At 35.7% G+C, this 65,543-nt stretch overlaps 5 protein-coding genes, 1 long non-coding RNA gene and 1 pseudogene across 14 annotated transcripts; 3 read left to right on the top strand and 4 right to left on the bottom strand.

The window, feature by feature from the left end:
• The first annotated feature begins 15,564 nt into the window (after window positions 1-15,564).
• Window positions 15,565-19,101, top strand: HCF208 (chaperone (DUF2930)). Of its 8 annotated transcripts, none has more exons than XR_001927122.2 (7): window positions 15,579-15,891; window positions 15,971-16,042; window positions 16,122-16,265; window positions 16,390-16,543; window positions 17,063-17,254; window positions 18,193-18,273; window positions 18,364-18,426. XR_001927122.2 is itself a non-coding variant. In XM_088804527.1 (6 exons), exons 1-6 carry the CDS (start codon window positions 15,622-15,624, stop codon window positions 18,216-18,218), a joined length of 858 nt encoding a protein of 285 aa, XP_088660653.1. In that variant the 5' UTR covers window positions 15,579-15,621; the 3' UTR covers window positions 18,219-18,426. The 8 variants fall into 8 exon arrangements, 6 of the variants coding, with proteins under 6 accessions (XP_088660656.1, XP_088660653.1, XP_088660654.1 ...); XR_016025281.1 differs by having other exon boundaries at window positions 18,186-18,273; XM_088804527.1 differs by having other exon boundaries at window positions 18,193-18,426.
• Window positions 18,699-21,383, bottom strand: CRR1 (Dihydrodipicolinate reductase, bacterial/plant). The gene is made up of 10 exons (XM_018117539.2): window positions 21,243-21,383; window positions 21,037-21,159; window positions 20,862-20,936; window positions 20,710-20,775; window positions 20,449-20,544; window positions 20,186-20,302; window positions 19,843-19,935; window positions 19,287-19,388; window positions 19,088-19,174; window positions 18,699-18,991 (listed from the first exon to the last, which is right to left on the bottom strand). Exons 1-10 carry the CDS (start codon window positions 21,351-21,353, stop codon window positions 18,959-18,961), a joined length of 903 nt encoding a protein of 300 aa, XP_017973028.1. The 5' UTR covers window positions 21,354-21,383; the 3' UTR covers window positions 18,699-18,958.
• Window positions 21,384-29,656: 8,273 nt separating this feature from the next.
• BAG1 (BCL-2-associated athanogene 1) lies at window positions 29,657-31,724 on the top strand. Its single transcript, XM_007038529.3, has 4 exons — window positions 29,657-30,027; window positions 30,165-30,421; window positions 30,557-30,703; window positions 30,850-31,724. Exons 1-4 carry the CDS (start codon window positions 29,793-29,795, stop codon window positions 31,273-31,275), a joined length of 1,065 nt encoding a protein of 354 aa, XP_007038591.1. The 5' UTR covers window positions 29,657-29,792; the 3' UTR covers window positions 31,276-31,724.
• Window positions 31,725-36,627: 4,903 nt separating this feature from the next.
• On the top strand, window positions 36,628-38,751 carry LOC18605498 (uncharacterized). Its single transcript, XR_001927140.2, has 2 exons — window positions 36,628-37,001; window positions 38,485-38,751. It is a non-coding gene; the product is annotated as an uncharacterized LOC18605498 (long non-coding RNA).
• A 7,982-nt stretch (window positions 38,752-46,733) lies between these two features.
• LOC18605497 (MATE efflux family protein) lies at window positions 46,734-48,869 on the bottom strand. The gene has a single exon (XM_007038527.3). It carries the CDS (start codon window positions 48,755-48,757, stop codon window positions 47,096-47,098), a length of 1,662 nt encoding a protein of 553 aa, XP_007038589.3. The 5' UTR covers window positions 48,758-48,869; the 3' UTR covers window positions 46,734-47,095.
• A 7,354-nt stretch (window positions 48,870-56,223) lies between these two features.
• On the bottom strand, window positions 56,224-60,363 carry RS41 (RNA-binding (RRM/RBD/RNP motifs) family protein). Of its 2 annotated transcripts, none has more exons than XM_007038526.3 (6): window positions 60,235-60,363; window positions 59,280-59,390; window positions 57,686-57,798; window positions 57,350-57,588; window positions 56,604-57,239; window positions 56,224-56,496 (listed from the first exon to the last, which is right to left on the bottom strand). In XM_007038526.3, the coding sequence occupies exons 2-6, from the start codon at window positions 59,383-59,385 to the stop codon at window positions 56,472-56,474; spliced, it is 1,119 nt and encodes a 372-aa protein (XP_007038588.3). In that variant the 5' UTR covers window positions 59,386-59,390; window positions 60,235-60,363; the 3' UTR covers window positions 56,224-56,471. The 2 variants fall into 2 exon arrangements, with proteins under 2 accessions (XP_007038588.3, XP_017973002.2); XM_018117513.2 differs by lacking the exon at window positions 60,235-60,363 and adding an exon at window positions 58,013-58,334.
• Window positions 60,364-61,553: 1,190 nt separating this feature from the next.
• On the bottom strand, window positions 61,554-65,318 carry LOC108661180 (LOB domain-containing protein 23 pseudogene; annotated as a pseudogene).
• Between the last annotated feature and the right edge of the window lie 225 nt (window positions 65,319-65,543).

Here is a 65,543-nt window from a genome sequence, read left to right as displayed (position 1 = left end):
ACTATTATTCCTTTATTTTATTCCTTTAAAATGACTATTCTATTCTTATTCTATTATTTTCAATGAACTAAGCATGCCACCTACATACATTTTAGAACCGGATAAGCCTTTCTAGATACCTTCCTCTTCAAGTTTATTTACAGTATCTTCGGCATATGTCTCCATAAGAGAGATGGCCGATGTGATGCATCATAATAGTAGCAGTTTATGGAATATAGGTTGGAAATGGAATGGTCCAGAAAGAATTCATACGTTTCTTTTTCTTTGCTTGCATGAAAAGCTACTTACAACCAAAGACCGGGTTCAAAGACACATTGCACATGATCCAGCTTGCTCATTCTGTCGCTTGGATGCAGAATCGACGTTGCATGTGTTACGAGATTGTTCCTTAGTTACTTCACTTTCGGCCAAACTCCTACCTAGAATCGTCAAGGTAGATTCTTTTAATCTACTTTGTTAGATTGACTGTCTTTTAATTTGAACAGTACCAAAATTTTGGTAAATAATATACCATGGAATATTATTTTTGGAGTCACTTGTTGGTTTATTTGGAAGTGGAGGAAGTCTTACATCTGTGAAGAAAAATGGGTTCCAATAGAAGGTCGTCTAACTCTAATACGTAGCCGGGCAGCAGACATACATACAGCTTGTACAACTAACATACTGTAAAGGGGGTTCTTGTGATAGGGAGAGGAAGTGTTGCAAACAAGTAAAAGGATGTGCCAGAGGAGGCAGAGAGGAAGATTGAAGCAGTTCCTGAAGTACTAAGTGCTGTGACAGGTGGAAGACAATAAGAAAAGAATTAAAGAGACTTAGAGAGTACAAGATAATTAGAGAGAGAAGCTCTCAAGTTGAAAATGTGTTAGCTTGGAGAGGGAAAGAAGACCCCTTTCAAATGAATTGTGAGGCTCTATATATAGTGTTAAAAGTGACGGTTACATAAGAATAGGCTTTAATGCGCCTAATGAATGACATTATTATGAAGAATATTAATGTAAGTAACCGTTACTGTAATTGAATGTAGTAAGACTTGTTCTCAAGTAAAGGTAATAGAAAAGAGGTGTACAAGAATAGGTACGATAGAAGAAGCTGTACATGAATAAGTATACGAGAACAAGATAAGAGGGTGAAACACTTGTACTTCAGGAAAGGGTTAAGAGGAAGACCTCTTAACTACCTCCATATCTCAGCCACCAAGCCAAACTCTCTGAAACATCCCAAGATGAAAGTAACCCCTGAACCCTGTCACTTATTCTGAGTTACTTTCACTGTCGTCCAAGTGAAACAGTTATTCTATTCAAGGTGGTTGTTATACTTGTATTAGTTATTCTATATGGAGTAATACTTTACTTTTCTAATTGTTCTGCTTTAAGTAATACTTGAAGTAGCGCTTCACTTGTTCTGCGCGAAGTAGCGCTTCACTTGTTCTGCGTGAAGTAGCGCTTCACTTGTTCTCTATATAATATTATGTTGTAACATAATTCTTTAGAGTAACGGTATTAACCAAAATCTAGTATCTACATTTTGCCCCCTGCATAAGAATTCATTGTTAAAAAAAAATAATTCTTATGTATTAATTTAAAGTATAATTTTTTTTTTTTTTGTACTATAACATATTGTATCGTATTACTTTGAACAGTAATGCCTTGGGCAGTACTACTTTAGACAGTAACACCTTAGCCAGTAATGCTTTAGGTAGTAACACGTTATTGCCTTGTGTAAAGTGTAATATCGATTTTTTTTTTTTTTTTTTGTAATGTTAAAATCTTTTGTAATATTTGATTGATTATGCAATAATATTTAATATCTTTCGTAATATTTGATTGCATTTTTTTTTATGTCAATATCTTTTGTAATATTTTATTGATTATGCAATAATATTTAATATCTTTTTCATAAAAAAATCTTGATTCTATTTGTAATATTTTATTGATTATGTAATAATATTGAATATCTTTTTCATTAAAACTTTGATTCTATGTGACTTATAAATATCAAATTATTATGAATAATTTTCTTCATTCATATTCAGAGTAAAGCAAAAAAAGAAATTCAGAGCAAAGTCAATTCTTTTGCAAATCTTTTCAAATAAGTAAGTTTTTCTTCTTCTTGTAATCTTCTATTTATTTATTTATTTTCTTTTTTAATTTTGTGTTCAATTAATTAAATTTAATCGAATTTCTCTTACTTGTTGCCCCCTGCATGAATTTTTTTTTTATTTTTTGTTTTTGAAAATGAGAAAAAGAAATTTTTCATGCATAAGATGAGATTATATATGTATATATATATATATATATATATATATATAGAGGGGGTTTACTTTGGAGGAGTTTGTAGTGGCAAAGCTGCAAGTTGCAGCAGTTTTTTTTTTTTTTTTTTTATTATTATTTTTTTTATATATATAGATATAGAAAAGGAGTGTACTTTTGAGCAGTTTGCAGCGGCAAAAGCTGCAGACCAAAATTTTTTTTTTTTTTTTTTAAATGACTTTATTTTGGAGCCGCGAGCTCTTTTAATTAGAGCTCGCGGCATGTGCCGCGAGCTGCTTCTATTAGAGCTCGCGGTACATGCCGCGAGCTACTCCAAAATTTTATTTTATTATTATTTTTTTTAATTTTATAATAATATATTATTATTATTATTATTTTTTAGTTGACTTTTTTGTTTCTCCTCTTATTTATTAGCAGCACAAGCTGCGTTTTTTTTTTTTTTTTTTTTTAATTAATAATATTTTTTTTAAATTTTTTTATATATTTTTTTATTATTTATTATTTTTTTTTTAATTTTTTTTAATAATTTTTTTTTATTTTATATATATATATATATATATATATTTTTTTTTTTTGGGTTTTGGTGCTAAAGCTTGTGGCTTGTGCGGCACTTTTGTTTTGAAGCTTTTTTTTTTTTTTTTTTTTTTACCGCAAGTTATTTCTATTGGAGCTTGCGGCATATACTGCGAGCTATTTCTTTTAAAGCTCGCGGTTTATGCCGTAAGTTATTATTGTTGTTTTATTTTTTTATAATTTTTTAATTATTATTTTATTTTTATTTAAAGTTATAATTTATTGTTTTTTTTTATTTTGACATATAGTGTTTAATAGAAAAGAGAAATATTAGAATAAAGATATCAAGAAAAAGATTAAAGTGAACGGCATGTTAGGAGGGAGAAATACTAGAATAAAAAAAAAAAAAACAAACTAGTAAATGCATAAAATGTTGGCAAAAGCTGCATGTCTTTCTTTTGTCTTTTGTTTGACTATTTTACTTTGTGGTTGTGATTTTTTTTTTTTATATACATAACAAATAAGTAAAAAAAAAATTATTATGTATGTATACTTATCTCTTTTTTTCATGATCATGTTTGTAGGCAGCTTTTTCCATCATCCTCTATGCCTAGGACGCGTGTCCCTCCGAAAATCAATTATGGTGAGCCTGGAAGAGTTGCAACAAGGAAGAAAACCACTGCACATAAAAGGAAGAATAGTGATTCCAAATTAGTTGCTCCCAAGAAAATTAGAGTAGGAAAGAGTGGTGAAGTTCCTCCTGTTCCTGAAAATTGGAAAGATAAAATTATTAGAGAAAGAGGAGAAGATCGTTTTTGGGAAGAAGTTCGTGCTAGACAGGTTGACGAACATCCCTCTGAGTCTGTTGGATATGATTGGAATCGTTTATGCTCAGAAACTCCTCCTCATAGAAGAAGTGGTATTCCAAGACCATCTATTCTGAAATTCAGGTTTGAACGCGGTGAGTTTCCCCTTTCTGCTACTAAGTTAGGCTCCAATTCTCAATTTGTTCATGGTTGGGATGAATGGGTAACTAAGGTATTGAAGAACCCTTCTTATGTTAAACTTCTCTCTTCTGCTGGGATACTTGATGCTATACGTATCACTTCTAAGCTCAATATTCGTAGAGAAAAAAGGATAGATGTGTGGCGTGCTATTCTTGCAAGGTGGAGCACGTTTTCTCATACTATGATTACTGCATGGGGGGAATTTACCTTCACTTTAGAAGATGTATGTGTTCTCTTGGAACTTCCTTGTATAGGAAAGGATGATTTTCACTCTATTAAGCTTTCTGAAGAAGAGGTATGTACTCGAGACTTTTTCTTTGATCTACTTAAGAGTCTGAGTAAAACTTCGAAGGTTGCACGATTTTCCAATTGGATAGGGGTTTTTTATAAAAAGTTCAATGCTAAAGGAATTGAGATTGATTCTCCTGAGTACCCAAACCATAAGTATGAGCTAGTAGCTTTAATAATTTTTTGGTTGGCACGGCACGTACTCCCAGGGTGTCCAGATGATGGTATCTCTTCAGCAGTTGTTCCTTTAGCAATAAAAATTGTTAAGGGAATACGCTTTCCTCTTGCTCCACTGTATTTAGGATCCCTATATAAGAGATTAGACTTATACCAACTCAAAATTATTGAGTCAGCCGGGCGTTACAAGGTTTTGACTTATGTGGATGTTTCCTTTATTCAGATGTGCTTGTGGGAAAGGTTTGGTACTTGCGCTCCCATGCCCAATGCATATCCTTTTGCATCTTTTTCTGTGAATAACCTTTTATCCAGAAACAACTATAGAGCTTGGGCATGGCATGATCGATTACAAAGGGGTAATGTTCTTGAAGTGATGGATGTTACAAAAGAATTCAATCCCAGACCTTATGTGCAGCCTATAAATGGATTTGGTGATCCTGCAATTTATTATGACCTTCATCCTCTACAGTCTGAAAGAATGAGCTCACGAGGTATTAACTTTTGTATATGGGTTCATAGTTCCCATTTGCCTTCTATGATTGAGAGTTCTAGTTCTGGTGGAGATAGAAACTTTCGTTCTGTTGAAGTGTATTCTCCTTATAGAGTGGCACGTCAATTTGGATTTGATCAACCAGCTCCACCTGACTCTTCTTCGCCTATCAGCTTTTCTTCTTGCGTTTCTTCATTTCTCATGACAAGACTTTCACTTCATTCAGATAAACTTAAGAGTTGTACTATCCCAGCTTTTGATAGAGTTGGTATCCATACTTCTGGGTGGTTTGCTTATTGGGGAGAATGTCTTGGAGAATGGAGATCTTTTACTGTGCCCTTAACTAATCCCACAGCTCGTCTCTACACTCCTCATGTAAGTAACAATGATGTATCCTTGCGCTTGATTCCTCTTAGAAAGAAGAAATGCATGACTGAAGAAGAAGATACTGCAGTTCCTGCTCCTATTCGTCAAACAAAAGATAAGCATGCCTATCGAAAAGTAAGTTCATTTATTTTTTTTTTATATATATATATATATATATATTTTATTTCCTCATTTTCATCAAATTTTTTTTTTTTAGGGAGAATCAAATACAAGAGTAGAACTCAATTCAGTTGAAGAGGAAGAAACTTCTGAAGTAGAGACTGAAGAAGAATCATGTGACTCTGAACGTAGTGATGAATCTGATGATGAATCCATTGATGTTGATAAAGCTGAAATTGAGGGTGGGCCAACCCCTTTTGATGATTTCATTGATTTTGACGTTTTATTTCCAAATCATGTTCATAGTTCTACCATGAACCAGGTATAAACATATTACTATGTTACTCTAATTGATGTTGTTCCATTCCCTTCTTTTTTTTTTTTTTTTTAAATTAAGATCGTTCTTACTCCCCAGGCTATTTGAGATGAGGTTGTTTATGACACTGAGACTATTCCTGCTGGTGAAGTTGTTCCTGAGGTTACTCCAAATATTGAGGTTATTGAAGATGTTAGAATTGATACTGATAATGTTAGAGCTATTCCAATGACTCCTCGTGCTTATTCCTCCCCAGTGCCAGAACATAGAGATACAAGTAGTGTTTCTGGCACTCAAATAGCACATACTGAACAAAGTAGTAAAAAAGTTGACTTCCATAGTTTTCAAGTTTCACTGGAATATGTGACATACTTAGAACAAGTTTTCAACATAGAGGGAGAGTTTTGGAGTACCTCATTTGTAAAGAACGTAGACGTCATTTGCTTAATGATGGACGTATTGGGTAGAGCTTTAGTCATTTCTTATGCTCCATTGATGAGTACTTCACCAGAGGAATTGCAACAGATGTTACAAGATTTCGATGATGCTTGTAACTTTGGATTCAAGCTTGAATGCCTCAATGATTGTAGATCAAAAGCCAAGATTTTTCTCAACAAGTCTTCCTTGGAAGATGAGTTAGAAGACATTGCAGCGAAGATAACTTCATTAAAAAAACGTGAAGCTGAAGTACGAGAACAATTAGATGTATTTGCCAATAATAACTCTTCTCTATGGAATATGTAATTGGCTAGTCTTTTACTTTTCTTTGACTCTTTTTTAAACTCATTTGAGTCAGTACTTTGCTATTGATATAGCACTTTTCTTTTTCTTTTACAATAATAATAATGCTGCGCTTGTTGTGTACTTATTCACTTTTTGTATCATTATATGCGGCCAAAAGATAATTCTCAACTTTTCATCAAGGAGATTAACTCTAACTTGACGTGAAAGAGATTATTTCATCCCTTCAAATAAGCAAGCATAAGAGCTGCGGCCAATTTGTGAGTAATAAGTTAAGGCCAAAGATGAGCGATAAAGCTTGCGGCCAATAACATACTATCATTACAGCCAAATTATGAGCGATAAAGCTAGCGGCTGAAATGTTAATGATTAATTATGGTCAAATATTGAGCGATACAGCTTGCGACCAATAATATTATTGCAGCCAAGATATAAGAAATGAAGCTAGCGGATAAATTATAAATAGTAAAACACAGCCAATATAAAAGCGGTGAAGTTGCGGCTGAAATGCCTTTCCTTGCAAAAAAGTAAATCATGTATTTCGCATACAACAAAGAGTGGAGTTAGAACCTCATACATGATACTTCTTTATATATTGAAAATTGATCGGTGCAGTGATGGCGTTGTTCTTTGGATTTATCAATTTGCAATATCCACTTTCATTCACCTCATGAACAATATATGGTCCTTCCCATTTTGGGCTAAATTTAGAAGATGGTGTTCCTCTTCTAATATGCTCAGCTGCGCGTAACACTAGATCTCCCTCTTCAAAATTCCTCCTCTTCACTAGCTTGTCATAAGCTCTACTCAACCTTCTTTGATAGACTGATAAATTCTTCTTTGCTCTATCTCTTCTTTCTTCCAATGCTTCCAATTCTAACATCCGTAAATTATCATTATCAAGTTCAGCGTCTAGAGCTAATCTTGCAGACGGAACTAGAATTTCAGCAGGTAGCATTGCCTCTGTTCCATATACTAGTGAAAAAGGAGTTGCCTTCGTAGGTTCACGCTTGGAAGTCCTATATGCCCATAATGCTACTGGAAGTGCATCATACCACATCTTTGGTTCTTCATGCACCATTCTACTAAGCACTTTAAGTAAAGTCTTGTTAGTAGCTTCAGCTTGACCATTTCCTTTCGGGTAGTAAGGAGTAGACTTCACATGATCCACATCGTAAAGAGCAAGTAATTCCCTTACATTGGCATTAATGAACGGAGTACCATTATCTGAAAGAATACGTCTAGGTATGCCGAACCTGCAAATGATGTTTTCCTTGATGAAATTTGCCACAGCCGGCCCAGTCGCATTCTTCAAAGAAATAGCTTCCACCCATTTAGTAAAGCACTCTGTTGCTACTAATATCCAAGTATATCCTTTAGAAGGAGGATTGATAGGTCCAATCAAATCAAACGCCCAAGTATGGAATGGCCATGGAGTAATGATGCTATGAAGTTGTACAGCTGGAGCATGTATAGCATTCCCATAAATCTGACACGGATAACACTTCCTTGCGTAATTCACTGCATCTGCTTCCATAGTAGGCCAATAATACCCAAGATCCAAAAGCTTCTGATAAAGTTTTCTTCCACCTTCATGCTCCCCACTACTACCTGCATGCACTTCTACTAACAATGGATTGACATCAGCTGGGGAAACACATTTCAATGATGTTCCTGCAAATGAGAGCCTAAACAAGTCATTTCCTTTAAGAAAAAAACGTTGAGCTCTTCTCTTGAGTTGTCTTGCATCTTGAAAGTTAGCTGGTAAAATTCCATTTTGGAAAAAATCAATATAAGGCCTACGCCAATCACCGGCACTTCCCACAAAATTACACTCTTGTACATCTGGTGGTTCAGAACATCTAATGCAAGCCTTTTGAAGCTGTAAAGCATCTTTGGACATAGATGGCCAAAAATATCCTGCTCTTTGGATTAAGCGATGTAAAGGTGGTCCTTCCTCACCACACCATTGTTCGTGGGCTATTCTCAATCTTTCTTTTGCCTCTTCCTCAGAAACGCATCTTGCTAGAACTCCATTACTTCCTTTGTGGTAAAGTGTACCATGAATCAAAATGTAGTGCTTTAAGCGTGGAATAGCAGTAGAACTAGGGTTAAGCAGCTCTTTTATGATAGATTTTCGCCAATCCTCTTCGTCATAAATTGGAGGTAGTAATAGCTCACTGGATGGACATGAGATAGTCCTCTTGAGTACAACTATAGGAATACTTCGTTCTTTCTCCGGAATACAAACTTTAGAAGCCAAAGTAGCAAGAGCATCTGCATAGCGGTTCGTTGTTCTCGGAGTATGTTCACATCTCACCGTTTGAAATTTTTCTAACAAAGAATGAACAAGAGTCCTGTAAGAAGCAAGTATTGGTTCTTTCAAAGAAAACTCACCATTAGTCTGCTTTACAATAAGATTAGAATCCCCATGGATGCAAAGATTGCTTATCCCAATTGTTGCTGCTGCATACAACCCCAAAACTAGTGCTTCATACTCAGCTTGATTGTTTGTGCATGGGAAATCTAGCTTGAAAGCTAACGAGATAGGTTCTCTACTTGACTCAAAAGAGTTTAACTCTAAACATGAAATCAAGAAATTCTCATCTTCACTTGGTGCTTCCAAAACACGAAGACCTTTTCTCTTCAAAGAGATGTGACCTCTACTCAAATGAGAGGCAACTAATTCAGAACTTTGTACTGCAGAGTTATCTTCTTTATTCGGAGGAATAAGAACTATTCCGGCACCTCCTCCAAAACTATTTGAAGAACCATCAAAGTATAAACTCCACTCCCCTTCTTCAATATTTACTGCGCACACTTCTTCATGAAATTCAGCTGGAATGGCATCAGAAATAATCTCTTCAAACGGAGATGGAAAATATGCTAACAAATCTGAAAGTGCTTGAGACTTTATAGCTTTTGGCTGAACAACTGATACATCAAATTCTCCCAATAAAAGAAGCCACTTTGCTACTCTTCCAGATAGAACTGGCTTAGAAAGTAAAAACTTGATGGGATCTGACTTTGTCACGATTATGAGCTTGTGTGCCAAGAAATAGTGCCGAAGCTTTTGAGTTGTATAGACTAAAGCAAGACAGTGCTTTTCCATAGGTGGATAATTCAACTCACTTTCGTGTAAGCATCTACTAATGTAGTACACAGGTTTTTCTTCTCCATCCATTTCTTGAACAAGTAAAGCACCAATTGAGTATGGAGTAGAAGTCAAATACAACATCATTGGCTTTCCTTTGATAGGCATGATCATCGTTGCAGGAGAAGTAAGAATCTTTTTAATCTTCTCAAATGCTTGTTGTTGTGGTTCACCCCATATGAATGGAACACCTTTCTTAAGCAAGGCTTGAAAAGGCACAATGATTTCTCCTAAAGCTGGAATGAATCTCCTAATATAAGAGACTTTTCCCAACAAGCTTTTGAGTTGTTTTTGATTCATCGGAGATGGCATGGATTGAATAGCTTTTATTTTTGTAGGATCAACATCTATACCTTTTCTGTGAACCATAAAACCCAAAAATCTTCCAGCTGTTACTCCAAATGCACACTTTAAAGGATTCATGCGAAGATTATACTTTCTACACCGTTCAAATACTTTTTTCAGATCTTCAAAGTGATTAAAAGCCTTCTTGGATTTCACTACTATATCATCCACATAATCTTCCATAAAATCATGCATCATGTCATGGAAGATAGCTGTCATGGCACGTTGATAAGTTGCACCTGCATTCTTTAATCCAAATGGCATTACAGTGTAGTAAAAATTTCCAAATGGAGTTCTAAAAGCTGTTTTCTCTGCATCTTCTCGTGCCATCTTTATTTGATTGTATCCACTAAACCCATCCATGAAGGAAAACATCTCATGACCAGCTGTAGCATCCACTAAAGTATCAATATTAGGAAGAGGAAAATCATCTTTTGGGCATGCCTTGTTCAAATCTCTGAAATCTACACACACCCGAATTGTTCCATTCTTCTTTTTCACCGGAACTACATTTGCTAGCCATGTAGGATAATGTATGGGTTTGATGAATCCAACCTTGAGAAGCTTATTAATCTCCTCCTTTATCTGGCCCTCTATCTCATGATGAAATACACGAGCATGTTGTTTCACTGGCTTGCTTTGTGGAGAAATGTGTAACTCGTGAATAATGAGATTCTCATCCAGTCCAGGCATCTGCTCATAAGTCCAAGCAAACACATCTTGGAATTTTCTTAACAACTCAATTAGCACAACCTTTTGTTCACCAGAAAGACTCTTGCTTATGAAAAGTGGCTTACTTGTCTCTCCTTCTTCTGCCATATTTATTTCTTCCAACTCATCCCCTTGAGGCTTGGGTTGATCTGAAAGTTGTTCTTCCGTGGATAATACTTCCTGTACTTTTTCCTTTTCTGCTTCTACTTGAAAACATGATGGTGATGTATCCGGTGGCTTCCAAAGTTTGGGATCAGGAGAAGATGTTTCCCCAGACCCCGCGTCCCATCATAAGCAATACACAATTTTTCCATCTTCACGTGCATAGGAAGTTACCCCATTAGACATCTTTTCTTCATTTACTTCTTTGTATGTGGAAGTGTTTTCCCTTATTCTCTTCCCACCTCGTTCCTTTTTCTTGCCATTACTCTCTGTCTTATTCTCATACTTCTCCCATCGTGGAAATGGAACACCGATAGGTCTAACAATAGCTGTTTCTCCATCAGTAGCTAGATCTTCAAAGAAAGAAGCCTCTATATAACTCACCTCATGCCGTTCAAACGGGGCTTTAGTGGCTGGAATGAAAACCTCCTTCCCCTTCCAATATCCCTTAATACATTGATGACGTGAAGAAGGGATGATATTATGCATATGCAAAAATTTTCTTCCAATTAGAGCATGATAAGCCACATTTGCATCAACAACATGGAAACATGTCTGATCTTGAATCGGCCCCATCTTAAAATTCACTGTCACTTGCCCCAAAGTTATAATCTCCTTGTTATCAAAAGAAGTGATAGCCATAGGACGACGTAAACTCTTCAAATCCATGTTTACAGCTTTCAAAGTGGATAGAGGTATGAGATTCACAGAAGAACCATCATCAATGAATGTTCTCCTAATAGGATATCCATTGATAGTACTTTCCACATAAAGGGGTTTATTATGGTACGGATGAAGTGTACACATGTCTGCCTCTGTAAACACAATAGCGTTCTTATATGCACCAACCATCTTCCCCATAGGTCGTCCTATTAAGTTACATTCTCCATACTGTTCTCCAGCTATCTGAACTAAGGATATAGCTGCTTCTTTCCTTGCTTCTTCTGAAAACCCAAGTTGGTCAAAGAAATGCCGGAAGCTAGGTGTCTTCATGAGTGAATTAGCAATTGAAGAAGTAACCCTAGTAGCTTCATTTGCATCATTGAATTGGGTGTTTGAAGAGGAAGGGTCATCATGGTGAGCATGAATTATTGCACTTACTTGTCCGCGAGGATTTGGATGAATGGGAAGAGGGTTATTTTGGACTCTGTTATTTCCAATCAACACTTCTCCTGCTTGCACCCGTCGGTGGAACATTCTTCGAAAGTTTCTGCATTCAGCAAGTGGATGACCGACTGTCCGATGATAATCACAGTACCTTGGATTAGCCTTTTCCTCCGTTGTTGGTGGTCGTGGAGTGTAAGGTAAGTTTATTTGTCCATCCCTAACCCATTCTTGGAGAAGAGCTCTCACTCTATCTAAAGGTACTGAAAACGGTGGAGAAGAGTCATTCTCCTCATCTAGCCCTCTCCTAGGGACATCTCTTCGAGGACGTAAATTTGCTCGAATTGGACCCCTTCTTTCTCTACCTCTTCCTTGGATGGCATTCACCGTTGGGTTATTCCTTCTACCAAAGCGAGTGAGTCCCTTTTGTCTAAAAACTGTATTATTGGTCCTTCGTGCAGCTTCCACTAGTGTAGCGAAGGTTGGAAGAGGTAGATTCTCCAAGTGTAACCTGTATTCATCAAACATCCCCTGAATACACACTTTTACCAACTCTTTCTCATCATGAGATTCTTGTATGTCCAGCACTCTTTCTCTAAAACGTTGGATATACTCCATTAAATCCTCCCTAGACTTTTGAAACTCTCTTCCAAGATCAACGAGAGTAACCTTCTCTTGAGTAGAAAAGAACTTTTCCCCAAACATCCTACACATCTGATTCCAAGATTGAACAGAACCAGGAGTAAGGTTAACATACCATGTATAAGCCTTCTCAGTGAGAGACTTGGAGAATTCTTTCAACTTCAGGTCATCATCCAATCCAGCTACTCCAAGAGTCTCCACAAATTTCATGACATGTTCGCGTGCATCACCAGTCTTTCCATTAAATTGTTTGAACTTAGGGCTAGTATAGTCTTTAGGATATGGTTTTGCAGCTACACTAGCCGGATAAGGCAACTTGAGATCAAACTCAGAAAAATTCAAACTCTTGTTCTTCTGATCTAACAACTTTTGGAGCTCTTCCAGTGTTACAAATCCTTGAGTAGGAATAGGTGGGATTACTGCAGTAGAAATAGTAGTTGGAGTAACTGCAATAGTGGTGTTGGTAGGGTTAGGGTTTGCAGCAACTACTACATCAACTGCACCTTCTCCATTGCCTCCATTCTCCTCAATGTTTGTAACTAGATGAGTGACCCCAGCAGGTGCACTCTCATTAGGATGCACAGATTGAGCTTGAAAAGTGGTGACAGTAGAGGATGCAAATTGAGATATAGTGTCCATCATTCGCTTATTATTGTCCTCCAAAATTTGCATCCTCTCTTGGGAAGTTTGAATCATTCTCATCAGATCTTGAATGTAGGAAGGAACATACGCATCCTGGTTGCCAATGGAACTCTCCACCTTTTTCGAAAACAAGAAATTTCAGCAGTAAAAGTCTTACTTAATGCAATCACTCCTCCCCAGTGGAGTCGCCAAAATGTAAAGGGGGTTCTTGTGATAGGGAGAGGAAGTGTTGCAAACAAGTAAAAGGATGTGCCAGAGGAGGCAGAGAGGAAGATTGAAGCAGTTCCTGAAGTACTAAGTGCTGTGACAGGTGGAAGACAATAAGAAAAGAATTAAAGAGACTTAGAGAGTACAAGATAATTAGAGAGAGAATTTAGAGAGAGAAGCTCTCAAGTTGAAAATGTGTTAGCTTGGAGAGGGAAAGAAGACCCCTTTCAAATGAATTGTGAGGCTCTATATATAGTGTTAAAAGTGACGGTTACATAAGAATAGGCTTTAATGCGCCTAATGAATGACATTATTATGAAGAATATTAATGTAAGTAACCGTTACTGTAATTGAATGTAGTAAGACTTGTTCTCAAGTAAAGGTAATAGAAAAGAGGTGTACAAGAATAGGTACGATAGAAGAAGCTGTACATGAATAAGTATACGAGAACAAGATAAGAGGGTGAAACACTTGTACTTCAGGAAAGGGTTAAGAGGAAGACCTCTTAACTACCTCCATATCTCAGCCACCAAGCCAAACTCTCTGAAACATCCCAAGATGAAAGTAACCCCTGAACCCTGTCACTTATTCTGAGTTACTTTCACTGTCGTCCAAGTGAAACAGTTATTCTATTCAAGGTGGTTGTTATACTTGTATTAGTTATTCTATATGGAGTAATACTTTACTTTTCTAATTGTTCTGCTTTAAGTAATACTTGAAGTAGCGCTTCACTTGTTCTGCGCGAAGTAGCGCTTCACTTGTTCTGCGTGAAGTAGCGCTTCACTTGTTCTCTATATAATATTATGTTGTAACATAATTCTTTAGAGTAACGGTATTAACCAAAATCTAGTATCTACACATACTGAACAAAAGTTCAGTTTCTTTGTCTAGCGAAAAGCAATTAATCGGATGGTAGATTCCCAATCCAGACTAGATCACTCTTAATGTTGATGGTGCATTCTAGACTTCAATAGATAAAGCAGCTGTTGAAAAGGTGATTCGGGATGCCCATAGTAATTGGAAAGGTGACTTCTCTCTGAAACTTGGAAAATGTACGGCATATAGCTAGAATTATGGGTTGTGTACAAAGGCTTGCTATTTTTTTTTTGAAAGGCATAAGGAGATTTCATTGATAAGAATGGGAAGAGGACTTCCCCTTTACAAAACCCATGGCAGGCTTCCATGGTAAGAAAACAAAGAGTATTGGTTAGTATGCCCATTCCCAGTAAGGGTATACTTTCCCAATACACCCATTCAAAGCCAAGGATCAAAAGACTTAACACCAAGGCAATCAGAATCAAACAAAAAGACACAAGTAATTCCTAATCAGCAAGGAGCAAAAAGAGCAGAAAAGTGATTCAGGAACCAGGACAAAGTCGACGCAACAAAACCTTTAGACCAACCAGCATAACGCTTCCTCTTCTGAAGCCACATTGCCTCTCCGCAAGGTAAAAAGGGAGGTGACCTTCCTCATCCGGGCCCCGCCGAACCATCAGTAGCTAAGCTCTCAAACTTGCCTTGAAAACAAAGGCTTGCTATTGGTGTGGGACTTGAGATTTAGGAAGGTTGATCTGCAAGTTAACAATAAAACAGTTGTCCAAGCTATCAAGTCTACATTGTCACATCCTTGCTCTAACTCAGATTTACTTCAAGCTATTCATCATCTTCTACAACGTCACTGGTCAGTGGTTTCACGACATGTTTATAGGGAAGGGAATAAAGCTGCAGATTTCATGGCTAATAATGGTTTTTCAATTCAGGAGAAATTTGTAACCTACACTAGCGCTCCTAGGAATGTTAAAGATTAGTTATTTCATGATGTATTGGACTTTGCGTACCTCGCATTATAAGAACATATATAATAGAAGTTCTCCATAAAAAAAATTATATATATATTTACAAGTCAAGATAAATCTTTTTAGTCATAATAAAATAAAAAATATTTAAATTGATAATTTAGTGATATATTAAATAATATAAATGTTTTTATCAATCAAAATTTTCTTTAATATTCATATATAAATCCATAAATAGATTTTAGATAATAGAAAAAGTTTGCTAATCAGAATGCTCGTATAATATAAGAAAATTCCTTGGTCAAACTTCTGAGGTATAATTTAACGCATTAAAATAGACTAAGGCTTCAATGGTATGCGCACATGAAGTTGAATTGAGTAGTAAAAGGCAAGCCCTCGGCCAGCCGTAGTTTTAGCCCAAATATCGAGCAATGTATCAATTTGACTCTCAAATATCGGCCACAGCCCAAACACTGAAAAGAAATTTGGAACCCAAACCAATCCGACCCAAGTTATGTGCGTTTTGCTTTTGATATCCTCAACCGTTAATTCAATTCAATGCTCTAGAAAATGAAAATGGTGATACTAACGACTAAAACCCTCCATTTCAATCCGATACTTCAGTTGAAAACCCCTCTCGGTTTTCGCCCCAAATTCGCATCAATCTCCGCTCGGTTGGACAATCCCCAGCAACGATTGAATCTCTCTGTTCTTAGATTCACTCTGGGTATACCTGGATTGGACGAATCCTATTTACCTAGATGGATCGGGTACGGGTTCGGTTCCCTTCTCATTTTGAACCACTTGTTTGGATCCGACTCCGTCACCGCGGCGCAGCTGGTAATTTGCCTTCTCCATCTTTTTTGCAATTTTAAATTTGTTTGATTTGAATTTCTCTCTCTCTCTTTTTTTGGTGTAGAGATCGGAGGCTTTAGGTATTTCATTGGCTGCATTTTCCGTTACACTTCCTTACCTTGGTAAATTTCTCAAGGTAATAATTTTTATTCAAATTTTATGTTCAATTCTAAAATCAAGTTTAGAGTTAAAGTTTGTAGGAACATGTTGCATAGGGTGCAACTCCAATAGATCAAACGACTCTGCCAGAAGGTGCTGAGCAAATCTTTGTCATGTCACAAAATGTGTCGGTTGCTCAGAAAGAAGATTTGGCTTGGGCAACATATGTTTTATTGCGAAATACGAACACCACCTCCGTGGTAAAAATCCCAATGATAAAACTACTCTATTCTCTCTCTCTCTCTCTCGGGAATTTAAAGCTGCTTTTCTTTTGAGTTATTGACAATTTTGTTTATGGTGATTTATTTATCTCAAATTTTGTAGTTGATATTAGCTGGAGGTGAATTATGTGTACGTGGATATTGGAATGTGCCAGATGTTGTTCCAAAAGATAATGTACTGGATTGGTTTAAAAGTAACATAGAAGAAACTGGCCTGTCTGATTTGACGGACACCCTCTATTTTCCTCAAACTGGAGGTAAATAATATTGTTAGCTTTTGTTTTTGAAAGGCAAATAGTCTTTCGTGGTGGTCTGATATTTGAAGTAATGAATAATTAGCTTCTAAGAACGTCTTAAGACTAGGGACTGTATTGTTGATTTTTGTGGCTATGCCTGGTTTCGTGTTTCATTGGACCCACCAAGACTAGGAAGGTTGCTGATAAAGTCTGTTGGTGCTGATGGTATAGACTCTGGTTCAAGTCCCATTGGCTGACCTAAACATTGTAACTGTTGTTCCCTCCTTCTTCCAAACTATCTTCAGGTGCTTACATAATGGAATGGGAAAATAATGTATTATGATCCTGGCAGTTACCTTTTTTTGAAGTCAACATTTGTTTGATAGAAGTAGGGCATAATCTAGAAAGCTTATAATAATAAATGGTGTCTGCGTGAGTGCTAAAATTTGAATGTTTGCTAATATATGAGAGCAACATTTTCCTTTTCAGTTATGGTTCTGTAAACTGTTCAGTCTGGGTCTAATGTGAAGATTTATTCAGATGCTGAATTCTGGAAGATGCTTCCCCAGGGGACACGTTCTGCCTTGGTACAACCAGTGCTACTAGACCCAAACCTAAGCAACAATGAGATGGGAAGCATTGAAGGTTTTGTCCTGCTGGCTTCGAGCATGAGATATGCATATAGCGATAAAGATAGAGCCTGGATAAGAGCAGTTTCAAACAAACTTAGAAGTAAGAACTAAGAACACTTGTATATATTTAAAATGGATGTGAGGCTTACCTTCATTCCTTTAATTTACTTCGCATTGTCTTTGTGAATCTGTTTTCAACTTCTCATGGGTTTGTTTGCTACTGTCTAGTCTTGGTGATCAAGCTTTTCTGTTTACAAATAGTATTAGCACTTGTGTTTCAATTTTGACTTGATGATTAGCAAGTTTAATGCCTTAAAAAATGCTAACCTTTTTTGATCTTTATCTGCATGTCTTTTGCCTAGATAGTTAAAGCTTTTGTGGGCTCCTAGTCACCAATACATTTACTGGCTTTTTATGTAGTAAGAGTCTTCATTCACTAATTGCGATATCAAATTTTTTCATAGTGCAAAGAATTCTCATTTTGTTCTGTATCTTCTAATCGAACGAATCCTAACCATATACCAAATGCCAGAAGGACAAAGAACTTGGCACTTTTATTACATTCTCTAAGCTGTAAATCTTACGTATACAGGAGCCTCTGCATCTAGGGACTGATAATTCATCTAAAAGAGCCAGATTATGCAGAAATGGAAATAAAGCTTGTCAAATTGTGTATTTATGTAGAGGCTCCTGTCCTTTGACCTTTCCAATGTATTTAGGAGCAATGTTATCTAGCCTAAAAAATTGTCAAGTGGCAAATATAAGCTTCATTTGCAAGAAACTGAAATATATGTTGTATCCTCATCATTTAAGGATTTGTATGAATATCATTGAATCCAATAAAGTTGTATTGATCGGTAAGGTGATACAAGCAATAATAATTTGCATACTCTTTGGTATTGGAATTGTAAATACATGGTTATTGGGCCAATGGAACTTTCTTGCTTGAAACTTAAGATCGTTTTTAACTCCATAACTAACGGTCATATCCCTTTTTTTCCCTCCATATTTGACGGTTTCATTGGTTGAAGTTTACAGGTTTCTGTATGCAATCTGAAATTTAAGATAAGTTGGGCTAAGGTTTATGATGGCGAAGATACTTATTTATTCCTGACAGAGGTAAACGTACCATTCATGAATTTAAGAAATTGAAAGAAACAGTTAATTCAAGAATAGAAAATCAGTTCTTAATCTCTTCTGAGGTTTTAGTACAAGGTATGGGTCATGTCTCGATAAAGGTGGCTGGAGAAGGTACAAAACTGATTATAAAAATGAAGGATACATTACCAGAAAGGTATATTAAATTATTTTATGTTGAATCTTTCAATTGTGGAGCATTATAGTTCCTTATCTATGAAGGGACATAGCTTTCTCAAAATTATGGTGTTTTTTTAGTTGAAGCTAATTTATGGAATTAAAATTGCTGTTTAATAGGTAAAATGACTTGGTGAAGGAACAAAAGTCATGTTGTTATTCTTGTCCTTAGACTTCAAAGCAGTAAGATGGATCTGAGCATATGAGAAAATTGGTGTGATAGCTGTATATGGTACCTTGACTAAACTGCTTTCATGCCTCAATTTTGAAGTCTCTTGCATATTTGATCAAATTACAACGATTTTGTCTCAAAGAAAAGTAAATGCATAAATATTTTTGCTTTTCCTCCATTTTAATGCAATCTTCCTCTGTAGATGTCTCTGCTGGAAGAATGACATCTATTCTTTTTGAAAATATTGGTCTGCAGGATGAAAATGATTCTCCACTGGATTTTCCAAGATCTGACTTATACACCAAGAATAATGGGATACTACAGAAATTTCTCCAGGCCATACACCAGATGCTGCCGAATTAGTAAAGACAACATCTGTAAGTTTACTTTTGTGATATGCTGAACAAGCTTGAAGAAAGACATGATATGTATTTTTCAATCAGTTACCTTGAGTCGAACAACCTTTCTAATAGCCAAGAGCAGGCCTGGCATGAGGCACTGCACATCTGTGATATCATGTTTGATGGTGTAAACCTGTGGCCAGCAGGGCAGCACTTGTGGATTAGAGTGGGAATGAGGAGACTATCCTAGATAATGCTGCTTAATAAAATCAATAACAAGGAACAGACTGTTCCAGAGAGCATACCTCTCCTGGGCCTGAGAAGTAAACTGTTGTACTAGATGGAAGCCCAGGAAGGACCATGCTATGAACACGCACCCCATCTTCACCCAGTAATTGGCCCCTTGCCTTACAAAGAGGGAAAGAAATGAAAAATGAGCCACCTTATCATTCTTGAATTCTAAAACAGGATTGAAAGTTTTACGCTTATGTGCTTCTGTTGATTTTTTTTTTGACATCAATCTCATCAATGAAAATCTCTCTCCATTTCTCCATTTCTCTCGTTCTACTAGTGTGAAACCAATCAGACAAACTCAGATAATAAATATGATGAAATTTCCTATGCTTTTTTAGTAGCTCTTTATGGCAGTTAGCCCAAATATCAATTATATCTGACAAGATAAAAATCATGACTATAGTTTAAGGTTTCTTTTTCTTCATTTGTTCAGCTTTAACGCCATACTACAAGTCTTTCCCTACTTTCTAATTGTCAGCACCGACATTGGAAAAGATGAAACAAGAAGGCCAATTCTAATTTTGACACCACAATTGCTCTAACATCATTTTTTGCATCTATGCTTACCAAAACATCAGTTGCAATGTCTTCTCTGTTGTAGATCTGACCAAGGTTAGATAGGTTGTTGGCAATCTGGACGGCATCTGGTGAGGGAAGATCCTGTCATCAATGACAAGTTTAGCATCTTCAACAGATTATCGACAAGGTATGGGTATCTTGGAGTTATGTACTTTAGATAGTTATCAAAGTATACATTCAAGATTATGTATATATACTTTATTGCATCACACATTTATTATAAGCTTGTTTATTTCATTTAAGTTTGGATAACTTCTATTACTACTGCATCTCATACATTTATAATGAAATCTACAAAAAATATAAACTTTAATATGGACTTATGTCTTACTGTTGCATGTGCTCTTGATTCGACAATTTCTGCATTATTGTAGTGGAAGGAAGCTGAAATGGCAGCTTGCTGGAGGAGAATAGATCCTATGGACAGAGTTGGTGCAACTAGGCAACCCTGAAATATTTCATTAGAAACTAATTGCAACAAGTTATTTGATAGAGATAAAAAATTGTCTAATAATAATAAGCACAACTGTTCAAAGCACTATAAAGTTTGTTAGAAATTATTGGACATCGAAATATATCTCACCCTGTCCTCACCATGCTGGCTTTCTCACAGAATGCAGATAATGCTGATATTGTGTCAAGCTTAATTCGAGGCACATAAACCACACTTTTCAGGCCAAATGCTGTTGCCTATGAGAAGTATAAAGCATGGGATCAGAAAAACTATGATCATTTATTCAAGTATAACTTTTGGAATAATAGGTTTTTGGTGGTTACACAGAATATGGTTCATTGTGGCTTATTCACTGAGTCTATAGAAGTAGGCTGATAAAAGAATATATTTAGATGCCGAACCTGTTTCACATTGTCGTAAACTGCTGAAGGCTCAGTAAAATCGACAACAACGCCTGTCTCTTTGGACTGATAGAATCCAGTGAAGATCAAAAGGTAGGGACTGATGAAGGTTAGTATATGAAATGAGGGTTACAGTGGTATGAGAATGTTACCTGAGATATCGAACCTAATACCATAGTGAGATCATTCATTATGGGGATTTCTAGAGGCTCTTCCATATCACACACCTGATTTAGAGAATGAAACCATTTCAAGTTGAATATATAGGCAAGAGACTATTGAGGGATAAAAGTGCATGGAGCAAGAAAGGAATGAATAAGTTTAAACCTTTCCTATATCTTCTCCTATAAAATAGGAATCCACCGCCCCCGCAACCTCCATTCCTCTAGCTTTCGTCACAGCAACTACTGCAGCCCGTCCTATTTCCTTTGCTGCTCCATTTACAACAACCTGTTCCCCACATGAGGAAGAAAGAAGTTTCTACATGAGCTGTTTTGAGCAGACGAGTTTTCAATGAGGTTGTGAACCATTACCTTAATATTGTTTTGAGAAGGTCGCACTGAGCAAGTGAAGGAAGGTCTAACTCTGGCATTGCGAGGAAGTTGTTGGATAGCACAATGAAAATGGCAGCTCAGGGCCGCCATGGTTCAGTTCTTTCGCTGATAACGGTAAAGCTTCTTTGTCTAAAACCCTCTCTACTAACACAGAACGCATACTTTTGTTACTGGGATAAGGTTTGTGTGGGTTTTGATAGGCCTGGTTCGGAGATAAATTCTCTGACGGCGACATTCACGTCCGTTGTGGCACGTGCAATTGGAGAATTGGGCAGCTAAGATGGGAGAATGCTTAGCACTACTTTATTAATTTTTTTATTTTTTCCGTTTAAAGTTATTTAAAATCATGTTATTGGGTGGAGACATAAAATTTTGACTGTTGCTTTGTGATTTATCAATAAATGGATATTGAATTGATGTGCCACCAAATCTAAAGTTGTCTCGTCCACTTAATACGTGCAGTGTAGATTAATTATGATCCATGTCGTTTATATGTATATTTGAAGATGAAAATTAAACATGGAAGCGGACTTATACAATCGAATGCCTCATCCAAATGTGTAAAACTTTATGATGATACCCTTTTAGCAAGAATTTTTTTTACTGAGACAGGTGGGGACATTGCTGTTGAGAAGAAATAAACCTCTCATTCCAAATGGGTAAATAACTCGAAAGACGTAAAATCAATGATCAAAGGACCATTATATATGATTGAAAATATATATTGAGATTGATAGCCTAAATGACGCCATTCTTCGTGCTTTCAAAATACATAATTTCTCACCAAACCGGCTGGAGGTTTGCTTGCAAAAATGATGACGGGAAGTAGACTTTACCATTATAGATGTGTGACACTTCAAAATTTTTGCTTCGTTCCGTAATCAGGCTGATAATTGATTATATATATATATATATATATATATATATATTTATTCCAAACTAGGTCATGACTCTGCAGACAATTGATTGATTGCTAATGATTTCCAACTTACATACTCACATTTGCTTCGTACCTCAAGAACTCCATAAAGCAAATCCACTTTTTGAAAGACCAATGGATTTTCATAGCTTTTATTTGCAGCGTCGTAATAACAAACTTTATAAAGTCATTGATTAACAGACAAAATCTTCTTCTTAATCATACCTTAAGTCTTTTATGCGAAAAAGAAAAGAGTAATGAGGTAGTAGAATTATTAGACACATGGAAACCTCAAGACTCCCATAGAAACATATACATAAGGAACTTTGCAGAGTCAACGGCAGGGATATATTAACTTGATAGAGATAAAGGTAGGGACTTAAGGATCCCACCGTTGATTAGCGAGAAAGAATTGTCAAATGATGATGAGCTGTAAGCCACGTGGCTTCTTTGGTTAGTCAGAACAATAATTAAATGAGGCAATCTATATGCATAAGGCGAGGAGCAAAAGCAATGATAGGCCTTCAAAGGACAAACCCTTTAGAAGAAGAGAGCAAACCCAATTATAGTTTCATCCCAAGCACCATATTTTACCACCATCATTACCTTCATCTTAGCCTTGCACCTCCACACTTTTTGCCCAATATGTATATACATAGAAAATGAAAACTAAGTCTGCCCTGCCCTTACACTTGCAGACATGGCAATATGCTTTTGTTTAAAAAAAAAGAAAAGAAAAGAAAAGACATTGAGCAAGGTTATATTAATATAATAATTAATGTCAACATACCTATTTAAATCCAATTGTATTCATCTCAAATAACCCAACTCAGTGTAGATTTAATTATGATTAACTAAGTGTTAATCATATTCAACATCGATTCACATATGGATTTGTACATTTTTATGATGATGTTTATTTAACTAAATATACTAATTTATTTCTTCCAAAAAATATATATTAATTTGATAATCTTGTTAAATAGTATATATTCCACCGTGGATGTCATATGTTATGCCTTCCATGATTATCATTAACTTTTATATATCTTATATACATATATATAATTTATGAGCTGTTATCAATTAGAAGATGGGAGGAGGAGCAGTATGTAGTTTGATGACATGCAAGTTGGGCAACGTCAAAATCAAGCCGAAATTATGTCAAATTGCAGATAAAATGGACCGCATGCATCAGATCAGATGAGATTGGTTGTTTTCTTCTCCTCCTTTTTCTTTTTTTGGTTGACTTGAAAGACAAATAATGTGTGCTGCTGGTTTGTCACTAAATAGTGAACAGCGTGTGTTGCTTGTGAGCCATGGTACCCCTCCCTTCCTGCTTCCTTGCCTCTTTCTCTTTGTAAAAGCATGGCCTAGCGTCCCATCTTTTTCAATGGCCTTCTCTATGCCGTGACATATCATTTGACATTATCACTGATTTTCCTTCTCCTAACAGTACACATATATGTATATATGTATGCTACTGCTTGGTTTTTACTATTTTATTCATGATTCTCAAGTTATTTTAGGTCCCAACCAACGTTAATTTCCCTTAAAAGCTTATGTACGTTCCCATTTCAGCTACCTTTTTATTATTGTACAATTCAACCATAATTAAACCCAAAAAGTTCTCAAAAGAAGCCCAAAAAAAATTATATTATTACTAGTTTACCTTTTTTTCCCCTTAGAAATGAAAAATAAAAGCTTGCTCTCCACTCAACTCTCCCAACAAAATGTAAATAGCTGAAGTAGAGTATATATGGTATTAAAAATCTTGTGGTATCACAAATAAAGATATGTGCAATATACTATTATAATAAGTACTATAATAATAATGATAATAATAATTAATTAATTATTATTATTATTATGATGATGATGATTGACTGAATATTGTCAATGTTTGTTAAGTCACATTGGTGCAGATACCGATCCATTGTATATATGTAGCATCCAAGTAGTTTTCTTGATAATTGTCTTTGAATTTTCCTACTTTCTTTATCATTTGATTAGTGGTTAGATTTTCATTTTCAAAATTAATTAAAAATAAGATATTATAAAGAGACCTTCTACCACCCCCCGATATATTTATTCTTTGGCGCTTGCTTGGAAATAACATGAAATCGAGTAATCCATCGTAATCCATATCTAATAAAAGTAATGCAAAATTACGATAAAACATCTGAAAATTGCTTTTCCCTTAAAAGTAATACTGAAAAGCATTATGTCTAATATTGCTTAATGGACATGTAAATAAATATATATACATACATATTTATATTTATATTTATATATGTCTCCGACCCTTTCTTTTAATATAAGAGAGTTCCGTGAGGAAACCCAAATCCCAAATTAAAAAAAAAAATAAAGGGAAAAAAATATTAAATGATTGCAATGTCGGATTACAAGACATGCCATGCCCACTGCGGGATCACAATAGCTTGCTTTTTGGAAGCCTGTGTGGGGGGCCATTGACAAGATTGAACGGCTGTGATGCGCTGATGCTCTTATAAAAACTGTTGATGATAATGATCATACAAAGAGACGGCAACCAGCCAGCCATTGAGACCAGATGTATGTTCAAAGGTAAATACCAAATGTCACCTCAACAGGATACCTCCCAACAAATCCTCTACCCACCAAAGGGATTGCACTGCCTTACCTTACCCTTTCTTTTTTAATAAATTATATCCGACAACAAATAGGTTATTTCGATCTCAAGATAACACCATAAATGTACTGTTTTTTTCACTCATTTTATTGTAGACATTACCTTCCTTCCTTCTATATAGCATCAACCAGATACTATTGATATTAGAATTTAAAATCTTTTATTATTGGAACGAAAAAATGTAATTTATTGAATTAATTTCTTATTGATATTTTACCATATCTCTTTACCTTTTAGATTTCTTTATCAACCATGAATTTCAATTTTTATATTTGACTGGAAACAAAAATTTATATTTGATACATTGGTAATTTATAGCTTCTATACACTCAAGTCATCATAAAGGACCATTTCATTATATTAAAAAAATTAAAAAACTTGATAATAAATAATGATAATTTCCTTAAATTTTAATTACATAAAAAATAAACTCAAATTTATTTCTCTCTCGCCCATCACCTCTACCTCTTCCTTTGCTTTTCTTCTTTCAAACATGATCTCTCATTCTTCTTCCTTTGTTTTTTCTTTTAAACTCGATCACTCACCTCATATCTCAAAACAACAAAACCACATTAACGTAGAAACTTTCTTTTTTCTTTTTCGTGAATATCAAAGAAGTCTTAAAAGGAAAAAAGGAAGTTCAATTTTACGTCTTAAGTCATGTTAACAAGGGTAATTATAATTGAGTTGAATTGGATTGTTTTTGTTCAGAAATGTAGTGTGAAGAAGCAAAATATGGTAATAATTCTATGGGCATGGGGTTGATTAAGACTTAAAAATTTTGAGATTAATGACTTGATAATGATGGTTAATGGTGGTTTAGATACATATCGAAAGGTGAAGTTAAACTGTTTTGTCATAACAATTAGGAAGACAAGAAGATTCATTAATTCAGACACCTCTACGTCGTCTAAAATACTAAGTGCACAAAAGACAGAATGAACAATGAATGTAAATAAAGATGCGACATGAGAATAAATAGTGTAATTAATTTTTTTCTCATTTTTAATTAAATTTTAAGTTAATTGTAACAATATCAATATTTGTTACAACGAGAGGTCCAGACTAAAAGGTAATACAATGGCAATAAAGCATTAGATTATGCTTTGCTATAACTAAGTAGTAAAACATATATTTGGAAAGATTTCTTTTCATTTTTGAATGCATTATTAGAAATTAGACAATTACCTATAAGTAAATATACAATGGGGTACTGTTACGTTATCACGTGCTACATAGGCCAAAGTCCCACAGAAATATTAGGAAACCATTGGGAACAAAAGCATTCTCCCTTCCCATGACCCTATTTTTAAATACCCTTGGGTCGGTATCCTGTCCCCAATCAAACATGCCCCAATACCCCATTATTACTTAAATTAAATTTCTAACATTTTTTTATCAAAACTTTAATGATAATATCATTTTATTTTTAATTATCCCAAAAAATGAAACAAACACTTAGAAAAGTGCCATTATTATAAATATCCTTTCAAGTTTGGACAAACCCATAGAACACAAAACAACAACAACCGGCATCTTGAACAGTGGGTTGCACCGTCCCGATCCAACCTACGCATGCACCAGAATATTTTTCCCATACGCACAAGTTTTACCACTTGGAAAGGACTTTCTGAACGGCCTGGAAAGCGCCACGTGTGCATTCTCACTCTTGTCCGTTCACACGTGTGGGGAGTGTCGGTGGCTGACGACAAAGTCAGACCTGACCTCATAGGAAAGAAAGAAAAGAGTAAGCGGCAAAAGAAAAATCAAAAGCGTAAAAGAAATTTTGCAGGGGTAGGGGGACCCTAGATTTTTGGTAAACCCGATAAATTGCACCCATCATTGGGGGAAACTCTAGTGCGACAGTTTTAGGTGTAAGACAGATGCGCTATGAACTAACAGCCATTAGATCTTTCCGAGTTAAATCTCAACCACTGATAACTCGACAAGAAAGTTGTGGTCACCGAGTTATCAATGGCCCAGATTTGACGCAGGAACATCTAACGACTATTAATCCATCGCACATCTATCCCGTACTTAGAATATTCGCATAATATGATCGTCACACCTTGTGACACAAAATAATTTTACAACATTATTTTGGGTATTTTTTAACCGTGAGAGGCTTGTTAATAGATTTTTTCTGTGCTAGAAGGAAGACAAATGTTTTGGTGAAATTTTGCTATTCCGATAGCAAATGGCAAGGCAACCCCCTGATATGAAAGCTACTTTGAATCTTTCTTCTTTTCTCTTTTCTGTTTTTTCCTTTACAATTTACGGTACAATTCTATTATTTCGCCTTTTAGGCAATATATATGCCCTTAATTCTATAACGGAGACTTCCATGAGGTCGAGCTTTATTCTGTTGTGCTCAAACTGAAACAAAAAAGAAGAAGAAAAAAAAATACTTCTGATACTCTTCCATCCTACTAAATGACATGAGGTACCTTGTGCTATCATCATTATATAAAAATAATATAGTCATGAGTTGAAGCTTAAAGCAAGGGAGAAGGGGACAAAAGGAGCTGGTAGTAAGTTAATTTTTTGTTCTAGGAACAAATTCAATAAATTAATTAATGGAGACGAGTGTTTGAACAAGCATTGTTTGTTACATACCACCGCCATGCATGTATTGACAGGGATTGGTCAATTAAGCAGCCATCCCATGAATGGAATTATTAGTTTCGGAATTTTAATCCAATGTTGTGTCTGTAACTACAACCATCCTTTATCTTTATGCTTCTCCCTATGATTCCAAAGCTGATAGGTCGGCCCCTCTTGATCATTCCCGTCACATAAACGGGATATCCCCCTTTTTATCACTACTAAATATATACTATTACCTTTTAATTAATTATTATAAACACAATTTCTTCCCTATTCCTTTAGCACGTTTTATAGTTATCCCGCCAATCATAACAAAGTACAACATTGAAGGCGAAATGTTCATTGTCTTTGATGTAAATATAATTTTTGCATCTTTAATTATTTGGCTAGACATCTAATTAATGTAGCATAGAATTTTCTTTAGATATGATATTGAATTATGTAATGAAAATTAGTTTTCTTTTATTTTATAAATCATATATTATTTGTCATCAACTCAAAATTAATTTTCTTTTATTTTATAAATCATATATTCATAAACTGAATATATATATATATATATAGGTGGGGCTGCCTTTTCTATTTTGGGTAAATTTTCATTTCTAATGCTATGGTAGCACAAGTCCCTTTTTCCTTTTCTTTTCCCATTTCCCAATTATAAAGTAAAATAATTTTGTGGTGCACATTATCATAAAAAATTCAAGCTTAATTATCTTAAATAGAGAGATAGTAAACACTAAGATTCCGTTTAGTAGAATATTTTGTTATTTATTTATATTTTTCCTTGTAGTTTTTATTTTTTTTACAAAATAAACAAAAAGAGAAAACAAAAAAATTACTACAAAACAGTTGCTTTAACAATTATTATTACAACAAAAAAAAAACCCGTTGAGATATTTTTGAAGTATGGAATGCCAATGAATCTTTGCATGGCTTATTAGGGCCTGAAAGATCTGTAATATCCCTAATTAGTAGCAGTAAGTACAAATTACTCATAGTAAATCAAGGAAAAGTGCCACACGTGTATAAAGTTACCAAAATAAGGGGAGGCGTGTGGCGGGTTTCCGACAGTGAACCATCACCGGTTCTTTTTTAATCTTTTTCGCCGTTCGTCCGTTCCTTCCAAACTGCCACGTGTCTGACCTCCTTTCCTCCGTTTATCAAACCATTCCGTCATAGTAATCAGGTCAATGATTGGAATAACGACGAACTCCCCAATATACCCCTCGACAGCATAGGTGTGCAACTGCCAGCATTTAGGGTCGTACTTTATTAACTAAACTGTGCCGTAGAGGAACATTACCCAGCCCGACCCAGAGTTTGGTGAAAGACCTAAAGAGGTTTTCCGTTTCCCTTCCTTTCAATTTTTTTTTTGTTTTAATTTTTAATTTTAACGGCTTACACGGTTTGGCGGCGTCCGTTGGCGTTGTTTGTTTCCCTTTCTTTTTCCCCGTATTAAAATAAAAAAGGTTCATTTTCATTTATACAATATTTATCGAATATAAAAAAAATATAAAAATTTATATAATCTTGATATATAGTTTCTTAAGTCACAACAGCAGCTCAGTTAGCTGTCCACTCGTTTTTTATTCATTTTCATTTTTTGCCTTCTTCTTTTTCTCTTCTTCCACGAGTTTTCCAGAACTACAAGGAAGAGAGAGAAAGAGATAGATTCATACTTTTGAATAAAAATTTTTCATTTCGTAGATTATATTTTGTTTCTCCCTGTTTGACATTGAATTTTCCGTAATTTCCTTGGGGAAAATCGCAGATTCTTAAAGCAGCATATCTTTTTCCTAGTAAATTTCGAGCTATTTTGGTTACATTCTGTTGGGGAGATCTGAGGTTTCTTCTTTTTGGGTCAGCGATCTGGGAGTTTGGTTGGTTTTCTTGCAGGGCAAGAATCGAAGATTTTTCTTGTTTTCTCTCTTTTTTTCTTGCCTTTGGTAAGACGCCATTGGTTGTTGAAAGAAAGAGAAAAGGGAGAAGGCGAAGAGTTTCAGTTTCTTTTCGTGTCTTGCTTTGGTTTGCCTTGTAAGCTTTTTCTTCTTTTTCTTTTTTATTTGATTTTATTTTTTGGTGAGTTTGTGTCTTTGTAAATACGCGTGGCTATAGCAATTGGACTCGTGTAATGCTGGGGTCAGAGTCTGAGAGTCTCTCGTAAAAACATCCTCTTAACTACCTTTGTCTGAACAATGCCTCTCCATGATCTCTGATACAGATCGCCCACTTCTACTCTTTCTAGAGATCTAAAAACTCACCCCCTTCCCTTTTTTTTTTTTTGTTTTAGTCACCGTACCAAAAATATTTTACTAGTAAAAAAGAATAAAAGATGATGAGAATGAAGACTAAAGCGACAGGGCTGTCACCGGTGACCAATGGCGGTGGAGGTGGAGGTGGAGGTGAACCGGCTGCTCATGATTGGGAGCTTAGACCCGGAGGCATGTTGGTACAAAAACGAAGCCCGGATTCCGATCGAAGCACCATCCCACCACCGAATATTAGAGTTAGGGTCAAGTACGGGTCCATCTACCACGAAATCAGCATCAATTCTCAAGCTACATTCGGTAAATTTCTCACCTTCAAACCCCACAAAAGAAAAAAAAAAAATTCAAAACTCTTCCTTTTTCTTCTTTTTTTTTTCTCAACTCCATTGAATTAATTAATTTAAGTTATTGACTTTGGGTTGTTTTTGAGGTGGCAGGGGAGTTGAAGAAGATGTTGACAGGGCCAACAGGATTACACCATCAAGATCAAAAGCTGTTATACAAAGACAAAGAGAGGGATTCCAATGCGTTTCTTGACATGGCAGGTGTGAAGGACAAATCCAAAATTGTTTTAGTTGAAGACCCAATTAGTCAAGAAAAGAGGTTATTGGAGATGAGAAAGAATGCTAAGATGGAGAAGGCTTCTAAATCTATCTCTGAAATCAGCTTGGAAGTTGATAGGCTTGCTGGCCAGGTAGATAGTATTGAATTTTGTATTTATGAGCTTTGAATTTGTAAGTTTTTGTCTTAATTACTTTGAATTTATGAGTTGAAGCGTTTTTTTCTTAGTTCGATGAAGATTGAATTCTTATGGTTGGATATTGCGTAGGTGTCTGCCTTTGAATCAATAATTACTAAAGGAGGGAAAGTAGCGGAAAAAGATGTGCTTAATTTGATTGAGCTGCTGATGAATCAGTTGCTTAAATTAGATGGCATTATGGCTGATGGAGATGTCAAATTGCAAAGAAAAATGCAGGTAATCGACATTCCAATTTGCTACAATTAACTTATATTCATTCATTATCCAAAATTAAAAAGATAAATTTATGTTTGCTGTGGTTTGAGTAAGTTTTATTTGCCGGGATTTTGAGCCTCATATTTATTTGCCGTTGTTGATGAAAGGTGAGAAGAGTTCAAAAATATGTTGAGACATTGGATATGTTGAAGGTTAAAAACGCTGTGCCTAGCAGCAATGGAGGTCAAATGCCAATGCAGAACCAACATAGGCATACAAATGGTCAAAAACTAGCCCCAATCCAAGAGCAGCAATCTAGGCATTTTAACGGGCAAAGAGTAGCACCAAACCAGGAGCAGCAATCTAGGAACTCCGTCGCCCATTTGCCAGTTCATCAACAATACCAGCAGCAACAACGGCAATCAAAGCATTCAGCATCGGGGGCGGTCGTTGTAACCACGAAATGGGAGACATTTGATTCTTCTCCTTCATTGTTGCCGCTCCCCTCAACATCTACTTCTACAGCCACATCCACATCATCAACATCCAATAATTCAGTCCCGCCAAAGTTCCCTTGGGAATTCTTCGACTAAGCAGTATGCCACGTCTCTGTTTTTTTGTGTGTGTGGATGTGCTTTGGGTTTGTCTTCCAGTTGGGTTTGTTATCTCTTCTTCCATTCTTTCTGTACTTAGATTTTCTTGGGCACCACCCTTTTTTAAGCTGTCATTCAGTTCACTAGAAAATAAATGGGGCTTCGACCATAGTGATTATTAAATTACTATGGTGATTATAACTGAAAAACTGTTACTCTCTACCCCTATTTTTATTTTCCTTGAATTCATTTTCCAATTTGTATTGTACTGTCCTGCTTGTGATGGTGACAAACACTTAAATATTTGTAGACTTGTTAATTGAGATGCTAGGTTTATGAACTCCAGCAGATAGGGGAGGTGTACTTTGGCTGCCTAAATGTGTAATCTGAATTTCACGTCCATTTCTGGACCAAATGGGAAAGCCAGGTCAATTTAAATTGATTGTTCACTTGCGAGTCTAAAAGAGAATAGTGGTTGGTTGAAAACACTATTTAATCTTTCATACCTTGCTTACTCTGGGGACTACTACATACTGACAAAAAGGGCGGTGTTAAATGGAAGGGACTTTTGGTAACCGGATAACTAACCCCTCCACTGATAGGAAGCCAAGCCTGATAAAAAGTGCAAAGGAAATGATGACTACGGTGGATTACTTAAACCATTTAAAAGGAAAATGTGTGTTAAGATATGATGATCACTGATTCCAGTTCCAGAAAACCTGCCTTATTTAGGATTTTAGCCTATCATACCTATGACCTACGCAATATAAAGACTCACAAACAGGGCCACGTTGAGATGGAGTAAAGAACAAGAACCCTGAGTTTCATTGCCTTTTCTGATCGTAATACATTTTATGATTAATACCGTTTGATCTTTATTAGGAAAGGGCTAGAAATTGGGTAAGAAGGAGAACAAAAAAGGTGTTGGTTAAAGTAGGCGTTCTTAAAAATGACCCCCGGATGGTTTCAGTCCAAACGTATCTATATGTGTGAAGCGATATAGTAATAGTTTTAGATATTTTTGGAGAAAAAGGTCCCGCCCGTCATTAACATAATAATTCAGAATGACAAAACTGCCAGCAGGAAGTCCCAGCAGAAGTTGCTTTCTGGCAACTCATTTGCGCTTGATAGACGTGAACATATCTTTCCATGGGAAGAACGGCAAAAAGAAAACTGCCCTCCCTCAATTTTGCTTAGCATCAGAGGGTCCAAATTTATGAAAACTAATAAATAAATAAATAGAGAGAGAGAGAGAGAGAGAGAGTGGTGATCTACCATCCAATGGAAATGATGATAGAAAGTTCGAATAAAGAATAAAAGATAGTATTAAACATGAAAGGTTAGTAACAGAACATCAATAATTGCTCGAGAAATGTGCATTTCTAGAGTCTATATTATCCTATCAACGCTTTATTGTATAGCTTTACCCTGATAAAAGCATGAGGGAGGCATCAAAGAATACATGCTTCATCGATTTTACTATAATGATCTTTGGAGGTTGGAGCCATGCCCCAACAGGATTCGAGAGATACAACTTTTGTTAAGGTGGTGATAAAATATTATGGAATTAATTAACAAAGGTCTAAATCACTCCTTACTAAATTGGACGGTATCTATAAATTAAGAACAAAAGCTGCTGCCCGCAGGGGAAGGCTGCTAGACCGTCGGTGAGCTCGCGGGAAAGGCATCAATGAGAAAACGTGCCTAATTAACTAATACTAGTAATTACGAATCTTGATGATGTTGTGTACCAAAATATTGGTCAGATGAGCTATCTTTTCGCAGTATGATCTTTCAGCTAAAAATATGATTAGCTACAAAATCATATGGTTCTAATGTCTTTATCCTGAGGCAAAGCCAAAAATATATACTAATGCAAAACAAAGCATAAAGTGGGCAAACCAAAGCGCATAATATACGTGTCTGTAATCAGTACTTGAATATGTAAAATTAAAGCGATTACCAAAAGAAAGAAGAAAAACACACACACACACACACACAAGTTCAAGAAGAATATTGTGAAATTGGGAGTAAAATCTAGTAAAAGCCATTATCAACACAAATACAATTCCTCACTAGTGAGAGCGGTGTGGCCTTGGAATTAGCTGGTACCACCTAATTTTGCTGGGGAAACTTGAATGTGTGTCAACAAAAGCAGCTACATTCATGGCAGGTTTTTGTGATTGAAACTTGTCAACCAAGCAAGGGAGGAACAATTAATGGTCGGGCAAAGTCAGTTTGCTAGTTTGGTCACTGATACATGTCTTGAAATATGTGAAGGACAATAACCGCTTAATCACTGCTGATGCTCCATGGCAAAATGATTTTTGTTTTCTTTCATGTTTAGGGTTAGGATTAGGTGGACTTTATATATATATATATATATATATACATGTAATGAAATTAATTATATTCTCCCGTTTTGAGGAGGTGAAAAACAAAGATTTGAAGTTGGCAGAAATAGGATTGTTCTAATTTGTAACATGTAACAAAAATATCCTCAATTATTTAAAAAATTAGTAAAAATCGTATTTGATATGAATCAGACAAGGTATTAAAAGTTTGGAAGCTTGGCCTAATTGTTCGCCCACCTTGTTAGGTGGCGATTTATTGGCATGGTTCGCGTTTGAGTGTTCAATTTTACTTTACCCCTATATATGGTATCAAATACCTTAAATTTTAATGTATAGTGACGGTTTATCGTCATGTTCTTGAACCAATATGCACCGAACAGGTGCTTGAAAGACAATGAAAGTAGTTATTTTGTCTTTGCAAAGTACCTGCTGCTTCATTCATGGGAAGAAGAAAGTAGAATTTGTGCGACACTGCATGGAATAGGCAAGATTGAAGATAACCGTACTTGACACAAGTAAATGACAACTTCAACTTGGCTTCCGACTCCAGTTTTAAGTACATTTACTGCCTCATCATTTTGATTAGAACGGACAATTCTGAGTGAAGTGTCCCTCCTACAGGACTCCCGATTCTGAAATCATAACTTGGCTCAGCCAAGACCAAGCAATTTCTGTTTGATGGGTGGACAGTTGGAAAGACTTCTACCGGTATACTTCCCAATCACCGCTGCTTCAAATCCTGTATTTGGTGGAAGTAAAGAGCATTGGAAGTACCAAACAATGAGAAGGAACATGGAGATAGAGTCCAGGATTATAGTTTGAGCAGCGATTAAGCAGAAATGGGTTGGATCAAGTAAGCAGAGATGGGCGAAGGCCCTACTCAGGATTAACAAAGATGCTCGTTCGTTGAACTCGTTGATGGTTCAATTTCATTCAGGCCCGTAATTCTTTTTTTCTTTGTGCATGGACTTGGGCCCTTTTTTCAGCCCCCTCTGTTTGTTCTTAGTTTGATCCTAATCTCCTTTTCTTGTAGATACATAAACATGGGATGCTGATTCATATTTATCCTTAAATCAATATAAAAATGAAACCCAAAGTTAAAAAGAAATAGAAAAAAAGGAAAAACTGCGAGGATGATGCAATTGATAAGGGTAGTGGATTTTTGCACAAATGGCTTCTGATTAGTTGCTACAAAGGCCCACTAAGTATCTAATAAACTACGAAACTTTATCTAGTGAGCTTTGGCCCAACTGAGCTTTAAGACTAATATTAAAGTGAATTTTTCACTCAGATTTGCTTATCTTTATCAACTTATTTAATGATTATGAACAACTTTAACTACCGTCCATGTCAAAAGCAAAACTTCCGCCATGGATCCACAGCATTGATTAATACTTGAAAAGAAAGTTTTAATGAACTTGATTTGGTGCAAGAAAAAAATGAACTGTAAGTGACGGAGGGCTTGCCCTCATTTCAAAGAGAATGAGCTTTTTCACCCATACTTTTTTCTATTCTTTTGAAGATTATTGGATCTTCATTGTGAAAGTTGCACACACTTTCCGTAATTTCCTTGAAGATTGCAATCGTGGCTATGAGTGATGCACTGATGTTATACTTGGCTAAGAATGACGTTGAGCTTTGCACTCTCCCTTATAATTCAAATAACAATACTAATACTATTAGCTCATAACTTGATTTTTTGGGTAGAAAAGATAGAGGAACAACATTCATAAACTGTGATTTTGGAAATCTTTTAGCATTGAGATCATCGAAAGCTTAGTGATGACCTTAGCTTGAAGCTAAGTATACTTGCACCACTGATAAGAAGATAATTTAGCATTTCAATCTTATCTCAAACCATAAATTGGACAACTTACTGATCATGAGCACTCTTGATTGAACCTAACAATTTAAATTCTAAAAAAGAGAAAAGGAGTCAATATGGGTACACTTTGAAAATGCTGTGCACATTGTATTTTTCTTTACTTTCCACCAGATGGCAGTTGAATAGTTGTTGATGATCATGTAATCAAAATAGTATACTTTAATTTTTCCTCTGTTTTTTACTAGCTTTGGAGTATAGTTCCCTACTTTAAGGGAGTTCCAAGTTGACACGGAATCATGGCACCTTTGCCTACCAAAGCTGTCTCACAAATGCTAGACGATGGAGCCAAAGATTCCGGCCGGGGTTGCCAAAAACTGCCTTTGCCTTTGGTTCGTCACAATCCGAGCCTAAGGGTTCGCTTTCATTTGCCGCTTGTCTCCACGGGAGGGCGCCACCATCTCAGCTGTTGCCATTATCCCCGTAATATTCCATTATCTATACATATTCCTTCTCTTTTTCATTTCTTTTGGCGGTGGTCCATTCTTTGAAAACGACAATATTCTCTACTATTATGGGAAAAATCAAAGTCTTAAAGTGCTTCTTTTCCTAGAAGCAATGTACATGAGGGATTTATCTGTACTTATCCTTTCCAATAGTGTTCAGATAATGTCACCTGATCCATGTAATATGCAAATTACAATATTGCTAGCTGATCAATCGTGTTAGATTTTTCTTTTCCTTCTTTCTTTATCCGAATCTGTGGATCTTATGCCGTCCAAAAAATACTTTATCGATGATCTTTATACGAACCAAGCAACCGAATAAACAATGGGCACAACTTAAATGCTAATTTCATGGATAGCGATATCTATCAAAGCATTCTCAAGTCTCAGCACTTAGGGTGCATATAGAACTATACTAATACGTTTTTAACTAAATATAACAATCATTGAATCAAGTCAAGACTACTAAGTATTTTCAGACCTATATATGTTTAACAAATTAAGATCATAATTTTCCCAAACGGTAAGCATATAAAACAAAAATCTCTGATCCCTAGGTACCCGTGGGGTAGACATCTGAAAAAAACAAAAAAATCTTATGTCCCACATTATCAAAACGTGAGTTTATTAATCCTATCATATCTCTTAGCAATGGTGAGCCTGAGAGGATATGTAGTAAACAAAAAGAAATGTGAACTGTGGTACTTTCGGCAATACAGTCATTACCACAAAGGAGCTTTGAACAGATTAATTAAAGACGTCGGCGCGTGATATATTCGAACGTTCCGAGAGGAAAAGTGGGTGGGTGTGACTCAGCAAACTCGGCCAGCGCCCCCAACTTTTTTCATCACAAAATATTCAAAGATCATGGGTTTGTCCTTTTGACGATTCTTAATCTCTACTTTGAACAAAGAAGAAAAAGAAAAAGAAAAAGATAAGAATTGCTATTACTACTACTACTATTGTTATTTCAAAGTTCAAAGTTCAAAGTTAGATATCGTTCTCGATCGTTCATGCAGAATAAGCATCCGTTCTTCAACTCAGGTAATTCTTTCCTTCTTTGCTGTCATGCTGTTCAATGTACTTTGCTGACCCGCCGGCGCACGTGTACAAACTTTTTGATTTTATACTAATATGGTTTTTTGGTGGTGTTATCTTACTTATCCTCGCATGGAAATTGGCATATTGCAATTTGCATGGCCTCTTCGTTGGGCACATGCATGCGCCATGCCGCCCACTTTCAGCTAGAAACAAGGGCCCGACGTTTACTATTCGTTTTTAATTTTTTTTGGATATATGATAATATTATTCTTTATTATCTTTTTTGTCTATTTCGTTAATCTTAGTTTAATTTATCAAATTATTATTTTATAACCCTAGAAGATAAGGCGTAGAGCTATGAAGTGCATTGAACAAGGAAACTTAGACTAGGTTCAGGATTTGATTGATGATCTAATTAATCCACCCTAACAGCTCTATCTCAACTTTCCCATGATTTGCGATCCCTAGAAGAAATATCAACTTAACTCGAATAAATTACAGGAGTTAAGTTCCATGCATGGGGCTTGCTACCGTTACATGACAAAGCATTTTTTTGACTTGAAGATAAAGAATCTGTTCCCTCAAACAGATCATTTAGAAAATAAAGAATCTGTTCCCCTAGATGGATCAAGAATCTGAAATTTTTTTTCCTTGGTAGGCCAATGACATGCATGGATGTAGGTTCCAAGAATCTAACGCTTAGTAGTCGCTGTAGTCGTGAGGGAGATGTACTCGGCTTTAATTTTGCCTTTTCATTGACGCCAAGAGGCCCAAAGTTGACACGGAATTGCGGCCATTCAAGCAACCAAAATAGCCACCATGTACTCTTTCAACCGTTTATATACTTTCTAGGGAAACCTTCTTAACCAACAATTATCCGAACCAGGGTTCGGTCTCCCAACCGTACAGCTTTGTTCCGGTGAGTGTCTTGTCTCCCTGAGAGGGCGCCACTGTCTCTCGCTCTCTGCTTTGGTCTTCTGGTCAGAGTCCACCAAAACCTTTGACATTGACCCACTCAAATTTTGGCTCCACTTGAGAATACTACACTAACTAAGGTGCTTTCGACAATGGCCCATTAACATGATAAATTTCAGTGTTCCTTTTTTCTCTAATCATGATCGATGATGAAAGAATTTTTTTGTGACTAAAATTATAGATACCTGTACCATTTGCATGGTACATAGTTATTAGCTTATGTACAAACATAAACCATGTCAATGTACAACTACTAATTACGACATAGCTCATAGAGTTTATGAGGAATTTTTTTTTGGGAGGAAAATCAGTTGTTAATCTTGGTGGTCCAATTAAAGTTGATAGAATCAATGCACTATAAGATTGTAATTTACCATGAGTAGCAAGAAACGATAAAAGAAAATTTGGATTGCCATAAATTTAGGGATCGCCTGATTTATTTCTTTTTTTTTTTCATCTTTTTGATGGGGGAAATAACCTGATTTTACTGATTATTCTTCAATAACTAAAGTTGACAGGAAGGATGAGAGTGACAATGGTGGAGGTGGCCCAAACGCCAAAATTAGCAGCGAGGCATGTGGTTGTTTACTCGAAGCATGTGATCTGTACAGTAAATGGACAGTGACTTTCACTAGGGGAGAAACCCCGTGAATTGAGCCTTAAACCACAATCTTCTACCATTTTCCAGTCTCTAGCTCCTGCGCTCCCCAAAAACAAAAGTACTTTGTAAAAAAAGTAGTAACAGTGATAAGCATGCAACGGTCACTTTCAATTCCCATGTTGATGTGTGGTCCCTTGAATATCTCTTGATTAATTTAGTTTGGATAAAGCCTACCTGATTGGGGATTCCCTTCCGGTGGCATGATGCAACGACAGATCCTAAGCTTGATATTATCAATCTATGTCATTGACACAAAATTTACGCCGTAATCATGGTAATTAATGGGCCATACAGCTCAAATTTAACTCTACAAAGACAAGTCTCAGGAGGAATTAATCCCACACAAGAAGGGATTGCCACATGCATCAGAATTGAGTTATGACTTGATTCCAATTCTTGTGAGGGATATTTTATCCTACAATATGCATAAATGCATTGTTCAATGAAAGAACATCACGACGAATCAATGATGCTATTCCGGCCTCATCCATTGTTGCATCTGTCTTGACTATGGAACAAATTGTTTATCCAAAATCCCAACACTTGTATTATTTTTTTTCTCAGGAATATAAAATTTATTCTGCAACATATAGTACTGATCTTATCTAAATTATGATTGGCTTGACTCTTAGAAATGTTATGTCCTAGTATATAATTTTAAGCTTTATTGTGCCCTTTCATGAACAACTTGAATTTGCGTCTTTTCATTTCAGTTAAAAGATTTCCTTTGACTTCCATCCAAGTCAAGTGTCCCTTGCCTTCCGTAATCTGGCTCTTACCAGTTATCATTAAGGACTCTGTAACCTAATAGCCCCTATGCTCCCATTCAAGATGTTGTAGGAAATGCTATATATGATTGCTCTCATCAGTTTTTAAGGTTGTTTTCAAAATGTATACTTACTTTTTCTTGTTACTTCATTTATTTTTTTTTTTTGGGATAATCATGTTTGTCCAAGAATTACTCTGAACATTGTTTATATGTTCATCCCTGTCTGTTCAAAAGGCTTGCTTATTCATTGATGAGGATGATCTTATCTCGGGAATTATGATGTTAATTATTGAGATGGATTGGATTGGTACGGCGGCTTGAAAACGATGTACTCACAACCTGCTACATGCGCATTTTGCTGCATTTTGGATTACCCCTTGCAACTCTAATAATTAGATAAGTTTTCCATCCTGCTCTGTTTTTATTCTCCTATACTAGTATTTGATATTCACTGCTGATTTTTGTTTTTCATATATGCCTGTGACGAGGCTAATTGATAAGTTTTCGTTGACATCATATGCTCGATAAACAGATTATAATCAAATCAATTAGGCCACTAAAAACACATTAATTGTTTCATAGTTTATTAACCTAGAGATTCAGGCAGCTAAACAGTGATAAACAGAACAAGCTGGAACAGCTTGTCAGCATAAAACGTCAGTGGAAAATTTGCACGATTAAGCTTCCCCTGAGTTCAACTACCTTAATCTTCAATCGATCTTTTATCTTTTTGTTCCTTTCTTTGTTCATATTCTCCAAATATCAATGAATGCTTTACGGATTGTCTTTTGTCCTTCTGCACTCAAACTGATTGATGTTTTTCATTATGAAAGTGAATGAAATACGTCCAAACCCATCGTACCCTTCTGCCAGATTACCTTTAAACAAAGCAAATTGCAGAATATTTCTTTAGATATAATCAATATTCATGTTGGGTTTTAATTTTTTTTTTTATTCTCTTCGGTTTCAATGTAAACAAGCAAAAGCAATGATATAGCCACCGAAGTACCATACAAACAGCTGAGCAAAAGCAAAAAATTTCCACCCATGATAGCGGTCCCCGACTAAAACCTTTAATATAAATCAGTTGATCAGCTCTTTTCCATCTGGCTAAGTTGGCTTCCTCTACTATCTCTCCAACTCAATTAAACTCTCTTCATTATCTTTTGACGGTTTCGAAAGGCCGCGTCTCACTTCCCAAGTGCTTTGAATTTTGTTCAATGACCTCATAATCTTTTTATTTAATTTTCTTCTCCCTCTTTATATATATATATATATATATATATATATATATGTATATAAAAGAACTTATATAAATTATAATATTTTTGGATACATACAGAAACTGAATTGGATATTTAATTTATATATTGCATAAAGCATGTTGACGGCTAATATTGTATTTATTTTCGAAAAAAAGAAGAACATGTTGATGGTATAATTTAGTTTGCTAAAAGGGAAGACTTTTGCAAAATACAATTTGCCTTATTGAAGGGCATGTAACTATTAGCGTCAGCTGTGAGATAAGCGCCTGAACAGGCTATGTTTATTTTATACATTTTTATTTACATTATTTCATAAAGCGTAAGGTTTTTCTTCAATCATTTTGCTTAATTGTCACATGTGGACTTAGAATCATGCTTGTTTATGTTTGGTGGTGACTATATATAGAAACTTGAAAATTAATCAGTGCCATTATTATTAGATACCTCGGACTATTTAAGCATGCTAATGAAATAAACGTAAATTAAATTAAACATGGTGGACTTTTATTTAATCTGTCTTTAAATACTTTTTTTTAAAAAAAAAAAATCGTGAAAGGCTGTATCTTTTAGTAGTAATAATAATATATCATAGTCTCTTTGACAATGAGATATGTAACGGATGACCTGTTGCCTTTAAAGATCAAATAAAACTTAAACTTACAATTTGATATGTACCAAGAAAAGATAAACTAGAAATTATATATATAATATTTTTGTAAAATAAGAGGTGAAGAAAAGTGGGGCGAAGCAGGGGCTAGTTTCTTATTTAGAGAGTAACAGAAATTAGTTGTACAACAGATTCTCTAAAAATCATTTCTGGCAGAGGATCTCTGGAATTATTAATTAAGTGACAAGGTGCTAAGGGTACACCTGCCTGTAAAGGCATGTGCATACAGCTATGCTGCTGGGACTCATCACCCAACTTGTTTTAGAATGTTGGGAGTACTTGCTATTTCAAAAAATTACTAGCATATCGTACAATATGGCAGAGATAGAGTTATGCTTTGTCAAGCAATCATTAACAATTCTTTTTTTTTTTTAAAGTAGCAATTATTAACAAATGAATTGCGGCATAAGCATTGCTGGTATATTTATATATGTAGGAAGAAAATCTCCCATTTTAGGTTCTGCACGTGGCATAGCTACCTCCCATCCCAGCAGATACTCCGGTCCATTTAGTTCACTTTTGCACTACTGTAAAGCCACCAATTAAGGTGTAGATTATGAATATCCTGCTTCACTACCTGTCCTAAACCCATTACTGTCTCTTGACTTGAGTTTTAATTTTATGAAATAATTCCATCATTATCTTGGGATCTATTGACTCAATAACAGTTCTCTTTCGTAGCCTTGTAGAGCCATAATCTTTAGCAAGATTTGCTCCATCATCCTTCACGTACGAAAGCCTCACTGTTCCTTCCGAATTCATAAGAGATGAAATTCGCGGCCTATAGTTTAAGCAGAGAGAGCAGAGATAGGGCTCTCTCTATTTTTGCACAAAATAATTTTAATGTACCGCCAAGCGAATCACCCTGTAGCCTGTCGAATATTGCATTCGATAGCTTATCCTAATAATAATTGATTAGGTTATTTTGCTGATTCGACAGCCTCGAATCTAACCATGTTTGATGCTGAATCATCACTGAATCTTGCCTTTGAATAATTAAGGTTTGTTAGTCAGAAAATAATAATAATAATAATAATAATAATAATAATAATGATAATGATGATGATGATGTTTACTCATAGCATTTTTAAGGAATGAGAAGCATTTAATTACCCTACGAGCCACCCAACAATTTTCAGGATTATTTTAGTATTTCCCCACTTTGATTCTTCGCACTTGAAAAGAGCTAGTGCTGATAGTAAATTATCTAAAGAAAATATTGTTGTACAGATGAAATATAATTTCGAGTATTCACATCTTTTAACATCCGGATCCAACATTAGATTATAATATGTCAGTATACATACTATGATTCCACTAATATTGCTACTTAAAGATCATGGCATGTGGAGAAATAGTATTATTTATAATTTTTACTTTAATTAGTGCCAATTAATAGTGTTTATTTATATAACTAAAACATTAATACTACTCATAGAGGGGCAAAGAACGACGGACTTGTATCGTTTACTGTATAGATATAGCATAGAAAACCTTTCTTTTTCCCTCTCCCAGGCTGTTACTTAGTATTTTAATTTCGGTCAAAGATATATGTGTCGAGTGCATTTATTTTTTAAATAAAAAGATAACTTTGTTTTTCAATAGTATAAAAGATAATTTTAATAAGGCATAATCACGAGGACATTGTAATACAAAAATGTTTATTTAACTTTAATTACCATAAAGTTTGTCTAAAAAAATTCAAAAAAAAAATTTGCTTCTTGTCCCAAATTCTCCTCCTTCAATAATGATACATATCTAATTTCGTGAAAACTTTCTGTCAATACTTATAAATTAATTTGATGGTTGATTATTTTTTTTCTCTCACTCTTAGTTTTCTATATATATGTATTTGAACTCAGGAAAGAATTAAAATAATAGTGCGGATTAATGCTAAATGAAATATAGTAATCCCAAGGTCAGCCAAAGCTAACATTGACGAAAGCTAAGGAAGAAACATAACAAAAATAGTTGGTAGGATCTCTCTTTCAGCATGTGGGTCCTTCAAAATGTTTTTGACCTCAATTTAAAATTGCCGGAATCAGCTCCCATTCAACCCTGTGGTCAACTACCCATTCCTGCAATGTAGTGGTTATCAAAATTTGCCCTTAATAGAACAAGGAAAATTATTACTCATAAAAATGTAGGATCAAATTGCATTTTTCATTAACAAAACCTTCAATATATATATATATATATATATATATATATATATATATATATATATATATATATATTGGCAAGACCTCCAAGATTTAATTTCACAAATTAATTTATATCATTAAGTGACATGTGTCCAAATTTATAATTACGAAAATTATTGAGTAGACATATTTAATTTAATGAAATGTGATACGTGTTTAACCTTGCTTGTCAAAAATTTTTAAATTTTGTCATTGGTGTGTAAATAAAATAATAAATCAAACTATTGTATTACTTAATCTTGATTTTTCATATGATACCAATGAGTAATTTTCAATTCTAAAGCCTTTGATGTTATCATTAATTAACAAATTAAACCTACAAAAGAATACAACTTGCATGCTATGCCTTTTGTCATTACCTTAAAAATACAGGGTACAGCTATATATATATGTACCTATTCTACTCCTTGTTGCTGAAAATGGTTTGATTTTAATTGAATCGGTTGTAAAATTTAACAATAATAAGATGGTTATGTTATGTACTTGGGTTCCCGTTAGATATTCCTAGAAAATTAAAATTATCCGGAGATTAGGGTTATAAATCCGAGATTTTATTTGTAATTTATAGTGCAAAGTCAATTGGACAATACTTTAATTAAGGAGCAGTTTGAGAGTCATTAACAAAGAGTTTTATTTATATAAAAAAACAAAGGCAATTCATTCTTTATTCCTTGTTAGGCACTAATTATTAATTTTTTTTTGAAAGGCTAATTATTTAAATTTTGATGGAAAAAAAGTTGAAAAGGCAATTAGTCTAATGCATAGAAGAGTCTGACAAAATTGTAGAATTTGGATTATTAACAACTCTATATATCATGGGTTATAATTTATTACTTTTGCTGACTTTAGGTTTTTCATTTTTTTCCTTTGCTTTGTTGACTATATATTAATGGATTATTACTCGTGCTTACACATAGTACATGCGCTTTCATTAATATTTTCTCCATACCCACCCCTTATCATAAAACTTCAATGTAAGTCAGTTAAAATGTTTCAGTTCGAGATCTGTATTTCTTTTATTATAAAATAGAAAATGTCTTTTATTTTTTATGCATCATTACTTCCATGGCCAACTTATATATATATATATATATATATATATATATAATATGCATATGGTCAACTTGAGAATGGTTCAATGATCAAGATTCTTTCTAACTCTATACATAGTAAATGATATTGGGTTTGAAGTAATACGATTAACGGGCGATCCCTATAACATGGAGTACATGGACAAATGAATATATCTATCTTTGATGAAGATGTAGATTTTAATTGCATGATTATTCTGTTTTTATTTAGATGGAAATCATCCTGTCATGTCAATCTTCTTTCATAAATCATCTACTTTCAATTTTCTTAGATTCTTTAAAAGCTTAAATGGTATTAACGCCATAAAATTGAGTGCTTTTTCCGAACGGGGCTAATTACGTAGCAAAACAATGAAACAAGAAGAATTGATTCTCAAGTGGAAAGAATCCAAGCTTTGTTTTGTTCTCCTTGTTTTGGCTTGTTCAATTGGGGTTGCCTTTTTTGAGTCTTGAGGTAAATAAAGAAAGTAAACCAATGGTGGTCAACTCATTGTGATTATTATTGTTATTGTATGAACACGGTCCAAAGGAGTTAAGGAATAATGGCATAAAAACTTTTCTAGAATTCCCCGAATATCAACAGATAGATTTTAAAATTCCAAGACTATATATAGCTCTCATGGTCCCAAACTTTAATGCATGAAAGAAACATAGCTTATTCTTTTTCAGAGTCTTGAGCATGACTCTCATCTTCGATTGACTTCCATTAAGAGTATTCTGCAAGTTGAGGCAATGCCCACTTGCACTCTGCATCTGCATATGTTCCTTCGGTTATCACCTCAAAGATTCCAATTTTCAGGCTTCCACATTTGGCCTACACACCCTCTCTCTCTCTCTCTCTCTCTCTTGTTTTAATCTAAACGGTTTCATGATCCAAAAAAAGGAAGAAAAAAAAAAAAAACAAGTGCTGCTACTACTAGTCAATAGCTTAGGATCACACACATTTAGGAAATTACTAGATTAATCTAAAATCAAGTCCAAAAAACAATGATGGAATTAACATTATGTTATGCCAACCCACGCATAGGGAGGGAGAGACTAAGCCTTTAGCCTGCCGGCAGTCTAAATTGGGGGATACGTGGTGTACCCTCACAGACTTCCAACTGATACAACTCGACTTTAAGGGTTTTTAGGCATTTAATATAGCTGCATATTGCATAATAACGAATCTTATGTTTTGTTTTCTTACTCTTTGTAGCTTTTCCGAGGTTAGGTTTGGTAATGCCATGACAAATTTAACATGTTGAAATTAGAGTACTAATGTAGATCCGATATCTGTTGATGGGGTAGTGCGCACTACCACACAAATTTTGAGGTCTCATGAAGAATTCTCCGACATCTAAAGGTAGGAGTCCTCAAGAAGTAAAAACAACTACTATTTTGGACACGCATTACGTATAAGTTTTTGAATTACTGTCTCTTCTTTTCCTTATAATCAATAATTTTTTATTATATATTCCTTTCATGGAGTCATAGGCACAGTTTAAGGAAGTTAAACCTATTATCACGCTTTAATTGTGATTTCCCTGAAATTTTTTCGCCAGTGGATTGTTGAGTCAGAATGATAATTGATACCACTAGCAGACCTCATTTAGTGTGAGAGTGAGACCCTTTGTACAGCAGTTTATAAAGGGTGTCTAGACTGGCAAAATAAATGCAAATCAGTTCACACAATGACCGAATAAGCTTAATTCGGTGGCTTCAAAGTTCAACCCTCTTACAAGTAACATGGGACATGCCTCATATAATCCTATTGTCCTGTGGAAAAGTTTTTTGGCTGCGTCTCCTGCTCGTGTGTCATGCAATGAAAATAAGACATGCGTTGATGAGGCACCGTCTTCCAGAATCCTCAGCTTTGTTAGATGCCCCAGCTGAGTTGGCATTCTTCATTGATCTAACTTGAAAAACATTCAAGGACCCTGTTTTCCTTGTACATTCAAAGACTTTAATAAACTAAGCACATCCATTCCTTTATGTGCAAGCTTAATTGAGTTGAGTTGACGATTATGGGCTGTTACATTTTTGGCATCGAGTGGGAAGCTTAAGCTCCACTCACTGTGATTGTAAATGTAGGATGAACAACTGTCTCTTTAGTCAAAAGAATAAAATAAAAACCAATATTAGACTTTGAATCAAATTACTACAAATAGTTGCTTTTGTACTTGTTTTGGTATACAGGTACAATTCTAAAAAACAAGGTACAGTACAGAAAACGGTGAGTAGCATACACTCGAGTGACATTGTTGCTCCTTCCCATCACATTCAACTTTTTGCTGCTTCGTTTGTATACAATTAAAAATCAGTGGGAAATGGCAAAGAAAGTCCAAAGGACAGCTTTGCCCTCGCAGGAAAGAAAATTGAATAACTTCCCTCTTTTCTCCCTCCCTCGCTCCAAGCTATACAGGTTAGATAAAACTAACAAAAATATAGTAGCAACAATAATAACAATAAAAAAAAGAGATTAATTAAACGAGGCAATAATGATCAGGTTTCTCTAAATCTCCTAACAAACAAAAAGAATCCTCCTTGATTTCTGCTTTGAGTAGCTTCTCTTGCTCAACTTCTTTGCTGTCATCAACCACCACTACTGTTCCGGTCAGCTCCTTAGCTCTTTGAGCCTCAGAATCCCAGTCCGTCCTAACCAAAACCATCATCATGGTCAGCATACATGAGCCCTGGGCAGCCAATAGTCCAAGCCACAATCCCTTGAAATCAAATCCTGCAAAAAAACCTAGCCATACTGCCACCGGCATACCAACAAGGTAGAAGCAACCAAGGTTTATGTTTGCTCCTACTTTTGGCCTGGCTGTGCCTCTTAGCACTCCGCAGCCTGTAGTTTGTGGGCAGTTTCCGAGCTCACACAAGCCGATTATAGGCAAAACAAGAGAGGTTAATGCTATGATCTCTCTATCATCAGTAAACATGCTAGCCCACATGTTCCTAACCATCACCGCAAACAGGAGTGCTGAAAAGCCCAGCATGAAGCCACAAAACAGGCCAACAAAGGCAGCGAGTTTGGCCCTTTTGGGTTGGTTTGCACCAAGTTCATTTCCAACTCTTGTTGATACACTGAAGCTTAGAGAAGATGGGAATATGTAGATTAGCGCCGTTGTTTGAATCAAAATGCCCATTGAAGCAACAGTAGCTTCGGGGTTTAGTAACAACCCGCACAGAAGAATCATGATCTCATACCACCACCATTCAAGGCAGACTGAAATGCAGCTTGGAATGGCTAAATTCGTCAGGGATTTCCATTCTTTAAAGCACTCCATCGAAAATCCTCCCCATGTCTTTTTGTGGACTCCAAAGTAAAGGATATAGATTATTAATGAACCTACGAGATTGAAGTTTGTTAAAACCCCGCTAAGAGCAACTCCCTTGATTCCTAATTTAAGGTGTGATACAAGAAGGTAATTGATTGGTATGTGTAGAAGAATAGAAAGAATGGCGCAACATGTTAGAGGGAAAGTTATGGATTGGGTTCTAAGATAAATTCTTAATGGGTGCAAAAGAGACTGAGCCAAGAGGTCAGGAACAGAGTAAACAAGATATGATTGTGCTTCTGTGGCTATAGTTTCATCCTGACCACAAAGTATGAGTATTGTCTTCATGTTTATCCATAGAAGGGAAATGGGCAGCGAAGAAACAAAAAGCAAAAGCACCGTTCGTTGCAACGTGATTCCAAGGAGGGTATACTTTCTGGCACCAAAGGCTTGTCCACAAATGGATTCCATTCCCATGGCGAGACCAGAAAGAATAGAGTAGCCGGTGATATTGGCAAATCCAATGGCAAGCGAACCACCTGCCAAGGCAAGCTCACCGAGGCGGCCAAGAAAGAGCATGGAAATCAATGAGCGGGAGTATAACATGAGCCCTGTCAGTATCATAGGAAGAGCTATCTTAGCTATAGAAATGGCTTCCTTGACTGCAAGAGGGAGAGAAGGGGCCCCGTCTTGCTTCTGGGGCTGGATTGGTACGGGGTACTTTTGTTCCTGGTTTGGTACTGTTGGGCTTTTGGGGATCAACGGTTCGTAAATGTTGGACCCTTCCGAGTCTCTGATTGAGAGAAGGTAAGGAACGTTGGAATTGCATTTGCAGGAGTGAGGAGAGGGTGTAAGCTGGCACATCTTTTTGTATTCAAGTGGAAAATGCTCAGAGAGATGGAGCGAGAGAGAAAGAAAGAGCGAGAGCGAGAGAGAGTTGGAGGGGGGAGTTATCTGAGGGGGAGTTGAGGGGGTTTTTATAGTGGGTTTTGGTGGACGGCTCCAGGATTTCAAATTTGCTTTGAACTTCACACGCACTTCACCAAGTTAGGACTCGCCCACTTTTTGTAAGCTCCTTAATGTCGTGTTGCGACCGGCCTGGGGGGGGCACATGGGAGCAAGGGCGCAAAAAAAAAAAAAAAACCATCACTTTGTTAACTAAGATTCGAGATTAATGACTGATTTTTGTTTCTGTTTATGTTTCTTCAACCCAAAATTCCAATTCTAAATAAAGGGTTTTTGCAAAACAGATGAGCATCAACTGTAAGGATAATTAAAATGAGAAAGGAGTCAAAGAATGGCATTGTGGACGTTCTCGGGTTGAAGCTGTAGCACACAATTACTTTGGCCGAGTGTCCTGAAAATAAGGACAAAATAGGAGATTGGACTTTCACACATGACGCTTTTTGCAATGTACAAAAAGGTCTATTAGGACCATCAATGTTGTCTCCACACTAAGGAATTCTTACATGTATCCTTTGGCAGAAGGTTACTGTATAGCCTTTTGCCACCCTAAAATTGTCCGCTGTGGCTGGACGCTTATCGATTGCGCCACTTTACTTGTTTAACTCCACTGTTTCATGATCAGTCCAAAGTTGCTCTTGTCCCGTATAATACCCCAATTACAACAACAAAAAAAGATGTTTGGGACTTTTAAAATCTAAGATAATTTCTTGTTGAACTTGTGAATTTTGAGTATATGCCTAGAAAGGTAAAAGATATACCAATTTTCAGTTCATTTGACCCTTCGTTCCCTTGTGCCCTTTCTGAATAGGGCCCTCAGGGGAAACATTTGATTCAGTTTATTTTTTCTGTTGTTGGTGTTGTCTAGGGCAAAGGACAGTGCGTTGAGGGCTTAAAGGGGGGCACGTACTTCAAACTCATCTGGGGTTGTGTCTCATGTTTCGGGCAACCATAGTCAAGTCAGCTTTTTGTTTGGGGGAGTGTTCAAGTCCTGAGTCCGCACTACAAAGACCCTCTACCAAGGAACAGTCGCCATGTGGCTCGAAGTGATGGTTCCACGCAGCTGAGTGGGTTGGTATACATATTTTTGCTGTAACTGCTCACTCTCAAGCCCTTTACAAGCATGGAGCCTGAGCCCACGGTTTGGGACCTCTTTTGACCCACAAACTACGTAAAGACAACGCCGTGGTCCTAAAAAAACGTGTGGAAAATTCTACTAAATGGAGATTGGAGAGCTCGCAAACTTTGCTTGTTTAGAGCTCCATTTCTTTGATTCCTTACTTGACCACCCCAAATTGAGTTCCCATTCTTTTCTTTTGGAAAGTGTTGCCTTTAAACGGATGATTTTATGCCTATGCATTCTTCAACAACATAGATGAAGTCCCACCACCTTCGTAGCTATTTTTGGGGGATATTGTTTTGTCCCTGTTGAAATTCACACTAGTAACTTTTTTTTCTTCATTGTGTGGCTAGGAGGTCTTCCACCTTTCGGTGGATCCCTGGGAACCTTAGGTTGAGTTAATAATTATGCTATATACTTGTTTCTATACAAGACCAAAGAAAACAAAAACAAGGACAAAGGAGGGAAAAAGCCAAGGGAAAATCAGCATGGCAGCGTCAATGCCCAAAGACTTGACTGGCATTTCATATAGGACTAAATTTTCTAGTTTCACCAAATGCTAATTAGTAAACTCTTAACTTTTCCTATTCACATTAGATCAGTCCTTGATTGTTTACTTTATTAATTTATGATTGACTTATAGGATGATGATTCATTTTTGTATTGTTGTAAAGAAAATTTAAGCCTAAAAATTCAAGCCTTATGTCAGCCAAAATTAATGGTGATAATGTGAAAACATTTTTGAGTAAAAAGAAAAGCGAAGAATGGGAATTAGAAAAGGTAAAAGAAGCTTCCTGGCCCTAAAATCATGAGGGTCGAGGGAAAAGGCCATCATTAACGAGCCTTAGATTGCTGCAATTAGAAACAAGTCTTGCAACCGATGTGATAGTTGATTAGCCCACAATGGACTGAATCCCAAGCATTGATCAAGCATGCATATGGGCGCAAAAACATTATGAATTGGGAGACAAGTTATTAATTCATGGACATTGATCACCAATTTAGTTTGAATAGGTCAGAAGATTGTAAAAGAGACCAAATGTGTTTATTCCCCCTTTCCCATTCTCGTTTTGAACCTGGCCTGGAAGACCTTTTCCACATTTGAATTTGTATTTAATGATACAAACTTTACTCTTTACATACTTATTTAGAAATTCTTTTAGACATACTGTGCATGCATCTATATATTGCATTCAAATTAGAGAAATCCATTTGATTCCAAATTCGTCATATCTTGTAAAAGCTTAATTAGGTGTCCATTAATTCATTTGACACTTCTGAATTGAGAAGGCTATGAAGCTAGCATGAACTAGCCACGACTTTCCTTGTGCATCAAAATTTGACTAGGAAAAAGAGAGAGAAAAATAAAGGTGGATGTCTTTTCATTACTCTTTCGGCCCTGATCTCCATAACTAATCTACAACTTCATTATTAAGTGGTAGATTGCCTTACAAAATGTTAACTTCATTCTAAACTTAAAATATTTCACCAATTCATTATAATCATAACACCCTTTCGCTTGTTATTTTTCTGTTTGAAAGAAAAGACAGTTCTGATCAGTATGTTCCTTTGGCTTGTTATTTCGAGACGACGCAAAACAACAGTTGACATTACTAGTAATAGTATTGTGGCACTAAGAGACAATGAAAGTCTTAGAGCCAGAGCTGCCCTAGTAACTCCTTCGTTGGTGTAAACTCTAAGCTAGCTAAAAGCTCTTGTTTCAACCGCTCAATTAACTAAATAACCTGATCTTAGTCTTATCCTCTGTCCCTAGCTAATGGTAGTTAAAGACTGATCTATCTAGAAACTGAAAAAAAAAAAAAAGAAGAGAAAAAGGACAAAAGCCTTAAGCAAAAAGAGATGATAAGCTTAAGGAAAAAGATTGATTATGAGAGATAAAACTAAATCCCCTTCACATTTCTATATTGAATAACAATATTGGATCCATATTCTATGATAACTCTTCTTGTAGTCAAGATTTGATTGGGATCCTTGGGTGAGTCATGGACAGCATTATAGTTCAAAAGAAGGAGAGATGTTATCTAGAATTATTTACTTTAAAGTTTCAGGCTGATTTTGCTATATCAACTAAACTAAGACTAAATTAGTTTGAACACTTAGTTTTTTCTTTTCTAACTAAGCGATTAAGAGAAGGATCCTATGTTTCCTTTTTGACTTTGTCTTCTTCATTTAAGGCTAAAGCCATTCTTTGGTCTTGCTTTGTTTGCTTACCTTTCTTCTCCACTTAAAGCCACATTCCCATTTGGCTGCTTCCACAGAGACGAGACGCATTGAGTGAATTAACGATGAGGTTGGTTAGTATGTCACACGTGTTCAATATGGCACGTGCCGACTCATGCAGCCATATATTATACTTTAATGGAATTAATTAATAAGCTACAACAGAAAATGCAAATCGCCATGGAAATTTGTAGGGTCATGGAAACTCTTTTACTATATATGCATACATACACATAAAATATTAATTCTCTAAGGGCAAGAAAAGAAGTAAAAATTCACACATCTTGTATGAATTAATTGTTCTCTAAATTACAAAGGGTATAAGTTAATTCTCTGATGCAACAGCTTTTTCAATTTTCTTCTATTAAATTTAACCTAAAAAACGTCTTTTCTCTTCCTTCTTGCTGTCCTCTCTGCTTCTCATCTCATACTCAATACAAACTCAAGCTTTAGTAAATCGATCCATCAATGTAGCAAGCTTTATTTCAAGTTAATGCGTAAGGATCGTAATGGGTATCTTGTTATAGGGTACTCGCGAATGCCTAATCCAATTATATAGAATTAGGGTACCTTATAATCAGATTTAGATAATAATTTTACTATCCGTATCAGGTTCGGTTACCATCCCTTGGGTACTCGGTACCCGAAGTCGATTATGTTTTTTTTAATTTTATGTAATTAAAGACAAACTTATATTGTTAATTAAATTAATTTATGAAATTCTGATTATTAATTAAGTTGTAATATCTTTTAGTACATATACTTTACATTGTGTTAATTTATAAAGAATATAATTATTATATATATATATATATATATATATACTTTTACTACATATTCTTTAAATGTATAAACATATTTACTTTTTATTTTGTATTAACGTTATAAAAATTATAATTTATAAAATTATTAATTATAATATATATACCTTTGTTTATATAAACTTATAAAATTTATTCTTAAAAAGAAATTGTGAGATTAGAATAATTTTAGAACTTAGCTATTTTTTTTAATTTCATGTAATTAATAACAAACCTATATAGTTAATTAAACTTGTAATGTTATTTAAGTTGTTATTTGGATATTTGTTTTTAGTTATTTAAGTTGATATATTTGAGATATTTGTTTTTTATAATTTAAATTTAAAGTTTATTGTTTGTGTGTTTTTATAAATTTAATTATTAGTGAATTATATGAAATATGGATTGAAATATTATTATATATAAATACGGGTACGAATTTGGGTTCGGGTAATTAGGTACTCATGAAGAACATTTTAATTATTTTTTTAATATAATCAAGTTTTTAAACGAGTTTGGGTAATTATTAAGTAGTAGATATGTATTAGGGTTTGAGTTAGGATAGTAAATTTTAAAAATATTCACGTAATTATAAGATTTGGTATCCCATTTACTAATCGAGTTCGAGTTTGGATATTTCAAAATTAACGGATACTATATCCATTAACATCCCGATTAATGCATGACATATATATGCAGCAATGCCTTGATCATGTGACTACTTGTGCATGGGAATCATATAGTATACTAGTAGGTACTAACTAGCAATATATATATATATATATATATATATATGTGTGTGTGTATAAATAGCAAAATGAGTATACGATCAGATATGGCCAAAAAGAATATATATGGATTTGATATTTGGACACATAGAGTGGTGAAGGATGAGGCAGCTGAAAGTTCATCAACCCAAGCAAATAACTTTCAAAGATTTTGTACAAAGTGGTGACGTAAAAGCGTCCATGAAAATAAGAAAAGCACTACTCCGATGGTGGTCTTTGCTTTTTCAAAAGCAAGGTGAAAAGAAAGAAAGATGTCACGTTTATTTAAAAAACTCAATATCTTTTGAAGGAAGGGTTTTGTTTGTACAGTGCATTTATATCTCACAATCTACAATATTGTCCGTTAGCTTTTCATAGGCTTGTGTGTCAGTTTACTCGCAATCAGGTAAATGAAAAGTGGCTTAGATTACTAAGAGTCCAAGACCCACCTGTCCAGGGAAAATATTCATATAGTAACATGCATAGCAATTAGGAATACTTGTTGCAAAGAGTACAATTTATGATATGACAAATCTCCTTGACTATATAAATTAAGATAAATGTTGAATGCTTTATTCATATACAAGACTCGATAATTTACTACACATTAAGTTTTCCAGTGTATAACATGAATGAAACATCCCCATCGTGTTCTTCCTTTAGATATGTAAATAAACAAAAAATTAATAGGGACAACCCATACGATAGTTTAAATGATTAGCAAAATCATATAAGGATAAAATTTAAATATAAAATACAAAAAAAAATGTCTACAAAGCTGTTTTTCAGTGAATATATTCTTATGGAGAGTGGCAAGGAATAATGGAATAATATTGCGCAGAAAATTAGCCAATGCCCTTACGTGGTGAAACCTTCGGATTGAGCAAAACCAAACAGAGAAAAGGAAAAGAAATTCCATTAATCAAAAGAATACGAAGGGACAAAAGAAACAAAACAAAGAAGGGATGATTTCGCTTGGGAAAGCTCGGATGTATCTTGGAAACGTGCCTTTAGAATGACGAAAGAGGCAAGGAGGACAGCATTAATATAGTGACACGTGTCAAAGTGGACCCCTCAGATAGCGCATGGTACGGTGGAATCTATTATTTCTTCAAGTGTTTCCTTTAATGTGACAGCTTATCTGTATCGTGATTTGCACCTAAAAGGGGAAAGCCACAATTTCCACCACGCTCTTTTTTCAGGATGTGCAACAGACGCTCCAACTAATGTGTTATGACAGTGATTTTTGTTTTTAGGAGAAAGAGTAGTGCTGTCTGAAAAAGCTTGTGCAATTTGGTAGACGCACTTCGCCACTTGTGATTTTACTTTTTCAACGGTCGCTGAAATTTGGGCAGTCTTCTTTTGGAAGGGGGTGAATCACTGAACCCGGTCCTCCCAATTTTATTTCTTAGTCAGAATAATTAATGGGAAAAAAACCATTAGGCCATGAGCAATTAGTTGCTTTCAGCCGATGGAATCAAAAAAAGGGGCAGCAAGTTGCTTCAATGGATCAAAGCCCAATTGCCGTTCTCCACTAAGAAGATGGTTTCCATTGTTTCGTCGAGTCAAAAAAGAAAAGAAAAGAAAAGCTCAATCTGTTTTTGTTTTTATTATTATTATTATTTCGTTTGCTTCTGTTTCCAGGAGAAGCTCATACAAATGTAAGTGATGACGTAAAGACACTTAGACGCTTACAATCGGCTTTCATAAGTTAACCTCTAAAGTTTATGATGCAATTCAAAGTTGTAAGATGGTATGTGGAATTTATAAGTAGAGGGCATGATATCTTTAGTTTACAGTTTCAACTATAACCACACTTTCCTTGTTGTCCATGTGAATTATGAATCTCTTTTTGAGTTTAATATCAAGAGATCCAACTCTATACTAAATCTGTAGAAAGCCTTGGCCAGTTCCAGATGTGGTTGCTCTGGTGGAGAATGCGATGCTGATTAGGACAGTAGCGGTGGGTTCATTTGCTGGCTCGGCCTGATTAAGACGACACCTCACAACCAGTGGCCCTGGCTCCAATCCTCTGAGAGCCGGTCTAAACATGAATGCTCCTCTTCTGGAATAAAAGCATCTATCCGGTACTCCTTCCCCGGAAATCTATTTGTCCCAATAGCCGGGCTCTCTCTACGATGAGTATATTTGTGCATATCTCAACCGTTAAGAGATAGGGATTTTTTAATCCAGGGTGAGGCAACGGGAAGGAAGTATTGATAATTAATTAGAGTTAGTGGTAAACATACGTAAGGTAGAAAAAACGCTACTCTAGTTTGAAAACGGATAGATGAAATATATACAAAAATGATAGAAACTTTTATTCCTAAAGAGGAACATTTCTCTTTTAATTCTAACAAATTCTGATTCCAAATATAGTTTATGTTAACCAAACACAACTATAAAACATTAGCATAGCTAAAGAAATCTAGAGACATATTAAAGGAGACCAAAAATAAATAACATATTCCATAAAATGAGTTTCACATGCAAAGTAAACAGGATTATCCATTGCACCTAAACTAGAAATCTAGGATTTAAAAGTATGCACTACAACATAAGGTCAGACTCCAACTCTAATGTAATTGCAGAAACAGTTGCCATTAAAGACATGCAAATAACAGGACTTCCAACTGACTTCTGCCTCAAAGACAAAGGTCTTCCTCCAAAGCTCCTCAAGATCCTAATCATTCCTCTGCTGGTGGTGATTGACTGAAGTTCGAATGACAACAGATAAAAGTCAAAAAAAAAAAAAAATCAATCTCCATAGTCAGAACCACAAAATATGTAGCAAAATTTTAGATGATAATTATACAGACCTGCGATATCTCTCATTGACGGGGCTTTCAGCTCCACCACCATAGGGACTGTCCCTTCCTTCAGGCATAGAACTTGGGCTGGGACCACGACCATTTTCAGGGCTAGCTCTATCTCTTTCATATGGGCTATGGCTGGGTCCACGACCATTATCAGAGCTGGGCCTTTCTCTTCTATATGGACTATGACTAGGGCTACGATCATTCTCAGCACTATGCTTCTCCCTCCTATAGGGACTATTGCTGGGACCTCGACCATTCTCGGGGCTAGCCCTCTCTTTCCTATAAGGGCTTCGACTGGAGCCACGAGCATGGTCAGCACCAGCCCTCTCTCTTCGGTAAGGACTACGGCTAGTGCCCCGGCCATATTCAGGGCTAACTCTATCTCTCTTATAGGGACTTGGACTGCGGCCCCTACCATAATCAGGGCTCCCCCTCTCCTTCCTATAAGGACTACGACTAGAGCCACGGCCATAATCAGGGCTACCCCTCTCTCTTCGGTAGGGACTTGGAGATCGCCTTTTGTCACGACCTCTCTCAGGTGACCTATCACGACTTCGATCAGGGCTGTATCCATTTCTGCGCTCATCGTCATCTCGAACAGCATATTCCACTGAAATAACTCTATCCGTCAGCTTGCTGCAAATAGAAGAGAAACCAAGGTTCAGAAACAAACAGTAAATCTACTCAGAATATCTTTAAATTAAAAGGAGGAACCGTTGATTTCTCTTAGGATGCAGGCTTTCTACCTCATATTTGTAGCCTCCAATGCTCTGGTGGCATCGTCCTGTGAATCATATTGTACAAATGCAAAATTCCTTCTGATCCTTACACTCACAATCTTTCCATATGATTCAAAGTGCCTTTCCAAATCCCTAGTCCGAGTATGATATGGATCAAAATTGATGACAAATAAAGTCTTTGAAGGTCTTGTATTTGCTGAAGATCTTCTTGAACCACCCCCAGGCCTTCTAATGCCACGCTCTTGCTACAACATAAAGTAGAAAGGCATTTATTAAGATGAGACAATAAACAAGAATGCAGTAAACTGATCTTCATCAAAACTAACAATATCAAAACATTACTTTTGTCCATTCAACACGAAGCCTGCGTCCTTTTCGACCAAATTCCGTCCGATCAAGTGCTCGTATGGCATCTTCAGCATCTCTCTCATCTTCCATATATATGAAAGCAAATCCTATAAACCAAAAAAGAGTTAGAACACTCATTATCAGTTTCATACAGGTGGAAAATGATAACTAAGGTACAAATCCTCCCGCCAAAGGAATCTTCAATCAGTTGGCATTTCCTCTTCGGCAAGATACAAGCCACCTAAAATCCTACCCCTAGGACAAAATTTTGGCAAGCTCCCTGTAATCTATAAACTAAGACCAGTAAAAGTAGTAACAGACCTTGTGTGAAGAACTAAGTGATGTCAAGGAACAAGAATCCAAAAGTGGATGTCTCATGGTAGGTCAATGGAATTAGTGTGCCTTCTCCATTTTTTCTGCAGCCTCTGCCATGAGGTCGGCAATGTTTCTACCTTGAAACATGTCTGAATTTGAGGGCTGGGCAAAAGTCATGAGGAATGAAAGGGAAAAATGCCTGAGGAAAATGAGGGATGGTGGTGCCATGGCGGATCAGAGTGACTCTTCTTGAAAGCAAGAAGAGGAAGCTCGTCACAGGCATGAAATAGAATTCTGAGGAGTCCCTCCATTACATCCCAAGAAAATCCTGCGCCAAAGAAAATGTTGAGTATGGGGGCTTATTTTTCAAAAATATTCTTTTTTTTCCCTTAAAACACATCCTGCACCCCCAGTCAAACTCAACAAAGGATGATCGATGTTGCTGAATCGTGTGTTATGAGGTCATACTGCTGCACAGCCATCATGATAGGGACTTCAACCTCCATGGATTGAAAGTAGGATGCACTGACATTCCTTGTCGCTGCAGGACCTTACTCTCTTAACGCGGTATGTGTGTACAAATTGCTCTATATTTTAGATTGTTCATACATGTACTATTAAAGATTGTAAAACTTAAGTAAGTATTTAATTTAAGCCTGTTTTGCGTAGTTTATGAATACATTATCAAGATTATATTTAAAAACAAAAAAACAACAAAAAATAGTAAACAAAATCTCATAAATCCCTAAAAAATCACCACAAACTGCTTTAAATATCATGTTGTGTACTACCAGCTCAGTTAACATCCAAACTAAGATATAGAGTCCTGTCTGTGTCGTCACCAGTAGAAAAGATCCAACACAACCAAAATTCCGACAAAGAGAGCTCCTACTTCTACATAGAGGGAGCTCATCTTTAGTCACCTCTGACTCATACATGAAATTATCTATTACTGATATCAGAAACAAATGGTTATTATTTCAAAAAATTCATCATAGAATATTTTGTGAGAAATTCAAGTTCAACACCAAACAACCAGTTTGGCTTCATTTACTTATTGATACCAAAATGGAATCAATTTTAACTGTGCCATAATCAAATACAAAAAGAGCTTTTCAAGCATACGATATTCTAAAAGCTTTACAAGCTACACATCCAGCCAAATTTTAGCCATAGCATAAAATGAAAATTAAAAAAAAAGGGCAATGATAGCCACAACTTTCACATGGATCCAATAGTCAATAACACAGATAACAAGAACAAGTGGACTTACCAGACTTCATATCCACTCTTTCTACTCTCCCATATTTTCTGAAGAGTCTTTCCAAATCAGACTGACGGGCATCGTACTCAAAGTTTCCACAGAAAATGGGCCTCATATTGCCTGAGAAGAAGACGTGGAAATTTTTTTCCATGATTATTTCACATAAAGATACATATACATACAAAGAGAGGAACTTGTCAAAACCAGTGAACTAGCCATCCAGAATTAATGCATTCTAACATGTTCAAAAGAGAATGAGCAGAGCAGCATTAACAATACCCTGCATCAACAGATATTCCAATGCTAAGTAGCAAACAAATAAAGAAAATTATGCAGCATACACCAGCAAGGCCATGAGGCAGGGAATCTTCCTATCTATTTGAAATATAGCACCAACGTCATCTCCAAAAACACACCCCATGAATCAAAGGGCGAAAATTTGCTTTCTAAGAGAAGAAATTTTCTCTAAATAATTAAGTACAAATATTTCATTTATTTCTTTATTGTGGTTCACAGCATTCGTTTATAGCAACAAATAAATAAATAGATCAGCCATATTAACCAATTGATAAAAATGCAGGTCATACAGAGCGACAATAAAGTGTAGATTAGGGGTTTTCCTTTTACAATTACATCAGAGCTACATGATATTTTTTCTCTTTAAAAAAAAAGAGCTAAAATTAAAATCAGACCTACACGATCTACATCACGAAATAATGAAGTCAAAAAAATCAGATCTACCATAAAGGATAAATAACTCTAGATCTGCACCAAAACTTCCTCTTAGATGCCAATAACCCAAGGAGAAGAGTAAAATAAGAGCCAAATCTAAACCATTGAATTAAAAGAACTATAGAACCCTAATTTTCCTTATCTTTACCCATATTTTCATGGAAAATCAGTAAAAAATCTCTGAAAATAAAAATTAAACAAAATAAATATGGTGATTAGAGTATTCTTTTACCTTCGAAAGCACCGATTTCGTAAAGCAATCAAGGAAAATTCGAAACCCTAGTGAAAGAGTCCTGCGATATTTTTTACGAACGGACCAAAGTGTGAAGCTCGTGAGTCAAATAAATAACAGGAAAATGACGTTCGTACATCCGCGAGCCCTTAAGGTTTGATATATTTCCGGAAGTGCCCTTTGCCAACGTTGCGGCTAAAATGAGAATATCCTAACTTGACCCCGATATTAATCCACATTACCGTTCTTATCCTGTTCATTTTAATTTTCTTGTAACTTTTATGCATTCCCCAGATTTTAATTTCATAGACTATTATTACCCTTTTACGGAAACCTAACTTTAAATCAACTATAAAATAATCTTTTACAATACAGTATTACTTTTAACAATTTTTTAAAAATAAAAAAAAATTGATATAAAAATAACATGTATAGAATCAAAACTTACAAAATGAGGTTGTAATTGTAGAAATATTATAAAGCTGTGTACCCACAAATAAATAAGCAAAGTTAGAAGGGATGGGTTTATAAATAAGATATCTTGAAGGTTGTTTTCCTTTTTCTTTTACTTTAAGAATTCAGGATGCGCAAAAACCACGTGCTCAGTCACCGGGTGCTGGCAGCGTCACTCAAAAACGCCAAAAAGATCCTTGCCTGGACAGTTGGGCTTCCGTCGTTTGGAATTTGACCAAACTGTTAGGCTAGGTAAGCATTAACGCGCCGCGAACCTGGCCCTAAACCTATGTTTTAAAGGAGATAATAATGAAAATAAAGAAGAAAATTGGAAAAAAAAAGGCCAAATGCATAATTTCAATTGGTTGATTACAAAGATACCCTTTCCAATTTCATATTTTTTTTCTATACCAAAGTGAAAATAAAAAATATTATGATTGAGATACGATTTAATTAATTGGTAATTAGTAATTGGTCTGTTTTGACCCAAAAAAATTGCTTGTTTAAATTCTCTTTAATCAACAAATAAAAACTATTTCATGCATTGTGGCATAAAAGTTGTATGTTAATCATTATTTATCATTTCATATATAGAAACTGATTTCTATTTGTATAAATAAACATTTTAAAATTTATTTCGTGATTATAGAAAGATCTCTGTATGTCCTCTCATTCATTTTATTCCTTTATCAGAGGAAGTGTAAACAATTAGGAGAAATATTCCATAAGAAACCATTATTGGAACAAAAGTCAAAGATGCCCAAACTTGATGCCACCGATTTTGAATACTTTTTTTTTTTTTTGGGGGGGGGGGGGGGGGGGGGGGGGGTGTGGGTTGGGGTTTAAATTTCGTGCTGTTCAACCCATTAATTCGAAACCCCACTATCCCATATAAACCCAGAAGAACCTTGATTGGAGAGGCTGAGGTCGGCAACATTGTCCAATTGTTGTTGCAATGAACTTCAACTTGTTGAGCCTGGAGATGTTGGGCCTGAGATTTCAGAACTGCAATCTCGGCCTGGGTCTTTGCCAGTTGGCTCCCTGCGTTGTGTACCTGTTGCTGCAGCATAAATATGAGCCCAACGCAGCCGTACACGGGGTCTTGGACCCGACATTGTGCCTCGAAGTATAAGGAGTCTGCTGCTTCAACTCGCAAATGGGTTGGGAGTTGCTGGAATTAATCAAAGGAAAACAAGTTAAACCCATGCGTGTGTCAAGAATAACATCTAAAAGTTGGTTTAAACTATTTCTATGAGTTAAAATTCTCGAATATTATGATTATTGTAGACACTAAATCATAAACAAGTAAAAATTAAAAATATAATAAACAAAAAAAATGAATGAATGAAAAATGATGAAAAAAGAAAGGAGAGAGGTACGACTGGCAGGGTGCGGACGCACCCTGCCAGGCACCTCTCTCACCTGCCAAACGCGAAGAATTCGCGTCTGGCAGGATAGTGGAACTTGCCCCTGGGTGCCCAGGGACAAGGCAATGGGGCGTGCCCCCTCCAGAACCCGAGAATCGGGTATAAAGGAGAGGGGGCACTGTAGCATTTTCAGGGGAGAACCTGCAACAAAAACTACCAGCTTTCTAAGCAATGGAGAGCAACCAAGGAGCCGAAAAATAGAGAACAAAAAATAGAAAACCTGCAACAAGAAAAACCCCAGCAGCCACACCAAAAAATCCACAATGAGCACTGAAAAATCAATCAAAAAAGAGAGAAATAGGAATTGATTATTGAGAGTGGGGGTTTTTGGGATTTTGAGCGGAGGAATAAAGAAGGAGGGAGAGGCGGTCTGCTGCCGGCGCAAGAGGAAGGAGAGCTGGGCGGAGGAATAGAGAAGGAGGGAGAGGCGATCTGCTGCCGGCGCAAGAGGAAGGAGAGCTGGGCAGAAAAATAGAGAAGGAGGGAGCCGCGATCTGCTGCCGGTGCTAGAGGAAGGAGAGCTGGGCAGAAAAATAGAGAAAGGAGGGAGAGGCGGTCTGCTGCCGGCGCAAGAGGAAGGAGAGCTGAGCAGAAAAATAGAGAAGGAGGGAGAGGCGGAGCCGCGATCTGCTGCCGGCGCAAGAGGAAGGAGAGCTGAGCAGAGGAATAGAGAAGGAGGGAGAGGCGGAGCCGCGATCTGCCGGCGCAAGAGGAAGGAGAGCAGAGCGAGGCGGAGCTGCAATGCCGACCGACGAAAAGGAAGAAAGCCAGGTTTGGGTATTTGACGAGAAGAAAGAAAACTAAGTAAAAAAAAGAGAGAGCTTGTCTCCTCAGGGCCGAACGACGCCGTTTGGTATCCCATGGAAGGTTGTGCAAAGCTGAACAGTGTGTCTAGCAACAGCCGTGGTCAGTTTAGTTGTGTTGAGGCTCATTCGACTTAATCAGGTAAGGAAAATTTAATTTCTTTGCATAATGGATTTGTGATTATTTAATTGTTTGGGTATCATGGTTTGATTCGTTTAAGTTCAACTCGCAGCATTTAATCTAAGCTTCATAACTTGATGCTAAAAGGTTGATTCGGAAATATTTTTTTACAAAGTCCTAAAAAGGAAATTTTCTGGAGAATGTCTTTAAGATTAAGATTAAATTACTTTATCACAATGCTCTAAAAATTTTAGATATGATGAGCAAGTTTAAAGAGATAATCTAGTTAGAGGATTATAAATATGTATAAATAAGAATATAAATAGAGGCATGAGAAATATTTATGTACGCTAAAATATATATATATATACATACATATATATATATATAGATAAATATGTAGTGAATAAAAATAATATTATATCAAGTATGAAAATAATTATAACAGGGTAGGTAAGAGAACCAACCTTAGAGAATTAACTCCCAAGAAAAGTATCATGACATTAAGGACAAGCAAACAATGCCGATGATGAGATAATCGATCGGGATGCGAGAAGTCGCAATCCCGAGCTTATGTTCCCTAGGCTCGGAATCCGAATCAAGGCCCCACCAGTATGATGGGAGGGTCTCGTTTTTAAGATTCCGAAATCCTTAATAAATAAAGAGCTTGATTATACAACAAAAATTATTACTTGATGAAATTACTTGATAAAAAATAAATAATAAGTAATAAAATAATGATAAAGTGATAACAATTCAAATACATATAATAATTAATTCGTGAAAATACAATATATATGACATTAAATAAGTAAATAAATAAATTAATAATAATAAAAAAATAACTAATTTAAAAGTAAGCATCGAATATTAAGTGGCATAAAGAAATGTGAAGATAAAGATAAAAAAAATAATAAATAAAGATCTTAGGCATTAGGTTTGAATAAAAATCGCTTATGAAAAATATAATAATAATAAAAATATAAAAATATATATAAAATAGTACGATAAAAAAATATATAATTTTTACTCATTAAAATAACATAGAATTATAAACAATTTGTCTAACTATAAATGAAAAACAAAGAACTTAGAACAAAAAAAATGTAAAGTATAAAAATAATAATAATAATAATAATAAGAAATAAGAATAGGAAATAGGATAATAAAATATATAATAAAATAAAAATAATTAATGATAATAAAAAATAAATAATTGCATTAGCATAGCATATATGTATTGCGTCATATATATCATAGCACATAAATATTTCTGTTTTCGAGTCTAAGCCCCGATGATGGGATCTTTCAGGGATCCTGCGAAGGCGGGTATTTCTCGAAAAGTTCCTTAGGTGAAAAGATGTCCCCGAGTCCCACCAGTATGATGGGAGGGCTCGAGAACCATCTTTAATAAAAGGCTTTTGCCCGAATTAGGTTCATTAGGCACAAAATATTATTTTAAAAAGAAAACGTACGATGACCCTGAAGACGGGAATTATTCGTCGAATTTGCGAAGGCGAGTTTCTCGGATAATTCCCTAGGTGAGAGAATATTCCGAGTCCCACCAGTATGATGGGCGGATTCGAAAAATATCCTCGATAAAAGGTTATTTGTCCGGCATTTTTTATCTCACGCCATGCATTTCATCTCGCCACTCATTTGCGTTCCATTTTAGGTTAAATAGGAGATAAAATAAAAATAATAATTAAGGAAATATAGTGAAATTAAAAATTAAAGCCTCATAGGATAATCTAAAAATGGTACCGTTCATGGAACGGGCGTCCGAGGGGTGCTAATCCTTCCCCGGGCGTAACCGTACTCCCGAACCTAGATCCAGAAAATTGTAGACCGGTTTAAGGTTCTTTTCGGTGGGCTTAAAATTAATTTAAGTTTGCATCGATTAGAATCGAGTCAATAGGTGGCCAATCACACCTACTAAAAAAGATTGGTGGCGACTCCTAGTTTAATTTTTTAGTGAGTTTTCACACCCACGTCTAGCGGTGGGGTTCCCGGACCCGCACGTTACGACAATTATCCTATGGCGCTTAATATTTAAAATGTAGCCGATGAAAAATCAATGTTAAGAATTTGCGAACGGAAAAAACACATGCATGGCAAAGAGAAATATACGTGAAGTAATTTTGCAACATTGCTGGCGCCATAGATTCTGTGAACAGAAACAATCTTTGGGGATTATTGGAGGGAAAATAAGGAGAGAAAATGCAATCGGAAGCGCATCTTCTTCTCACATCTGCAAGCCGCACAACGACTAGAATTCATGGCTCTAAATCTATTCAACCCCAGCAAAGGATTCTCTCAATCTTTCTTCTTCTTGGAAAATAAAATCTAATCAAGATTAGAGATAGTGTATATATATATATATATATATATATATATATATATATATATATATATATAGGAGAATTTGCATTTTTCATTAGCAATGGAGAAAATTTTTCTTTAGCTATATTTTTTTCAAAATTTGGGATTTTTATTGTCCTTGGA

The sequence above is a fragment of the Theobroma cacao genome, chromosome 3 (assembly GCF_053813885.1).
Source record: "Theobroma cacao isolate CCN51 chromosome 3, ASM5381388v1, whole genome shotgun sequence".
NCBI classification, from domain to species: domain Eukaryota; kingdom Viridiplantae; phylum Streptophyta; class Magnoliopsida; order Malvales; family Malvaceae; genus Theobroma; species Theobroma cacao.
Note: the sequence above shows the minus strand (reverse complement) of the source record. Positions and strands in the feature narration are given on the sequence as shown.

Excerpts from the sequence above, each read along its gene's own strand:
- LOC18605497 (XM_007038527.3), bottom strand. The coding sequence starts at position 48,757 with ATGTGCCAGCTTACACCCTCTCCTCACTCCTGCAAATGCAATTCCAAC.
- BAG1 (XM_007038529.3), top strand. The coding sequence starts at position 29,793 with ATGATGAGAATGAAGACTAAAGCGACAGGGCTGTCACCGGTGACCAAT. Across the intron at positions 30,422-30,556 it reads TTGATAGGCTTGCTGGCCAG|GTGTCTGCCTTTGAATCAAT; the intron begins GTAGATAGTATT and ends GATATTGCGTAG. Across the intron at positions 30,704-30,849 it reads AATTGCAAAGAAAAATGCAG|GTGAGAAGAGTTCAAAAATA; the intron begins GTAATCGACATT and ends TGTTGATGAAAG.
- CRR1 (XM_018117539.2), bottom strand. The coding sequence starts at position 21,353 with ATGGCGGCCCTGAGCTGCCATTTTCATTGTGCTATCCAACAACTTCCT. Across the intron at positions 21,160-21,242 it reads CTTCTCAAAACAATATTAAG|GTTGTTGTAAATGGAGCAGC; the intron begins GTAATGGTTCAC and ends TGTGGGGAACAG. Across the intron at positions 18,992-19,087 it reads GAAAGGTTGTTCGACTCAAG|CATCTGGTGTATGGCCTGGA; the intron begins GTAACTGATTGA and ends CTAATTCGGCAG.
- RS41 (XM_007038526.3), bottom strand. The coding sequence starts at position 59,385 with ATGAGGCCCATTTTCTGTGGAAACTTTGAGTACGATGCCCGTCAGTCT. Across the intron at positions 57,799-59,279 it reads AAGAGTGGATATGAAGTCTG|GATTTGCTTTCATATATATG; the intron begins GTAAGTCCACTT and ends TTTGGTTTATAG. Across the intron at positions 57,589-57,685 it reads TTCGTGTTGAATGGACAAAA|CAAGAGCGTGGCATTAGAAG; the intron begins GTAATGTTTTGA and ends TTTATGTTGTAG.
- HCF208 (XM_088804527.1), top strand. The coding sequence starts at position 15,622 with ATGAAAATGGTGATACTAACGACTAAAACCCTCCATTTCAATCCGATA. Across the intron at positions 16,544-17,062 it reads CTATTTTCCTCAAACTGGAG|ATGCTGAATTCTGGAAGATG; the intron begins GTAAATAATATT and ends AGATTTATTCAG. Across the intron at positions 17,255-18,192 it reads AGTTTCAAACAAACTTAGAA|GTTTCTGTATGCAATCTGAA; the intron begins GTAAGAACTAAG and ends TGAAGTTTACAG.